Source organism: Polyodon spathula, chromosome 22 (genome assembly GCF_017654505.1).
Source record: "Polyodon spathula isolate WHYD16114869_AA chromosome 22, ASM1765450v1, whole genome shotgun sequence".
NCBI lineage: Eukaryota > Metazoa > Chordata > Actinopteri > Acipenseriformes > Polyodontidae > Polyodon > Polyodon spathula.
In genome coordinates this window covers 27,559,949-27,632,037 of record NC_054555.1, presented here as the reverse complement: position 1 = coordinate 27,632,037, position 72,089 = coordinate 27,559,949, and the positions used below count along the sequence as shown (strand labels likewise).

The 72,089-nt window shown below is 38.9% G+C and overlaps 4 protein-coding genes and 1 long non-coding RNA gene across 6 annotated transcripts; 2 read left to right on the top strand and 3 right to left on the bottom strand.

The window, feature by feature from the left end:
- Positions 1-38,985: 38,985 nt before the first annotated feature.
- On the top strand, positions 38,986-52,738 carry LOC121297458 (calcium-binding protein 7-like). Its single transcript, XM_041223791.1, has 5 exons — positions 38,986-40,056; positions 51,237-51,380; positions 51,698-51,810; positions 52,113-52,266; positions 52,471-52,738. The coding sequence occupies exons 1-5, from the start codon at positions 39,948-39,950 to the stop codon at positions 52,596-52,598; spliced, it is 648 nt and encodes a 215-aa protein (XP_041079725.1). The 5' UTR covers positions 38,986-39,947; the 3' UTR covers positions 52,599-52,738.
- On the bottom strand, positions 43,849-65,202 carry LOC121297459. 2 transcript variants are annotated; one of them, XR_005947172.1, is made up of 5 exons: positions 65,092-65,202; positions 64,275-64,355; positions 63,213-63,324; positions 61,542-62,343; positions 43,849-46,159 (listed from the first exon to the last, which is right to left on the bottom strand). It is a non-coding gene; the product is annotated as an uncharacterized LOC121297459 (long non-coding RNA). The 2 variants fall into 2 exon arrangements; XR_005947173.1 differs by lacking the exon at positions 43,849-46,159 and adding an exon at positions 58,030-59,863.
- Positions 65,203-65,349: 147 nt separating this feature from the next.
- Positions 65,350-66,536, top strand: LOC121296897 (cytochrome b-c1 complex subunit 9-like). Its single transcript, XM_041222803.1, has 2 exons — positions 65,350-65,523; positions 66,211-66,536. Exons 1-2 carry the CDS (start codon positions 65,362-65,364, stop codon positions 66,259-66,261), a joined length of 213 nt encoding a protein of 70 aa, XP_041078737.1. The 5' UTR covers positions 65,350-65,361; the 3' UTR covers positions 66,262-66,536.
- A 706-nt stretch (positions 66,537-67,242) lies between these two features.
- Positions 67,243-69,371, bottom strand: LOC121297059 (transmembrane protein 17A-like). The gene is made up of 5 exons (XM_041223069.1): positions 69,309-69,371; positions 68,508-68,622; positions 68,154-68,257; positions 67,824-67,937; positions 67,243-67,554 (listed from the first exon to the last, which is right to left on the bottom strand). Exons 1-5 carry the CDS (start codon positions 69,369-69,371, stop codon positions 67,243-67,245), a joined length of 708 nt encoding a protein of 235 aa, XP_041079003.1.
- On the bottom strand, positions 69,235-70,934 carry selenoe (selenoprotein e). Its single transcript, XM_041223068.1, has 5 exons — positions 70,916-70,934; positions 70,476-70,492; positions 70,317-70,393; positions 69,722-69,800; positions 69,235-69,558 (listed from the first exon to the last, which is right to left on the bottom strand). Exons 1-5 carry the CDS (start codon positions 70,932-70,934, stop codon positions 69,415-69,417), a joined length of 336 nt encoding a protein of 111 aa, XP_041079002.1. The 3' UTR covers positions 69,235-69,414.
- Positions 70,935-72,089: the final 1,155 nt, after the last annotated feature.

The following is a 72,089-nucleotide window of genomic DNA, read 5'->3' as shown; positions in this document are numbered from 1 at the left end:
CCTCCCAAACTCAATGGTTTTGATGCTCTTTAAATGGAGCCAGTCACAAGGAAAGAGTTCACCATATCTATAAAAAAAGTCTTTTTTTTTTTTTGCACTAATAGCAAACTGTGCAAGCTGCCTAATGCTGCAGGAGGGAAGCGGTAGAATACAGGAGCTGCTCTCTAAACTCCCGAAAGGTCTGCATGGCTGGACCTCTCTGAGTGAGATGTGTTTGGGTCCCATTTCATTTAATAAGTGCTCTTGTGTGTCTTGCAGATTCAACACATAGGCATTTATTTCCATTTGACCCTAGAGCCAGCAAAAAGCGGCTTTTCATTTCTTTTCCTCACTATGTTATTTAAATTAATACACTAGTAACACCAAGGAGTGTGTCGTTACAATGCAATGACAGGTTTAATTACAACATGGTGCTGATTGGAACTATTTTAAATGTCTTCAAAAGCTTTCCTTAACCATAAGCATGGAATACAATGCAATGAGAAGAATATATCGGACTCTTTTTAGACCTCATCTAGTATACTGTTCAGTTCTGGCCACTTCACCATAAATGTACTCATAGGACACAGCATTGTAGACCATGATGTGTGGATCGGTGGGTCAGGAGGAGAGGCTAGAACTGTTGCTAACATGTCGCACACAAAAAAAAAACCCATGATTAGTGGACCAGTATTGAAGGGAGGCTGTCTCTGTGTTAAACTGATGTAAAGGACCAGGCAGAATCACATTAACCAGGTTTCCAGCAGTGACCGTGCATTAGTCTAAATCACAATTTATATTATCTTGGCCTGCAGCCACCGGTTAAGAGAAGACTGCCTTACCTGCTGCGGGTGATGGATTAGCTACCAGCTAGTACCTGCTCCCTTAACTTGGTATTTTTTTCTTGGGTTTGAAGACGTGACTGCATTTAAAAAGCTCTTTGAAGAAATGTTCATCAGGTTTTATCCTAGATTTCTGCAGATTTTCTATTCCTGGGTAGCAAGGAAAAACACTACACTGTGAAGAATGAATAATGGCAACCCTAATACAGTTAACTGAACTGCATTGTATTTACATGGTACCTTAATTAGCCAATTGCATTTAGAATTGAATATTTGTGGAGGAAACCGCTGCAGCTACAAAAGAAGAAATAGTGGCTGAAGGGGTTTTAAAAAGAGGAACATTAGACCAGCAATGCTGTCTCTCTCGCTCTCTGTTTTCTTATTAACATCACTGTCTCATTGCAAGCTGTCTGCCTGCTTGCTGCCTCATTTTTTAATTTTTTAATTTATTCTCATTTATAAGGTCTGGTTTTATTCTACTATCATTGACTCAGAGAGCAATCCCAGGCAGGGAGCAATGGGAAGGTCTTTGTGAAAACTAGCTTTGATTGTTGAAGGGAGCCAAGCCTTGCATACCAATTCATAGAGCTGCACTGGTGTGTGATTTTAAAAGTCTACCAAGAAATAAAGCAAACGGAGAAACAGATTGATGTTGGGTCTTGTAAACGATATGATGGAATGGGTAATTCTGTGGCAGTGTTGACAGTTATTCTATATTTAAGTCTTTTCCTGATAACTTTTTTGTTTTGTTCTTTCTCTCTAGTATTGTGACAGGACAGCTGATGGTCTCGGCAAGCAGCAGGAACAGCAGAGGCTAGAGACAGGAGATTGCACTTTTATTAACAAACCAATAAAAAATGCCCCCAAGCAAGGCTCTCAGCCCTTCTCCTAACCTAACTCTGTCAAACAGAGCAGCTAGCTCTTCTTATATATCAATCAATCAATCAGTCAGCACCTGGCCACAATATGCACATATATTTGGCAGGGCTGAGATTTTTTAACCCTTTCCCTGCCAAATTTAAGTTAAAAATAAACAAAGTTTAAAGTTTAAATAAAAAAAACACCGACTATACTTGTAAATAAATAAACGTTGTATGAATCAACCGATATACTCATGGCCACAAGCATATCGGATGATTCATACACAATGCTCACGAGTCGTTTATTTCAGATCGATAGTCCTTCAAAGCGTCTCTCTTTAAGCGATATTCCAGGAGCAAGGTGATACATCTGCTCTGTTTCAACTGTGTCTAATGACACAGCCACAGGCACAGGCAAGCTGGAGGGTTCTTATTCCAACACAGTAATTGAAATTGTGAATCTCCGCAACGCAGGGCTATAGGAATTCGTCTGGTCTGAATGTGAGAGATTGTGTGACCCAAATTTTCTACCTGTCTGATCCAGAGTGGAGGAATCACATCTGATTTGTGGCCCTGCGTCTCCACTTAAGATGGCCAGCAAACTGTGATTAAAACAAGCGCCACAGGCAAACAGGTACTTAAAATGTAAAGGTGCATGCAGGGAATGCTAAACTTTCATTTTGCTGTGTTTCTGGGGCTGTGGTGGGTTAGGGGTGCAAACAGATGGTACCACCCCCTTTTAAGTGTTATTGGTGGCCTTTGATTTTAATTGGCACCTTGTTATTCATATCTTTACAATGAGATCACTATCTGGAAGTAAAACTAAGAGAGCTAATAGAACAAAAAAACAAATACTAATATGGACTTGGCTTGAGAGAGAATCCTACCTTTAGATTTGTTCTACCCTGTGCGTTTCCACACAATTGCAGTCATTATTTAAGAAACATTACCTCCAGGTTCATTCGAGCAATATCGATTCAGGAGCATGGTACAGGGCGGTCATATTGTTTGCATGCACCACATTTTCCCCTCTGAGAAAGCTCATTGTGTTCCAGTCTCTTTACTGTTCTGGCTGTGTTGCTGCTTACCTGTTAGCTATTATTCTCTCTGCTTCACTTGCCCAGATGAGCAATGCTATTACTCCAAAACATCAGTCCTGTCAGTACATTTCTCAAATTGCTGGGATTATTATTACTGCCAAGATGACATGTTGCCATTTTGCACAGTTCATATGAAGGCACCCCTTCGCAATATTGTCTTGTTTATTAATTTAGGTAATTTTTAGATCTTGGCCCAAAAATATTTTTTCCTACAGACCTATTTCAAAGCCACATTGCCTAGTGTAATGCTTGAAGACTCAGAATCACATGGTACATTTTTTGCATGTAGTCAGTTATCAATTGGTGAAAATATTTAAAATGTCAAAGAATGTTTAGTTTATTTAGTTTCAGAAAGGCATAGAGAATAAGTAAACTGTATACATTCTGGAGTTAACAGATAAACATATACATATATGTTATGTCAAGATTACCTCCTCATAAATACTACCTGAATACCCTAAAAGGGAAACATATACTGTGCTTTAAGTCCGAGTAAACAGGAAATAAAAAGCAGTCCATTTGTAGATGTCACCTCAATTTCTACATTTTTTAAGTTTCAATTATGATTTCATTTTTAATGTCTGGAGTGCCTTGGTCTAACGTGCTGTTAATTAACACAGATTCATGCTTTATCAAGCTCTGTATATGTTTTGTTAGCAAGTATCCTGGTAGCTTTGTCATTTATAGATTCCTTCTACAGAGGCTGGCTGGGCTTCCCTTGTAAACAAGATGCTTTGTCTCAGTAAATCATAGCCAGTATAAATATTTTAAATAAATTAAATACAGAGCTTGTTAATGAGCGCGTAGTTTAGAACAGTCTGGTATTTAAGAGTTGAGGGATTTTCTTTCCTTAGTGAAAAAGTGTATTGAGACACATGAGCTTGTATTTGAAAAGGCTAACAATGAGTACAAATTCGAAACTTGTACTGAGAACAATACAGAGTGAAAAGTGTTTAATAGTTTTGCTTTACGACAGCGCTATATCTTTAATAGTTTTGCTTTATGACAGCGCAATATCTTTATGGCTGTCAGTGTGCATCTCACATGAGTTATTTCGAGTTTAGCTTTACATTGTGTCTGATTAACTGTATGTTTTTGTGATAATTCCGTTGTTGCAACACAGCCACGTGTGTAAACGTGGTATAAATACAGAACACGCTAGCAGCTGTCTAAATTTAACAGGAGCATCTACATCACAATTTAGCAGGAACCAGAAAGAGAACATTGATCAAAGTTATTTGGGATTTGACCAAAATATAAAAGTAACTGTCAAAAGAAGACTCTTTATTATCTGATCTCTGTTTCTTTTAAATCTTCAAGAGATTTTCGTTGTATCTCCAATAAACTTTTGGATACTGCAGGTACAATGGAAATCCTGAAGGGTAAACGCTGCACCAGCATGACGTTTCAAATAGATGAGAGCTTCTATTTAGTCTGGCAGTGATTCCTGAACAACAGTGACAAGTGAAAGGCTAATGAAGTTTCAGCCCATATTACGAGCGCACTGTGCCAGCACAGCTGCAAGACCAACAAGGAACTGCATGGGGTATGGTGACCTGGCTGGCCTTAGTTTGAACACAAAGAGGAACTAAGCTAGCAACAACAAGGTTTAACGTCACACACATACATTTAGGTAAGATATATAAGACAGGCATTTGAGAAGCATTCCAAGATCCTCCACGACCAGTCACCAGCGCCCTCCCAGAGATTAGGTAATTAATTGCTGCCTACGTTCTGTTAATAACTAGTTATTGTGTCTGAAGGATAATGATTAAGCTGTAAAAGTGTGACTTTTGATTATTGGAATCAATAAAGGAAACCCTAAAACACTTTCGTTGTGTGCGCTCCTTCCTTCACACAGAAATACATACATCATTTCGTTTCCTTGATTCTCTGGTTGCTTAGCCTTTTGTTCTTCATGGTTGCCTTCTACTGAACTCCCCCTCTGCTGCATATTATGAGCGGTGGAAGCCGGGCTGGGAATGCCAAGGGTAACCGCAAGTTTTGCAAAAACATTGAGCTGCAGTTTGCATTGATAAATTCTGCTGAGTGCGCTGCTGAAAGTCATTCCTACGATCATTCATGTCTGAGTAGCACATTACCCTAATGGCATTCTAGAATAACATTTCTTTGTAAGTCTCAGAAGTTCTGTATAAAATGTGGCCTAAGTTTTATGATACCTTTGCATTGTTTCCTTGCTGCATCAGATAACAGGGGAGACAGAGTATGGAATAACTTCTCCCCAGCGGACACTAAAGGATCATCTTCTATTACTTCCACGACCAAACACTCAAGCATCTGACATCAAACTACAGTTTATAAAAGCCAAAGAGATTTTGGCTAACGTCTGAAGAAAATGTTTGCGTTGTTAACTACAGAAGAAGTGTGATCCTCCAGGGTGTGAGATGTTGCCAGAGATTTACTGGGAGTGGAAACTTTTTATCGTCTCTAAGACAGCAACTGTTCAGATATTTAAAAAAATATATATTTTGTTCAGCTCAAGCTGTAAGAAGCAGATGTGAAACTGACCTGAAAGCAAACTAATCACTAGCCTCTAATTAGTAGGCCTTTGTCTCCCAGAGAGTCTCCACAAGTCTTTCTGGGATCTCAGGGTTTCCACATGCTGCCGGTATGTCCTTCACCTTCTGAACTCAGTTCCTAATGGAGCCACTGTGATAGGCTGGGGCCTCTCTGCCAAGCAGCACTTTAATTAGTAAATGTTTGTTGGTTTTTAAAAGCCAGCAGCTAATGAAATGGTATTCTGTAATTGTGAAGTCCTCCTTGGACTGGCTGAATAGAGTGTGTTGGTTTTTCACACACACTAGTTAAGCCTGACTGGCATGACTAATAACCAGACCTCATTACAGACCAATGCGATATTGAACCACATCCCCAGGAAGGAGACCCCCTGTTATAGCACAGCACGCCCTCTGAGTACCTGGCAGTAGAACACACAATCACACTTACTCAGGTGCAAAATGTGACACCCGACTTGTTTATAGTACAATAAAAACACTCCACAGTAACAAGAATAATAATTTTCGAAAGTGTAAAATTTAACTTCTAGTGTAAAAAAAAGTCAAATACTTCAATACACCTCCTCAAGGCTGCCTGTAGACCGAATTACTCTTTTAAAGCTTATTTACAAAAACTTGTAAAAAATACCAAAAAAAATAGGGAACTAGGTTTTTTGAAATGCCAAGTCACTTAAATGACATCAGAGTTTCAAGTCACAGAGAACTGTCTGCACACTAATAGACACATTTGTCTGAGAGCTCCCTGCCAGGGAGGGGTGTACGGGGGCGGGAGTGTCTCTTGTCTGGCTGCATTAATGCCATCCCCAGGGAAGCCCTTGTTTTAAGGACCAGGACTCTCACTCCCCCTCAGCCCCGAAGTGCCTGACAAAGCAGGGAGATGGAAAACTACAAGGCCGTGGAAAAAATAAAAAAAAACTATTTCTGTCAACAACTGCAGTCCAATTCCCTTCACAGTCCTCTGGGAGAAGGGACACGTTAGAGTATTTCCCTTGTAGGACTATGCTGTTTATTCGATAAAGAATATCATTAAAAAAGACTCTGTTAAGCCTCTTTAAACAAAATACCGGATTACCAAGTACATTAAAAACACATCATTCAATTCACTCACTCAAAGACCAATGCTCATTCTAGACAGGAGAGGTCCCAAAAGAAAAGAAAAACCAGCTCATAAAACCATGAAGCACAACCAGAACCCAGGCCACGGAGTCAAAAACTCCAGAGAGAGAGGAAACCACTGGGAGTCCAAGGTCTCTCCACAAAGCCCTTATAAAACGCTACACAGCATTTGCCCACATTGTGCTTTCACTATGATTTGATTGAATATTTGGTACTGGCCATTGCTGTTTTTAAGGGAATCTTCCAAAAGAAAATCTCTGTATTAAATTTGTGATAACCCGCATGATATCAGAAATGAGATTCCGTTTTTGCAGTCCTTTCAGAATAAACATATCCGCTATACTTCAAATCTTTTAGATGCTACTGTGAATAATGCAATAAAGTAAAGGCAGCATGCTGGAATTAATAAATACAAATTGTCAGCTTCTCACATTTAACAGCGTGACCATCATATCAAACTGTCACAGCAGGTTGATAAGGAGGTGCTTTGCTTAAAACATCCATTTGTCAAAGGGGCTTTGGGCGGCAAGAGTCTTCGAAAGCCTAAATAAATAGAAATACAAAGGATTGGGTAAATCAGATTGGAGGATTTGTACCAGTGCTTCTGAAAATTGATACTGAATTCACAAACCATAAACGCAGCACTTTCAATCAGCAGAATAATTACTTGTGCTCATTGGGGATCCATTCATCTGACTTTATTTACTAGAGATATTAAAAAACAATAACAGCCAAAAACACATACCAGTTCTGCTTTCTTTGATCCCATCTGTAAATGCATTTTGTGTTAATGAAGTTTCATGTCTTTAATGTGAGTCCATGATGAGAACACCATGATACATGATCATATTTATCAATGAACTGGCCACCTTTCTAGACACTGTCTAACAGCAAACACTGATAATAAATGCTCCAAGGTAAAAGGCTCCATGAAGTGGCATAGGGTTTCCTTTTCAGTTCACCTGAGTACAGACCTTCACCAGATCAGAGAGGACCAGGTTTTTACAACTGGTGTTGAGAGATCTAGCGCCTTTTGGGTTTCAGTACTGAATACAAGACCGTTGCAGGGCTTGATCCAAGGAAAGTAACTGTTTGAATCCAGCTGCTTATTTAAGGTTTAATGAACGTGCTTTCTTCTTTCATCCACTGTACTTGTTACATAAAAAGAATACTCCATGATTGTTCATTGAATGTTTTTTTTTTTTCATGAGGATAGCCATGTGTTACTTCAGGGGACCGGTTGTTATTCGGCTGTCCTGATTCTTGGAATATCTACAGCACTCCATGACCTCTATCTAACATATGGACTTATTAATCCCCACTCCTTCAAAGTGAGATCATAATCAGATGCTTCGTTGTTTGCCTTCTGCTTTGAAGGGGAACGTGGAGGAATAACAGCGCTTAGCTGCTGCTCAAGTAAAACCAACACTCAGATTACTTTTCAAAGCAGTGGAGGATAATGACTCACTTGTATTGTTTATTCATGAATTTGTAGGGAATTGAAATCCTGAAAAAAATCTCCCTGTGACATTTGTCACACAGTTATCAATCCGAAGTGAAAAAAAGGAATAAATGCAAAAAAAAAATGTAATCACCCAGAGATCAACCTGCAAATAAATGGAAATGTCTCAGAATTTTTTAATGACATGCCTTTAATGTGTAAGAAAAATAAATAAATAATCTGAATTCAAAATGATTCTCATTTCCTATTGCCGTTTCTTAAGGTGAAAATATCTATTACAGTAACTGAAAAACGAATAAACAATTTGTGAGTATAGCTGCATACTTTTCATGGATTGACCTTGTTTGATGAATGAAAAAGAGGTATAACTGCAGTGGACAAAAACGACGAAAAAACCTTGCTGTACACAAAAAGGTTTACATGAATTTTGCACTGTGCTTACTGTTCTTTCTGCAAAGCACATTCAGATTTCTCATGAATCTTAATATGGTGTTTTTCTGTTTAGCAATGACCGTGATTAGTATGCATCCTGTGGGATCAAGCTGTCTGTTTTAGTTTCTAACCACCCCTTCTGCAAATCTCTTTCTTCTTTATTAATACAGCTTAAGTTGGGTAAAATGAAACCAGGCTTATCATTTAGCAATCTTTAATTGGCATTGATCAGAATGTTCAAAAGCTTGTGATCACAACAACTCAAAGTAAACTATAGATGAGTAGCTAACATGAAGTGTTATAGTAGCCAATCCATCCCATTTACCCAGTGGTTCTCAACAGGGGGGGGGTGGAGGTGGAGGGGGCATTTAAAGGGATTGCAGATGGCGTGGGTTGATTTTATGGTAGTATTAAATTCGGTTGATTATATGGTAGTATAACCCACCCCCCCAAAAAAATAAAAATGTATATATGCACAGCAGTGTATATATCTCAAATAGAAATTATTAGTGCATAATTGTATATAACAATATCAAAAATGCCATAAAAAGGTATTAGAAAGCTTGGTTTATAATAACTGATAATGAACTGTGCTGATCTATTCCTGAACCTGCATCAATGCTTTTATCTTGCCTAATTACCAAACGCTAAATCCCACTCCATCGTTTTCTTCTCACTTGTACTCTGCCGGGTCTTCTTGTCACAAAACTATGCATTTTTCAAAGTAAGACTTGCTTGCTTGTCAATGGTATCTTCTATCAAGTCAGGTATAAATCATAGAGCAGAAATCACAGCAAAGTAGTTACAGAACAATATTGACTGAAAAGCAAGCACCCAAAGAATTTACATATGGAAAACATGAACAAATAGCCTTGGATAATTGCTCCAGTTTATCACGAACACCAAGAGTGAAGCATACTGTTAAAAAAAAAAATGCGTTATGATTCCTTGTTTAACTGTTAGAAGCATAAGATCCAATGAAATGAAGGAGTGCTCTGCAAAGAAAGGTTTAGACTAGCCAGTAAACTGAGGTAGCTGTATGTTCTTATACTGATTAGAAAAATATATATATATTGCAAAGGAGACTGGAGTCAGTTGCTTAGAGTTACAGAAACAGGTGAAAACGTGTTCCCTTTCTCCAAAGTGAAGGAATAGTTGGTTTTGATTGTAACACCCACTCGCTTTATTATTTATTAATTGAAAGCCAATTCAAAATGAATCCTCCGCAGACAGAGGGAAAGCAAGACTGGGCTAGATCCCAACCCTTTCAAGCACTATCGTTTCTGTTCTTTCCCCAAAGAAGATCTGTTTCAGAATGGAACCACTTCATTACTCAAGGTCTCACTGCCAAGTAAATTAGAAAACTTGTCTTTGGAGAAATTATTGATCGAAGCAGCCAGGATCATTGGTGTGAGAGGATCCTTAATTCCAGTCAGTCACTCAACCCGCAGTCAGTGGACGAGGTCTCAAGGAGTTCAACTTATACTAAAGGAGCTGAAGCCTGGGTGGTAAGGCTGGAGGCTAATTAATCTGAACCACCAGCTGTATCTCTTTTATTTTTTGCTCTGTGAATGAATCGGTGATGTGTTAAAAGTATTCACATAACCAACAGTATTGTTCCACATTCTCACTCTTTACCGGACAGCAGTGAAGGACCTGCAGATAGTGTATTTAAACATTTTAAATAATGTGTGTTGGGGGGGGGGTGTTTGTATATCATTTGCATATGATTTCATGCTGGCATATGCTACTGAAATCCTGAAAAATTAAGATCTGTCTGCAAACACTGCAGCTGATCAAATGGAGAGTTATGCAAATAGACTGCGGATGCCAAGTTTAAATTTGTTCAAGTTTTCAAGCTTGCCAATTGAGACTCAGCTTAAAGGATGCCTTTCCTAAAACTGTTTATTTTGTATTGGCTTTTTAAGTTCTGTGAAGTAACAATAGGAAATGTCTTTTGAATGCTGAACCTTACTTGACGAATGCAGCAAAATATGTTATAAGATCAAAAAAGAATTGGAAATACAATTTCAACAGACCTGATCTTGTATAAATACTAGCCAATAATAACTGGGTTGAAATAGCACCTCAAACTAGCATTTTAAAGTGTCTGTTACTATTACTTGCTTTGGTCTGAGAAGGGTACTGGGATCTCACAGCAAAAATTAAAAAACACTCTAAACATTACCCCCTTATTAGTCATCCACTGGGTGCCATGAGCAAAATACACCTGGAGTGTGCCTCACTGCACTGTGATCCATCATTGCCCCCCATTCCAAAACACATCTGGAGTGTGCCTCACTGCACTGTGATCCATCATTGCCCCCCATTCCAAAACACACCTGGAGTGTGCCTTACTGCACTGTGATCCATCATTGCCCCCCATTCCAGAACACATCTGGAGTGTGCCTCACTGCACTGTGATCCATCACTGCCCCCCATTCCAAAACACATCTGGATTGGAGCTGCCATCTGTTGAATCGAGTCACAAAGTGCCTCAAGCTTTAATTAATGCACCATATTAACGTGGCACTTGCCTAATGTATGGTTTAGGGTGCCCCGCATCTTTTCCCTAGGAGAACAGTACGCCTCAAGATTACAACGTAATCGTTAACTGTCAAGAGGAACTAAAGTCCTCAGTTTTGTTTAAAGGCTTTCTTACAGAAAGTGCAGCTGTTCTGCATTCTTAAACATCACAGCATAACAACACGGAGGACCCTGATGAATATTCGAAAATACATAGTAATACAATGTTTTCCAAAGGAGCTGAACAGTGTGCTACATTACCAGATCAACAGCAGCGCTATATATGACTGCCAAGTGAATTTTTGTATTCATTAAAAAGCAATGACAGAATGACACTGTTCCAAATTATGCCGAATTGCTTAGCAGGTGCAGAGCTTGATGTGTTCTGCTGTTTAGTTTAGGTTGAAGCGTTCTTATGTGACCCCCTTTTAAAAAGTTTGTGCTGACAGAGTCCCTACGTGGTCCAATAATGACAAATAGGGGTGACTTCAATAATAATAAAAATAAATAACTGCATTATATCTTTTACGATATACCAATCTTCAGAGCCATTCAAGCAAACACACATAGCATTAGTTTTTCCTGATAAATGTTTTTTTTTTTAAATAAAATGTATGTAGGAAATGTAATAGGGCTTCCTTGGAGAAGTGTCTTTTCTGCTCTGCTAGGTGTCTGTAAACACTGAACGTTGTGTTTATTCCACAGTTTATAGCTTACTCGTCCCAAGTCAGACAGAAATAGAATTACGTCTATAATTGCCAATCTATCACTATTAGCTCTATAAACTCAGCCCTATTTTAGCATGCTTTTCACTGTTGTTATTTACATATGTGTAACTACTGGATGCTGGATTTGTGCTGCATGCATGTAAATTATATCAAAAATGCTTTTCCAAAAAAATCATGTTTGGTCACTGGTATATATTTTGTAATCATAGATGGCTAAAAAAAAAACCTTTTCACCAATGTAATTCAATATGAAATGAACATAGGAAAAAATAGAGCAAATTGTGTGTTTTATTAGCATTTTTACCAAAAGCATAATCGCAACACTCTCTCTCTCTCTCTCACTCTGGTCTGTAGCTTCACTAGGCAACCAACGCAAATGACATTGGAATTGCCTAAGCCTGCCCTTTCTGAAGATATCTAATCTGATTGGCTGACGGAGTAATCGACTCATAATGAAACCTATGCTGATGACCCCTGTCAATGATGAGTGGCTGACCCTCAGGCTATTTAACCCCTGAGTCTCATTCTACAGCAGCGTCGCTGTCGTGTAACTGGGTTATTTAACCCCTGAGTCTCATTCTACAGCAGCGTCGCTGTCGTGTAACTGGGTTATTTAACCCCTGAGCCTCATTCTACAGCAGCGTCGCTGTCGTGTAACTGGGTTATTTAACCCCTGAGCCTCATTCTACAGCAGCGTCGCTGTCGTGTAACTGGGTTATTTAACCCCTGAGCCTCATTCTACAGTAGTGTCGCTGTCGTGTAACTGGGTTATTTAACCCCTGAGCCTCATTCTACAGCAGCGTCGCTGTCGTGTAACTGGGTTATTTAACCCCTGAGCCTCATTCTACAGCAGCGTCGCTGTCGTGTAACTGGGTTATTTAACCCCTGAGCCTCATTCTACAGCAGCGTCGCTGTCGTGTAACTGGGTTATTTAACCCCTGAGCCTCATTCTACAGCAGCGTCGCTGTCGTGTAACTGGGTTATTTAACCCCTGAGTCTCATTCTACAGCAGCGTCGCTGTCGTGTAACTGGGTTATTTAACCCCTGAGTCTCATTCTACAGCAGCGTCGCTGTCGTGTAACTGGGTTATTTAACCCCTGAGCCTCATTCTACAGCAGCGTCGCTGTCGTGTAACTGGGTTATTTAACCCCTGAGCCTCATTCTACAGCAGCGTCGCTGTCGTGTAACTGGGTTATTTAACCCCTGAGCCTCATTCTACAGCAGCGTCGCTGTCGTGTAACTGGGTTATTTAACCCCTGAGCCTCATTCTACAGTAGTGTCGCTGTCGTGTAACTGGGTTATTTAACCCCTGAGTCTCATTCTACAGCAGCGTCGCTGTCGTGTAACTGGGTTATTTAACCCCTGAGTCTCATTCTACAGCAGCGTCGCTGTCGTGTAACTGGGTTATTTAACCCCTGAGCCTCATTCTACAGCAGCGTCGCTGTCGTGTAACTGGGTTATTTAACCCCTGAGCCTCATTCTACAGCAGCGTCGCTGTCGTGTAACTGGGTTATTTAACCCCTGAGTCTCATTCTACAGCAGCGTCGCTGTCGTGTAACTGGGTTATTTAACCCCTGAGCCTCATTCTACAGCAGCGTCGCTGTCGTGTAACTGGGTTATTTAACCCCTGAGCCTCATTCTACAGCAGCGTCGCTGTCGTGTAACTGGGTTATTTAACCCCTGAGCCTCATTCTACAGCAGCGTCGCTGTCGTGTAACTGGGTTATTTAACCCCTGAGTCTCATTCTACAGCAGCGTCGCTGTCGTGTAACTGGGTTATTTAACCCCTGAGTCTCATTCTACAGCAGCGTCGCTGTCGTGTAACTGGGTTATTTAACCCCTGAGTCTCATTCTACAGCAGCGTCGCTGTCGTGTAACTGGGTTATTTAACCCCTGAGTCTCATTCTACAGCAGCGTCGCTGTCGTGTAACTGGGTTATTTAACCCCTGAGTCTCATTCTACAGCAGCGTCGCTGTCGTGTAACTGGGTTATTTAACCCCTGAGTCTCATTCTACAGCAGCGCCGCTGTCGTGTAACTGGGTTATTTAACCCCTGAGTCTCATTCTACAGCAGCGCCGCTGTCGTGTAACTGGGTGATTTTCAAGGTCACCTCTGCTGGAGCTCTCTGTGTGCCGAGGTGCGCTCGATAACTAGGACCTCAGCATCAGTCCTGCCTTTTTGGTTCCTTAAGAAAACACCCGAGTGGAGCATCACTAAATTAAAACAGATGAGGGTGCAGTCCCTAATGAGAACAAATCTGTTATGAAAACGTAGCTCATTTATATAGTGCGCATCTGAGTGTGTATAGACATTGACATTTCATTATAAACGATTCGCTATTTCTATTATAGCACTGATGAATGCATTAGAAAATATATTGTACCAGATGAAAAGTGCCTTTACCTTTTAATTAAAGCATGTTGAAATGCTAAACAGTGTCTCTTGGCAGCACAGGACAATAGCATGTGATGGCTGAAGGGCATGTGTTATATATATAACTTCCTCTATAAAGCATGCATACCATAAATCTAAGCCCGTGTTACAGTTTAAATTGGGATGGGCCTATCTCAGTTGTGTAAGCTTGACTAAACATAAATAAATCCCGAATGAATCCTTAAAAGTACTGTTGATATGATGAAAAGACTATAGTCATTGCACATCCCTTATTCTGAAAGAGTATATTAGAATTGGGAAATAGCATGGACAGTAACATGCTTGAATAATTGCTTGGGGACGATCCACCAATGTAAGTATGATGTGACTATAGCTGGACTCATTTGTGATGCTCAAGGCCAGTCTTTTGGGAGGCTATTATGACAAATGGTCAACATTTATAATACATGCAATACTGGTTCAATGTCTGCTTAAAACATGTATAGATACCTCAGTAAGCTAAACTAATTCTTTATCCGTTGATGTACGCAGTTGATGTGCCTCTAGATTATAAATGAAAACCATGCAATATCTCTCGGCTGCTCTTAATGAGTGAAAGTGAACAGGTTTTTAAGAGGTTTGTTTTACTGAGATGCTCAATGGTGCATCGCTCTGGATCCCAAGACTCTTCTTGTAGCTAGAGAGAAGTGGAATGAAGATTAACTCAGCAGTCTTAAGGCAATGTGGTGGTCAGTAATGAGGGTACTGAAGACCACTGGAACCTCACGTCTCACGTTCAGTTCCGTGAGCTTTATTCTGCATGCAAACAACAGGCAGCTTCTCTCCTCAATAAAGTGCACCAGCAAGTCATGCCTTCATAATGAAAAGGTTGGGCTCAGTCTAGCAGGTAATCAGTGCATTGACAGTGTAAGGAACCAGGGAAATGCACTGCTCCTGCATCACATCCCTGGATTATAAACAGCACATACAGTAGGTATACACTACATTAGCTTAGTCACATTCTCTGGAAGAATTCTAATCATCACAAATGCTGTATTTTCAAAATGGGAAACAAAATCTCTTTCCACCTTTGTGAATTTGTCGTTGTCGAAAAGTCAGTTTCTGGACATGAAAAGGATGGCTAGACAACACGGCTCCACCCAAAAACCTGTCAGAAGACATCTTGTCATGACCCCCACTCCCCAGAAACAAGGAAAAACACTTAGAATTACGGGCAGCTATCGTGGATGTGAAGGGTTGGGCTCTTACAATCAAAGAGCCCAGCAGAGGAACGATTCACCCTCAGATATTGGAAATAGAACTGAAAGCAAAGTGCCTGAACTTTTTATGAAGTCAGTAACTAGTCAGAAAACTCTGAGCTCTGGAACATATGTCCATGATGAAAACATAATTGAAACACCTAAAAAAGTGAAAGGGTATCACACAGGACACACATAATGAGATATTGAGCAGGTAAGAACAAGGCATTGCAATTTGCACAGCTAAAGCATCTCATTAAATGGAACAGACTGTAAAAAACCTAGCAAGGAATGTTCCTCGCTGGCCAATAAATCACAGCAAGCAGATGGCTGAACGAGGCACGAAATAACCCCACTAGTGTAATATTAAAGTTGAGATTGCAATTACAGAGAGAAAAGAGAATTTCATGTCTCAATTCCATAGTTGGTAATGATTCTTTTTTCTTTAATTTCACCCTGTGGTTTAAATGCAACTTCTTCACAGCTCACTGCCAGCAGATAGCTTCTCTGCCCATCGAGCTCCTGTCTGTGCTGTGTGCCAGCCACCCTGACTGGTTGTTGAGCCTGAAGGATGGCTGAAGAAACTCAGCTACATTTGTTCCCCATTCTTTACCAGTAATTCAAAGATAAGTGCCTAGCATTCACAACGAGGGCTTGACATTCCTTTTTCCCCAGGCTGGAAAATTGAAATCCTTTAATACACGCCCTGGGAGTTACAGATCAGGCCAGCAATAGCCGCAATCTGTATTATACCAAGAGTGCTCCGCGAAATAACTAAGTGTGCTGAGCCACGGGAAATTTAGATGGGATATTCTGAATTATGGTCCAAGACTTGTGAAAAGTTGCACGCTTAAGGAACATATAATATGACCTTTAAAAAAAGTGTTTTAATATCTTCTTCAGCTCTTACAAGGTTTGAAACACACGATTGAGGTACAATATCATTACCAGTTTATTAGCCGCAAAGAACACTAGAGAAGAAGAGCCTTCCCAGCTATGGCAATGCAATACAAAATGTGGTCCAAATAATGTAGAAGCCTGTAACTGTAATTGATTTGCGGTGTGTATTGGTTAATTTCATTTTACCACTGTGGATTAACAGATCTACTGCATTGCCATTGTACTGTCACCGTATTGCCAATGAAGAACTTTTGAAAAGGGTGGTAGTCTCAGAGGAAGAGCTGAAGTTATACCTGATATAACTGGTTGCACACCGCAGTCATTTTTCTACTCAAAATTAAACCCCCCCCATAGGACTGTGCAAGACAGAATCTCCCTCCAGCTTTCAGAGTGATCTCTGCAAAGGTCATACATTTTAATGGGATCAGCTCTCACTTGTGGGGATTTTCCACCAACTTCACAGAGTAAAAGCAAAATCAAAACACCCTCAACATGCTCCTTATCTTCCCTAAACCGTTTGTATCATTTTAAAAACACCCTGCTCGACTTGCCAATGACACTCAACCATCTTGTTAAAGTACAATGATCTTGCAATACTAATATTGAATAAAATCGCTCAATGTTAAGAAGCAGACACCTCAAACAGTAAGCAATGAACCAAAGGAGCGTTTTCAACAACCTTGTAATTGTATGAGTGGTGACATCCTAATTACATTGGAAATAGACTGCTACAAGTGTAACTCCAGTGTAAGAGAAGTGTTGTTCCAAGTTGTTGCTTTGCTAGATTTGTCATTTAAATGATTGAAGTCCTGTCTTCTAAATAGACCTCACTAAGCTGTAATTGTCTAGAATGCGCTGCAAAAACTATGCAAATATCAATTGGTCTTCTAACTGCAAACATAAATAGGCAGTATTGTAACTATCACAGGTCTTTAAGCACCAGTGGAACAGCTTGCAGCTGCTGTAATAAAATAATTCTGAGTAACTTAATGGAAACTCTGAGTGCTACTACTGCATCTGTGCGTTCAATTAACAGAAGGAACGTGGCTCAATCAATATTTAATTACAATCAATGAATACTATATCATTGATCGTTTGCTGTCAGTCCTGTCAGTAAACTGTTTCCCGTATTCCTGCTAATATAATGTGTGTTTCAGGAAGTGAAACTTTCTTTGGGGGATTTTTTCACAGCACTTTCCATCACTTGGAGCTTTCCACCAAAGTTTTCATTGAGTCGATCATAAGTTATCTGCTTAAGAAAGCTGCCTGCATTTAATGAAATCACCGGTGTGCACTCTCTGCACGCCTGCATTCATTTGGTGACGTTGTTATTACAAGTAAGCTCCATATGCTTTTAATTTGTTCAAGTGCTTAAATATTATGTGCTTGAAAAAAAAAAAAACAATTGAAAAACTAAATTGAGTAGAACTTCAAAGGAACATCAATATAGAAGAGAAGCGTTATTCTGAAAGACCAGGGAGCTGTGCCAATTCTTAAACTGGAAAAACTTCAAAATAAACACAAAAAAACCCCAAACAACAAAGAAACAAACAAAATTGACACAACTAAATCAAAGTGCAGTGATTAAATCAAGGCTTGGCTCTGATGTAAATTGTCTGAGGAGAGAAGCATGATAATGATTTGGAAAACCATGTTCCTGAAGGTGGATGCAACCGTGTTCCGGAACGTAACACAAGAAGGTTCTTATTCAGGGCAGATTCTTAAAATCTGCTTTGAGGGAAGGCATCTTTCAGGGCTGTGCTATGAAACATGACTGCTCCCTTAGAGCTGCTTTCCACCTGTCAAACTGTGTGTGTTCAGGGTAACTGAAAAACTTCTTTTGCAATGAGTGACCATAAAATGACAGTAACATGACAGCTTAGTTTGGGAGTCATCTTGGTCTAATATCACTATGGCAGTCCATGATGGGCAGATCCCAAAAACCGAGTGACAGCGGACCGAATCACACTCTCTATCAGTGTAAAATGAAATGCATATTTCAGACAGGTATGCAACATATAGCCACTCTGTCGTATTACTTTAACCAGAAATTTGAAAAGGACAGGACATATTGCTATATTAATTGAAAGAGCAAAATCCATCTTTCTCCCTCATGTTGATGCTTTGGACGCTATCTGACTGGGAACATTAAATCAGTGGATCAATATGTTAAGAAAAAAGCAATAGTTGTAGGATCATAAAATAACAGAATTCAAACATTTTACATTAGCATAGTTTTATTCCTAGTAGGGATCTTTGATTCAATCACACAGGGACCATTGCAACACTCACAAAGCAAGCTACTTACAAACAAACTAGATGATCCGTATTTTCTATCAATAATGTGTCACACACAATCAATCAATCAATCAGTCAATCAATCTTTATTTTATATAGAGCCTTTCATAGTGGACCACCATCACAAAGCGATTTACAAGATAGTGAGGAACAATACATAATACATTAAATGCAGTGAAATGCAGTCTCCCGATTCATCGTATCTTTATAACAGCTCCTGCAACACAGGAGAATTTATTTTATTTTGGAGGCTGCATTAGCAATAATTAGCAGACTTAAAATCAGATCAAAGTAATTAAAAAAAGAAGCAGAACCCCTGATAAGAATAATGTTTCGAGGAAGCACAGGGGTCCCTGCTGACAGCTTCTATCCCTTCCTGCTCTTCCTCTCTGAGAGCCAGCTCTCTCTTTCATCACTACACAGCCTTAATTAGCTGCTATTAAATTAGAATGAAAGCCTCACACCAATGTATCAGAAGGTCTCTGATTTTGTATTTCATTGTCCTCGCTGGTTAGATCCAAGGTGATGTGGGTGTTCTAGTTGTCACAGGTTCCTGTTCTGAAGCAGTTTTTGATATAACAGCTGTTATTGTTAACAATTGGAAAGTACTTACTTGCAGGAAGCAGGACAGAACAGTTACTGCTCCGAGATGTTTCATGCTGCATTCTGCACTGCATCGCTATCCCTATTGCTTCAAACTGCTGACATGCTTGCACCGGTTTTCAGCGGGGGTCTGAAAAAAAGGTCAACAGCAACAGCTGCTATCATTTTCTTTTAAAACATACAAAATCCAAGTTAAGCTCAACAGAACCTGACACTTGTTCGTGGAAGGGTCACCTTTCACAGGAAGTCAAGCGTCCCTCTTCTTTCACACTGTGGAGAAGGCCACAACAGCGGGGATCAGCCAGGAGGCAGATCATTAGCCTGAGCTTGTCTGTTTATTGTGCCGACTTTGCATCCCTGCGGAGAGCCATCTACCTTAATGCCTGTCGCTGTCAATCGCTGATGGTGGAGGTGAGATCTGATTCACTGGCCGCCTACTGGCTCTGTCTGAAGACCACTTGGAGACACACAGCCTGCTCTACACCTCTTGAATTCAGAAGCACACTGGTGCTGAGGGCCACAGACACAACAACAGCATCTCCAGGTTGTGCATTCACAATGCTCTTTGCCTTAAAGCTTTAGATAAAGAGATAAAGTGCCACTTGACTACAAGGCACCAAGGCTGGGGGAGCATAATGACATAGTGCATAAGAGGGGGCAGCAGGCACATTTACTACCCTTAGAAAGATTTACAGTACCACATTATTATTGCATGGTTTTACCATTCTTTTCCCATGGTTATACTGTACATTTACCATAGTTCATGCTGGTTTGCTATGTTTATTAATATGCTTTACCATACCTCGCTGTCCTTCACTAGGCTTTATTACACATGCTTTGGCTATGGTAACCTTTTCTAAGGGTATCTAGTGTGAAGATTGTAAATCGCTGAACTATATGATTTGCAGTCAACCACTGACTTTCTGACATTATAAATAAATGACAAGACATTCAGGGTCTCTATTGCAGATGTAAATTTGGTAACATTTTACATGAACTGTTTCTAAATTCACAGTGTTGTGTAGTTACAGTGCAATGCAACAACATGCTTGATTGCTTGCATCTTTTTTTTTTAATTACACCTTATTTAGACAATTTCTGACTTGCAAGAACATTTGTTGTATTCAACGTCTGCTAAAATAAGATATTCCACATACTGTGAATGCTGTTAAGAAACCAGTGGGGATGGCTGACAGCCTTCACGTGCAGAATACTAATAGGAGCTAGACATGTTCTCTATTAATGCCTATGCAGTTCCACTGCAGTGGATATTAAGGCATGTCTGTTGGCGTTGCATACAGGCAGGAACTAATCCTTTAAACATCTACAATTGAAATGCAACCCTGGGCCTGCAAATAAAAGGGAAATACCAAGGTCCTTTGCATGTGGACCATTAAAATGCACAGCCACGCATGCTAAGGACTGATTACCCTCAGTGGAGTTTGTCCTTGTTGTGTAGGTTGGGTTGATTAGGTGGGGAGTGTAGCTCAGCTGGTTTGGCGGAGCGCAGTTTTTCCATCACAGTAGACGTGATCTGGCAAAGGTCAGTCACTACCGGCTCCCATTGAAGATTGTGTTAAAGGAGTTTCCCTTTGCAGTTAGATGATAGTCTTTGGGAGTACAAATAATATCTATTGTATGTCAAACAGGATTTGTATTGAGGCTGTTTTGTTACTGAGAAGTCAAATGGACTGTAGCTCCAATAATCCAATAACAAAAATCTAATAGTTTTGAGTTATTTGTATGTGTGGTTAACATAGTACTAACATAGTAATTACATTGTAAATACATAACCTTGTGTGTAGTGTAATTACACAAGTCATCAGCAACTGCCATCGTTTTCCATTTTGAAATGAAACATGTAGTGTAACAGCCACGTGTGTAATTACAATGTTATGATATCATTGTTATAGTGTTATTACATTGTAGTTAGAGAAACATAAATGTAACCAATGTAACTTTTTGGTATTTTGTGTTTTACATCATTCCAGTTTGATATGTAAAACTTATATTAACAATAATAATAAGGAGATCACACTTTCCAATTAAAACAATAGTCAGTTGACTGTCAAAACCTGTCATTGTAAAAAGCTCTGTCATTAAAATAATAATCTGTGGCTTATCATTGAAGATGACAACAATGCTGACCCTGGAATGCTTTTTTATTTCACTTTTCTGTTAAGAATTAGTCATATTATTCTGTTTAAATATAAGCATTGCAATTAGAGATAAAATGAAGAAGATTCAAGTTATTTTTCCAGACCGGTGGCATCTGTAAGTAACAAAAATTCAGCGTGAACGGAAATCTGTTCATGTGTGGCGTGAATGTAATCAGCTGCTAGTTCTTTAATCTTGATCATAATTACACCAGTCTTTGTTTATCTTGTGCAAATGAATGTGTCTCAACACAAAGACCCAGCTGAATGAGTGAATGAATATTCATACAGAGATGAATGAAATCTAATTGCGATAAGACTTAGACATTCTTGAGATAGAGCCTCCGTTCTGCTGTTCTAAGAGGTGAGATTTCACTAGGACTGGAATCATGGGATCAAAACTGCAAGCGCCTTCAACAACCATTAAAGGAGCCAGCAAGAAAAAAGCTAAACAATACTGCAAAATTTATGTTTCATCTGTGGATATGCTCAACTGATCAATTAATATCACATCTTATACTGTAATTCCCGTACGATAATTGTAGTACTATTCTACCCCAAAACATTCTGTAGATTAAACACATTTCCATTATAATTAAGCTCTAAAATGAGGCATCTATTTGAAAACGGATTGCTTATGAAAACATATGAATTCTGAATTTATTCCAAAAGCACAGTGCAGATTATCTTTCTTACATGTTGTTGATAGATTTTATTCATTTTAGTGTGTAAGGGTATGAAGCTGGGACAGATAGGAGCTGTAATTCATTTTAGTGTGTGAGGGTATGAAGCTGAGACAGATAGGAGCTGTAATTCATTTTAGTGTGTGAGGGTATGAAGCTGGGAAAGATAGGAGCTGTCAGTCTGGCAGTCACTCATACTCCAGGGCAGTGCTTGATCCTGCGGGATTCTCTCTGCTGTTAAACCCATTTTCATAAAGCAGTGCCTTCCACTAAGTAGCCAAGGTGCTTCCCTTCCTCTGCAGCGTGCACACATCTCCTCATCTGAGACAGCGTCACATCTCAGATTACTGGTGAGCAAAAAAGACTGCACACCATTACTGACCACGGTCAGGAACTGTGAACTGCGAATAACAATACATCAGCAACATCAACAACAACAACCTTGATAAAGTGAGCCTGCCAAAGAATTAACATGTTTAGGACCCCTACCCGTACCCATCATTATCACAGGAAAAAATATATACTGAACCTACATTCACAAGACTTGGAATAATAAATACCAAAGTTTCATTGAATTTGGAAATGTAGATCTCAAGAATTAGCCTTTGTTAGGTGTCAATAGTGTACCGTGAACTGCAAATACATATCAGGAAAGACAGAAGAGAGAAAATCATTTTAAAAAAGAGTTAGAAGCTTTGTTTACTGACTTTCAGCGGTGGCAATAAATACATTATTCCAGCATCAAAACTATTGGTCACTAATGAGTTTTCACACAGAAAGAGTTGCATCCAATATGCAAATGCAATCAGGGGCTGTCACAAAGCTAACAGAAGCTCTTTTTGTGTCTTTGCTTGCTTTTACCCTGTGTGGTGCATCGCCAGTGTCTGTTTGCTTCAGTAACTCACTTCAGAGCGTTTGGCAAGGGCTAAAAGCGGAGGGGAAATGCAGGTCAAAAGTAACGGTTGTGCTTTATTTCACTGTCTTGTAAAGTGCCATGTCACGATGGTCCACTATGAAAGGTGCTATATAAAATATTAATTGATGTTGATTAATTTATTTTAAGCAGCACATTTTTTTTTATTGTATTAACAGTTAACAGCAAGCTCAATAACATGCTAAAAAATGTTGTGCTTCATATTTCATTTCTTGTTTTTGTTCTACCTGTAAAAAATTTTGCCAGTCACTCTGAGCACTTGTTATTGCAATTACTGAAATGGTGTTTTTTATATAATTTTGTGTTACCAAGCATTCACTTGAGTTCAGGTTAAAGGACCTTATCTAGAAATAAAATAATAATATTAATTAAAAGATATTTGGAGTGATGCAATAAAAACCGATGAGAATGATAGCAAACAGTATAAGAAGGAAGGATATATAATTCAAAGCTCCATACTCTTTAATTATATAGTAACCCTATTGAGAAACGAATACAAAGAACAATAAGATTCTTAATTTGGGATTGTTGATTTTTGGGTTAAATGTGTTGAAACGCATGTTATGTAGTAATGCTCAGCAAACGGGATCATGTTTTGTTTAATTTTGTATTAGATTATAGGTTAAATATAGCAACAAACTATTAGACAAAACATGAATGAATTCTGTTATTAAAAAAGTCTTGAATGTAATGATGGCAGGACAATCGGTTTCACAGCTTTGTGAAGAAGCTTGGCAAGGGGTTGAACCCTTCTTGTTATGAGCAGCCTGCGAATCAAACTTGAATCAACGCAAGTTTGTAGCCCAGGTGTGTTTTGACGCTGCAATGGATCGTATCAGAATACTATTGCTTTTGCCTCCACCATTTGAGTCTTTCTGTTGAGTTTTTCAGTCAGTGTTTTAATCATTTAAAGCAGATGCTAATTGTATTTTGCTTCATTATTTTTTCCATCGTGTTGATATGATGTTATCGTACAGGTGCTGATTATAATTTAATGCATGTTGTCAACTGGGACCCCACTCCTAAACTGTAAAGCTCATTGCAGAGCATGATTTCAATAATGAAAAGATCACGCAGCTGTCTTCAACAAGAAGAGAGCCTGAAGCTAGTCCAGTATGCAAGAAGGTTTTTGGGTCATTTTGACATTCTCTGAGCATTAGTATGTGTTCCATAAATGAAGGCATACAGAATACAGAACGCAAATTTGATTCTAGAACATTCTGGTGGAATTCTTTCTACCTCCACACATGCGGATTGCAGAGTATTCCAGACAGTGGCGTTCTAGACACCTATTGTACTTAACAGCAACTGTCTGATCTGAGTCAGGGGTTAGGAAGGAGGGCCAGTGGGTTGCTGCCAAAATAGTTTGACTGTATATTGTTGTTATTTATTAAAAATCACGTTTTATTTTGTTTTTCTTAAATAAAAGTCTTCAATACCACTGCTGTCTCAGCCGCTGACTGATTTCCTGACTTTTTGCCTGATTGTGTTTGTCAAGCATTCACAGGGTCGAAGAGGAGAAAGCAAAATCTACCCAGCATGGTCTAACCCAGGTAACATAAAAGGGCACAGTGTTTCATTGAAAATATTCTGATAACTTAGTGTGGCGCCATTCAGCTGTCCTGTCAAAACTGCAGCGTGCTTCTAATGCCATCGTGTCTGCCCGTGTGCTATCTTTCCCCCGTTCTACAGAACCACTTGAAGATCATTTCTACCAGTACAATTCACCCAGGCAGGCTAATGAGCAATGAAAAGGACACAGTTGGAGATGGTCAGGATTGCTGGCAGTAACTGTACAGAATATTTCAATATAAACACAGATAAAGAGGGGGTGTAATTTTAAAACAAAAGCTACCAGTATGCAAAGTCTTGATTCAAAGAATTACTGTAAATGATAGAAAATGGGAAGGTTAAACCTCTCAACTGTATTTCATGGTTGACACTTTTTTTGTCAGTTTATGTGTTGTAGACCTATATTGTGATGCTAAGCTAGACAAGAGCCTGGGCCCTAGCTGCTTCAATGCAATGCCCTGGCTTTCTCCAGCTTCTTCTCTTGCACCAGTTCTTTTTATCGCTGTTGCTTTTTTGTCATATTATTCAACCTCCATATAGAGTACAACACCATCTTGGTTTTAGTCTGTCAAAAAAACAAACAAATCCTGAATGGCATTTTTAAAAGCCAGCATGAGATGCCTGTCCCTTGGTTTTTAACCAGACTCAAGAAAGGAACATCTTGAAAATGAGATTAAAAACCCTTTTTAAAATGTATTAGATTTCTGAATGCATTTGGAACACAATTTGATTTCTCATGTGAACACCCTGGATGTGGACTTTGTGTTGCAATCTAAGATGGTCTTAAGGGAATAGACGTTTAAGGAAGCAAACTGCCAGGTGAAGAGTGAACATATAAGTTATTCAAGACCCATCGAGGAGTTTGTATTATTGCAGTTGCTAATGGATTTTATTGGGTTACCTTTTTTGTCTACACAGGGATTTAAAGTACTGTATATAGAGGCACATGTGGGTCCCTTTGAAATGAAATTGCAACTTTCACAGATTCTAACTTCTGAAAAGGTTAGGTCTTAAACAGTAATAGCAGTTTCTTGAGGCTCATTATAACATTTCCTGATGGTCCTTTTGTCTAATTCAAGTGACAGGCCATTTTAAATGAGTTTCCGCTCCACTTGGAAAGTGATACCACAGCACATTTTCTGAGGAGTGAGTCAATGAGAATGCCTTGTCTAATCTAGATATCTGTTATATAATAAAGTATTGCTCCACTCTCATTCTCATATTAGGAACTCACAGCATTAAGAAATCAAAACCCTTAAACCATCATACAAAAAGCATGGTATTCTACAGAGGAACTGTTTGAAACCTACAGAGAAAGAACAGCCAAGCTGGTTCAGAGTTATACAAAAAATACAAATAAAAACAGTTACCAGTAATTACAGAGTTACTGAGTTAATCTATCTATCTATCTATCTATCTATCTATCTATCTATCTATCTATCTATCTATCTATCTATCTACCTCTCTATCTATCTATCTATCTATCTATCTATCTATCTATCTATCTATACTGTATATTTGTATTATACTTTGCCTCTTGTTGTTCAATAAATCTCTAGACAACATTAAAGCACAGAAAATGTCAAATGAATTATTATATTATTATTATTATTATTATTATTATTATTATTATTATTATTATTATTATTATTATTATTTTAAATCTCAGTTGGGTTATACAGTTTTAAAACTCAATGAATGTTTTTAGCCACCCCCTTCCTCGAGTCACTGAAATTTCAATAACATAACCCTTCTACAAACCATATGTTTACTTATATCAGTCTTTCAGAAGTCTTCTTCAGAATGACCGTGGTTTTGTCTAATTGTATAGCGCCGGTTGCCGGATCTCTCTACACTTTAGCAGTACTGTAGCAGGTAGGATAAGAGTTTATGAGGGAGGAGGGAGGAGGGAAGAGGGAGGAGAGAGGGGGGACTATGACTGTGTGTCTGAAATACATCTTTCCCTGTCATTTTATTTCCTTTAAAAAAATACAGTATGAACAAAATATAGATTTATTTTGTCCGCTACTCAATTAAATGCACTCCCCCTAAAGAACTAGTGTGTTATTATGTTAATTGCCAGTCCCTCGCATGGCTGATTTTCAGGAGCTGTTGATTTCCATGCTTGCTTACAAAAAAAAAAAAAAAAAAAAAAAAAAAAACTTCCCAGAATGAAATAGAGGCTGTAATAACTGAGGAATAGGCACGTGTCCCTCGCAGACACACCATGTCCTATCAGTGCCACCCTTGCTGTCTACCCCCCTGGACCCTGAAGCAGTGTGGTGACAGGTGTTTAATCGTTTTCCAGCCTCTGTAAGTGTGGATATAATTAAGAGGAAAAAGGCGATGAACAAACCCAGATTTTAAAAGCTATTTCAGTGAAACTTCTTTGAGTGGAATTACAATTCTGAGTAGAAATGACAGACTATAGAATAGAAGGGCCCGTAATAATCAAACTTACATCACACAGGGGTAGCAGACTGACAACTGAAAGTTAGTTTGCAAAACAAATGAGCAGAAAACGATCTTCTGCATAACTTAAAACTTATTCAATTTCACTTATTGCTAGGCTTAGCACAATTCTAATTTGTTTTGCCGTTCCAATTTTCTCAAAATGGTTTGGAAATTATTCAAATAAACATAGAGAAAATGGGTAACAAACTATTTTTTTCATGCTGAAAAAACTTGTTAAAAACATTTGTCCACATTAGTGTTGTATTATTACTAAGATTATTAAACTATAGGCTGCTCCTATTTTGAGAGAGTCTTTCATAAATGTCTTCCTAAGTTTTAACAGCAAGATTGGGGACAGATCATAAGGCAGACAGAAAAGTCTGAACTATCTGGACCCTATTGGAAAATCAACACACTACAGAAATACAACAACAACCAGAACTACAGTAGAACACACAATAGAGGAAGAGGGAAAAGACAGATGAAACTCTCATAGCTAAGGACGTCTCCTGACAGCTGGCACTGAAAAAAAAATCTCTGGACAAATATTAATATGCAATTCCCTGAGTAGCTGCTGATTTCAAAGCAATGAAATGACAGCACCTGAAGAAGTGAAATTATCAGCCAGTGCCAAAAGGAAAATGTATCATCTGTCAGCCTGGCGCCCTTGTTGGCATTCTACAGCACCAGGACTGTCTTGGTCTCTCTCTCTCTCTCTCTCTCTCTCTCTCTCTCTCTCTCTCTCTATCTCTCCTTTACCAGAAGGCAGGGCTGGTTACACAGGAGCAATGTGATTCAATATGGTTGCTTTCATTTAGGAATAGTTTTTTTCCCTTTATATTTCCTTCTCTGAGCCTTAAAAATCAAATGTCTTGTAAAGTACCGTTCACATCAGTTTAAAACGTAGCAGCTGTTTTAAGCTAGCTTGTAAGGAGAGAGAAGGATAGAAAGAGGGAGATTGCAGTTTAGTTGCAGTACTGGAGTATTTAAATAGTTTTACTGTGCAAATTGAAAGGTGCATTTTCACAGCAGGATTGCTTTCAAGGTAGAAGATAAGAACACACTCTGCCAGCACAATCTGGCTCCAATATCTCATAGGAAAGTTATAGGAGAGATACAGTACTCTTGGTATTGGTATTGGTGTTGAGCAACAAGGTCTTTGGAAATGAACAAGTAATTTAATTAATTAGCCAATTCCCCTTGTCTGTAATGAAGTACAGTGAGGAACAACAAGCATCTATGCTCGGTATTTGCCTCCAAGATGAACATAGCTAGGTTTGAATAGGTACATGCCTGAGATATCTTGCCAGGGCTGGAAACAGACACAATAGCTCAAAGCTGTGTGCACCCTTATAGAAGAAGTGCTGTCTTGTCTGTCTGTGGTACAGTACACAGGGATTGGAAGAAGCCAGTATCATGCATCACACGAACACCATGATAATGATCCGCAGTAGCAGCTGCAAGATCTGTTTTTCAGCTCTGCAGAAATCCATGTAGTGCAAACATCATATACAAATTTCATAATATGCTTCAATGCAACTCAGCGGTAATACAGATCTTACAATGGTGGGTTTTACAGTTACATGTACAGTACTTTAAACCTCCAGTAAATGCACTTACCTGTTTCCAGCTACAGCAGAGAGGCTGTTAAAGGGAATTTTCCCCTTCAGTTAAAGGCATACAGTTTTGATCTACACAGACTATTGATTTGTTTTCTTGAAATGTTCTTGAGCTGCAACTCACACAGCCCCTAGTTGATAAGAAACATGTGACTCTATCTGTTAATGTAGTTTCATTGCAAGATGACACATTCAAGGCTATAATAATCATCATCACACAATCCAGGCAGCCCCACTACCATTGATTCATGGCTAATGATGAAAGATTAGTAACTGGAAGAATAATAGAAAGTATTTTTCAAGCATCGCTGCCCAAGGGCAGAGAGACGCATTGTCTTACAACATTTATTATATTGATTGAGTCAAGTGCTGATCTCTACAGAAGGTGCCAACACTGTGATACAGAGATGGACAGGAGTGGTCACACCACAGCAGCCCATGTCATGGTGTATATTGGCTATTGAAAAGTGTGACGATTGGGTCATATTCTAATGATGGCAGTAGATATATATAATTCAGGCATTTCCCTGGAATTGTACTTTACAGACAAAATGTACACAGTCTTGTTTTGGTGGCCTCTGGTAGGTCCAGTAAAAGAGGGTCCACTTTGTGAAAATGGCAGAATCTACGTTCAGCACCACGGACAGGGCACTTTGCACTGTAAAGATCATTAAAGTAGATCGATGTATCTTTTACCTTAATCAAATAAAAACACTTGGAAGCAACATTAGTTTGAAAAGTGTAAATGTCTGGGATTTTATTTCCAGTCCTGGTGTACAACTTTAGTTTTTTTTTTTTCTAGCTCTACATTCAAAACCCTCCAATCATTTCTTACCACAAAACGTGTCCATTGTTACATATCCACAAACTGTAAGTGCCATTAACATTCATTCTGTCCAAGAAGATTTAATTCTCCCTAAAAGCCTCCTGCAAGAATAGCTTGCATTTGTCAGGCTCTGAATTAGGACAGAGTATTGCTTTTTTGCAAACCTAACACGATGAATGATTGAAATTTGAATGCTCCACATTGAACATGACATTTTAAACTACCAAGGGCTCTGTTTAAATCTGAATTAAATCAGCAGACTGAATGAAATGGAATTGAGTTGGCCTTGCTGAGATCAAAACAGAGTGCAACTTTTTCTCTGTTTGATCAACGAGTTCATCTATAGGGAAACACCTACAGCACAGGAAGTTACAAAGAACCAGGAAGCAGCATTTTTTAAATAACTATATATCCCTAATTGCAGTAAAAAATAAAGCAAAGGATCCAAAAATCTTCAACAGAAGAAAAGGTGCACTAGTAATATTATTGCTATTGCTAATAAGAGGTAAGGATTTAAAAATTTGGTTTACACTTGAAACCACTTAGCATTGGTTGAATGCTGTCCCAGACTGGAACACCAACACCACTTCTTAATGGATAGCTGATATTCCTTTGAGCCCTACCCAATTTAGCTATTAAGATTTGATTAGATTCAAGGTGATAAGGCAGCAAGTGATATATCTTTGTTTACCTGTCAAGGTGGAGACATTCTATTTATCCTCTGAAGCCTTATTAGAAATGCAGTAACTGACAGAGAGTAACAATTGCCTTTGCTGGGGACATGCAGATCACCTCTCAGTTGGAATGCAACACAACTGCAGAATTTACTTTTAATGGCTAGGGACAGTGGTGTCATTTCCAATTTCAGATAATGGACTGAAATGTGGAATGCATTCTTTTATTAATTTTAACAACAACTCTAATCAAATTCTGTTGGCACTCAGACGCTCAGTAATTGTATCAGGGCAGTCTGGGGAGCTGTGCCAGTGCTTAGAACTTTGTCTGTCCCAGATGCTTGCTTTTGCACTAGCATAATGAAGGTGAAGATCCACCAGACTGAAGCTGGGAAACACAGGGAGCAGGGTGAGTGCAAGCATAGAGGGGGCTGGCTTCTACCCGGATTATTGTGGAGCTAGAAAGCATTAAGGTATGGGTCACACCTAATTTCACTCCTAACACATCAATAACACCTTTTTAATACTGGCTCACTCATTTTGAGTTTTCATTTTCACTACTGTGATTTAACTGAGGTTTTAGGATTGACCAACAAAAGCAAATGCTAGATGTAGTGTAGTGTGAGTTCTGTTGCATTGGAAGGAAACCAGGGAAATTACTTTAGGGTTAGAATCTGATTTGAATCCTAACTCAAGTTTCTGATATAGGGCACGTCCAATAAGGGAGGGCTGAAGTTTTCATATGTGTGCTGATCACAGCATTGCAAATGCCTGCTTTAAGTAGATAAATCATATATGAATGCAGAGGTCATAAACTCAGACGTGACGGCTTCATATAACATCATGGAATGTCTCAAACTGCTACACAGATGGCTATAGCCTTATTCCATCACTGGGTAAGGAAAATAGTATGTAAAACAATAGAAAAGGCAATGGCTGTCTGGTAACCACATTGTTTCTCAAGGCTCCAAACTTGTTATAAATGTTAGTATGCGGCACCTTCACTTTTTATTCACTGAAGAAAAACAGCTATGAAAACAGACTTCAGCTACTAGGACTATGTTTTAATCCATGGCTAAATGGCCCTTTGGCATTCTGCACAACGTAGATAAGTGCTCTGATTAGTCATGAGCTTCTCAAACTACACAACCCGACCACCTGCTTCCAATCCTGGAAGCCTTTAAACATACACAAATGTTCACAGGAACAGAATGCTTGCACTTTGGTCCTCATTTTTCCAAGGCATGGTCACTTCTACAGAGTTTCAGCCTGCTAGTTCATTTCTACTCTCCTTGTCTCTTCTGATCCGCAGGTGTCAGCAGTAGCTATGACAGCCTTGCATCACTGAAACTGGCACTGAGCTCAACACTGCATCAGGGATTATGTTACAGTATTCTGCAGCACAACATGCACTTGAGTATAAGGTTATTCTGGGCAATGCATACTGTAGTGTTCTGTAATGCATTCACTTTCAACACAGCTTCTTCAGAATGTGCATAAAAGTTCTGCATGTCTTTATATTAATCTAAAAATGCAAGCACATCTGTGGGATTTAATAAACTTGTGTTGGTTTTACAGGGATTAAACATGTTTCAGCGTGTGATAGAAAAAAAATGTGTATGTGAATACTGACAAATTTCATCAGTCTGCAGTAAATCAAGCATCTCCTAAAGCCAGGTTGTTGAGGTTATTGGAGGTAATAATTTCAGATATTATGGTTTGCTGGTTCTGCTAGTTATTGCATTCCTATGAATCTCTTATTTGTCTTGTGTCTGAAATCCAGCAGATCATTTAAATACAGTTGCTGATACAGGTACCAGTCTTGACAGTCACAATTCTGTAAAATTCTATATTTTATAGGTTAAAATGAAAAAAATAATACTTAAATATAGTGGGTCCACGAGTCATAAAAGACCATCGAATTATATATATATATATATATATATATATATATATATATATATATATATATATATATATATATATATATATATATATATAGGCACACACACACACACACACACACACACACACACACACACACATATATATATACACACATATACACACATATATATATATATATATATATATATATATATATATATATATATATATATGCTCCACGCAAGATGTGTATGTATTAATAAATATACATTAATACACAACTGCAAAGGGTGGGACAGGACGAGTGCTTTCAGCAAATTGAGTTGTTGTGTGAAAGCCTTTGGATAAGTCTCTTTTTTATCTTTACATAATATTATTTATAGTGGTGTGCGCTGGCGAGGCGGCATGCAGTTCCACGTGAAAGACTTTGAGAGCATTCAATTAAATCTCTTGAAAAGACCTGCCAGCCCTGAAAATAACACTTTGAAATCAGAGCCTAAGTACGGAAAGAGAAACTAAACGTACATTTCACACTTCTAGCTATCAGTTACAATGTGCAGGAAACACGCACACAAACTGAGAAGATTCTGCATCTATGCACTTGTTTAAGACACCTATTTGAAGGTGTGTGTGTGTGTGTGTGTGTGTGTGTGTGTGTGTGTGTGTGTGTGTGTGTGTGTGTGTGTGTGTGTGTGTGTGTGTGTGTGTGTGTGTGTGTGTGTGTGTGTGTGGTAGAATTCAAGAAAGATTGGTGGCTATTGTCAACTTTATAAGAGTCGCACGGGACACCTAACCAGTGCACTTTTTATTAACAGTAACGCACAGAAATCGATTCCACTTGAGTGAGCTGAGAATAATTTACTTTGTGCAGTCTGAAGCAAAGCAATTGCAATCGGATACCCTTGCAGTAACTAAATGAAAATGTAATTGTGAAGCATCGCTGTCACCTTCGCACGGATGTGAGGGCAATTTATGTGTGCAAGCCGGCGGATGAAATGTACAAACAGATGTACCGCTTTTTAAAAAAAAATTCCAACAAAATGAGATGAATCTGCACAAAACCTTGCAGTAGAAGCTCAGGTTTGATGGCGCATTATAGTTCTCTGTTGGTTCAATACAGTCAGTTAAAAATGGCTTGAGAGCAGGGGATTCATTTCTGCAGGGTTTTAGGTATGGTAATGCTTAAGGAATACCAGGAAAGAGCACTGTTATGTAGTCTATTAATGGTAGTGCTTTAGGGGAGTCTTTTATATTAAATAGACGATGTAAACAGACGATGTAAAATAATCTTGTTGTGTAAAAACATGTTTCTGGAATTCCGCTTGGTCTGTGGATCTCATTCTGAAATGCAACATTGTACCAAGCCCTTCACATTATCTTGGCCAAGGGACTAAATTAATCAGGTAACCTCTCAAGCAAGGAAATTCTTCTACAATTTTCTTGATAATGGCTTTATGAATCAAACCCGATTACTCCTATAAAAAGCAAATTAAAAAAAGGAAATGCAGACTTTCAATTAAATGCTAGTTGCCTGTACATAAATCACCCAATGTTACTTATAAAGTAAAAAAAATAAAAAGGTTCCCTCCCTCTCCCTACTTACTTCTTCAGCAAAGCTCTGGTTCTAGAGATTTATTGTAATTATTCATTGGTGCTAATGTTTACATCTAGAAAAATGCCAATGAGGGGAGGGGGGAGTGTGCCCTCATTGTAAGGCATCCCTTTATACAACCGAGCTAGTGATAATGTTCATGGATCCCATTAGCCCATTATTCAATTCCTCTATCAGTTTCTCTTATGCGCTCCCACAGTTTTCCACAGTTAATTCCCAATCAGGTCATGTTAACAGCAAGTTGTGCATGTACCGTGCTTTGCTGTGTAAGGAATGTGACTAATTGCAGCTATATAAGATAGAAAAATATTGGTACAATTTGCTTGTGTGTGCCGCTGGGAGCTTGAAACAGTTAGCTGCTCTGGTTCTTCACTTTGCAGGACACTGCTTACTCATGTGCAATAAAACATTAGTAATACGATTTTCAATTGATGCGCTCCCACAGTTTTCCACAGTTAATTCCCAATCAGGTCATGTTAACAGCAAGTTGTGCATGTACCGTGCTTTGCTGTGTAAGGAATGTGACTAATTGCAGCTATATAAGATAGGACACTGCTTACTCATGTGCAATAAAACATTAGTAATACGATTTTCAATTGAGTCATTTTATTGATGTACAGCTGGCATACCTTACTGTAAAATCCAGATTCAAGTTCATTATTGATGACTATTCTTTTGTGGTATGATAACTCAGCCCAGGAGAAAACATACCAATTTATATATAATTTTCAGAGCTAAAAAGCTTTAAAAAATGTATGCCAAAAAAAGAAAGAGAAAAGAATTGAGTCTAGATGAATGTAAACATGCATAAAGTCAATTATGTGGATTAATAGTGTCACAGAATTGCCTAGTATTCCCCCGTGTTCCTTCTGCAGCACACATACAGCATCATAATAAAGATTATAAATGATCCTGCTGGACATATCTTCCTATGGCAAGCAAGAAGATTTACAATATAGTGACGAATGTGGCAACAGGGATAAAAATAATTTGAAAGCATGATGTGATATGTTGCATCAAAGCATTTCTTTGAATCTTTCCTCTTTCTCCTGGTGTCTCACAAAAAGCCAGTTGGCTCAGAAACACAGCCTGGAGACGGTCTGCTTTTGATGTGTCAGGCCCACTTCATTTAACTTGTTTGTAAACAGAAATGAACTTGGACAGAAAAGAAGAAAGAGCAGCATCGCCCTAATTTAGAAAACGTTGAATTTTTTTTTCTCTCTCCCTGCTTGACTTTTATCTTAACGGAACTGCAAATATCCAATATTAGCCACACTTAAACATCGACCTATAGGTTGTTGTAAAATGAGCAGTGTATCGGGTTATACCCAGATGTCATTGGAATAGTCTACAGGAGGGATGGAGTTTAAAGTTAAAGATTGAAGTGTTTTGGGTTTGGGCTACAGAGATAATGCAGGCATTGACAGTGGAGATTCTAATTTGTTTTTCACCTATAAAATGAGAAGAACATGTGTTCACAAAGTGACAGAGTTGTCTTGAAATTTACAGAGTGTGAGGAAAGGCAGCAAGCAGACAAAAACTTCCATTCCAAGAGTATTGCATGCAATTGTTTAGAATTGCTGATTGAGACTGCATTCCACCAAGCTGCAGGAACAGACAGATAGAGCCCCATCTTGGTGTTTGGTCTGTTTTCATAACACCCTAGCCTTATTTGCATGTGTAATTTGCAAAAACCAATGCTATGTAATCCTTAACGACAAAACAAATTCAATCTTCTAAACTCCAGAGTTTGTTTTTTCAATTTTCTGAGCAATGCTTCTTTCCAAATAGAACTAATTTGCATGTTTAATTGGCAAGAATCAACAGTGCATAATCCTTGTGTATAAAATGTACACTCCAGAGGTCTTTGGGAATACATCTTTTTTTTCATTTATTAAGACATTTCCCCTAGTTTAAGTTATCAAACTATCAACTGCCTGAAATTTGGTATCAACTCTATACATTTGAAGATATTAAAAAAAAAATGCCCAGCAGGTGGCAGTGATGTATATACTATGTATATACTACAGCTAGTCCTGAGTACAGTTTATTAGCTTGCGTTTGGTTCAGTCATTTTCAATTTTTTAGCTTGTGAATATTTAATAACAGCTGCTAACCTGATTGCACAAGTTCATTTATTAAACAGCACCTGTCGTGAAGAAGAACCTGTCTGTGAACCAGAGAAAATTGAGTCTCGTTTGCAATCAGCTCAAATTATCCAACCCTTAATTAACACCCCTATGGCTACTGTCAAGCATTTGTTGATGATCCTTGTCCGTGAAGCACACACTTTACAAGTATACTCTTCGCCATGTAACTTATCCTGATCGGTAACGCTTTATTTAGTGTGTCATAAATCCATATTTAATTCAAATGCAATTAACCATTTTAGTTACATGTTAATCATACACACCCTAACTACTTTCCATTTTTGTTTAAATATGTATAATGATTCGAGTAACTACTGCATTAAAATACTTGGGAATTCATTAAAAACATATATTTTCAGATTCATTCACAGAGCGACTTTAACATGTTCATAATACCGTAATACTGGCCACAGTCCAAAAACCACAGACTATAAGTTGACAAGCTGTCATCAGCAACCACACTTATGGCTCCCCATGGCTTGACATGCCTATTAAAAACTCATTGCTGTTTTTGCAAAAATCCTGGGGAGAGGGGTGGTGATCAGGAATGAGGTGCAGTGTGGCCGTTTTGGGTGGAAGCGATGTCCACCCCATTACTTTGAATAGCATTAAACAAACTGTATATTTGTTATTGTTATTGCTATGACTTCCATTTACTCCGGTCTCATTTATAATGCAATGGGTTTTTTTCCAGCAATGTACCCGGGCATTGAGACGTGTGCTTTGTATTGTTTCAGATGTATTTTCCTTCTAGTTCGTGCTTCCATTTGTTTTAAATTGTTCCAGTTATGTGCCAATTCTGAACTGAAATAACTTGATGTCATATTCATTGTGGAGAATGCTATGCTTGCTACAGAGGTGATACACATATTTAAATGATATGTATTACATGTTGACTAGATAAGGGAAATGGTATCCTATTCACTGTACTATTTGAGGTTATTTTGATGAAAATGTTTAATAAAAAACTTACCTCAGGAAGAGAGTCAGATAATGATCTGACAGGCCTGTATATATCTCCTGAGGGCATCTGTCAAAAGTGAAGCTTTTTTAACCAGGCGAGTCTGGCTCTCATCAAATCACTGATGGACAACAATGAGGACTTGACACCTGATGAATCAGATTATCAGCAAGACTGCAGTGAAAGTGAACCCTGGAGCAGCGTTGGGAACTTGCAAACAGTAAATCTATGTGACTGGGTGTTTTCAGTTTAGCAGTTAGAGCCAGGAGATTAACAATAGTCTGTATCCTAACTTGCTTCAAAATCATTGCTTATATATATATATATATATATATATATATATATATATATATATATATATATATTATATATACCCGCTATATAATATGGAATGGTTTGAGCAGCATGACAGTGACCTTGTGGAGTCTATGATATTGTATCAAGGCTCTGATAAGGGCATATAGGGCCAGGCAATCTCTCTCTCTCTCTCTCTCTCTCTCTCTCTCTCTCTCTCTCTCTCTCTCTCTCTCTCCTCTCTCTCTCTCTCTCTCTGCTCTAAATGGAAAGCTAATCAACTCTAACGGGGGCAGTTGCCAAATTTAATGGAACATTGGAAAATGTTAATATCGCCCCCCCCATACACACACTCTCCCCCATGTATTAGCATGAAAGAAGTGGAGAGCCCTATACACAAGGGGTGAAGCTGCTGCAGAGGCACGGTGAACGCTGGTTGAAAATCACAGCTATATATAGTGCCATGACCTTCTTGGGCCACCTGCCGATGTCTCCCCTCTACAGTGTCTGAATGGAGGAGAGCCTCTCTTTAGTCTCAGCCTCCCATCAGGGGTGAAATTGACTGAAAGCCTCTTTTTATTTCTACCCTGCAGGATAAGGGCAACATGGAGATCTAACAATTCAGAGGGGAATAAAAGATATGCTTCTTAAAATCAGAAATAATCTATAGAAGAGTTGGTGTTCTCTGTGTGGCCACATGCACATAGGCACATGTGGTTTTAAAAACACAGTTCCCTCTGACTGTACATCTACACCCTGTAAGTGTGGTGTTGGAATGGATCTTAAAAATGCATATTGTAAAGTTTTGTCCTGGTATCTGATTGCAGGCTGTGGAGTGCCAGCATGCCCTGTCTGCCAATGGTTTCTATCTGCAGTTTGCAGCAGCTTCTCGTCGATTCCGCAGACTCTCACGTCTCATACCTGTCTGCTTTGGCTCCAGACCCAGGTGCAGCATTGACATGCAATGCTGTGCAAGCCCAGGGGAGAGACTTCGCAAAGGCGAAGCAAGCTGTCAGCAAATCCAACAATGGGCAACAGCGAATATCTGCAGGAGTGTTAAGAAACCGGAAATAAGAACCCCAAACCCCAAACTTAACATTTTAAAAGGCAATACATGTTTGTATTTTAATGTATTCACAGTAACTGGATGTGATCAACTTCACTTTCAATACATATAGGCGAGTAAAAATGGAAATAGATTTTAGTAATATAATAAGTGTATCGGTACGTGCATCAAACAACAAAAACAAGCATAGCTTCAAGACATACGGCACAAAGAAAGTGGCGCTTCCTTGAGTGGACTACCAATAGGGCAAACTGCAACCCTTGTGTGAAGTACTGTATGTCAAACACTTTTCTACCATCAGCCTTTGTAATTCCTCTTACCTCTTGAAATTCCCTAGACTGCTGCTAATGCCGCTCGCTTACTGATAGTCATTACTCGGTTAGTCGCTATTATTATACAGCAGTTCTTTATCGCTGTGTTGTGCAATATCAACGCCCATGTGTTGGTGGTCTGTATTGGGGGCTTTGCTTCTTAAGGTGCATGGATAGCGGATCGTGTAAACATCTGTTTATTTATTTATTCGTTTATCTATTTAGTATAACATTTTACTATTCTATTCTGGATTTGTTTCTTTGTTCTTGCTCTAAACATACTAAGATTAGATCAAGTTGATTCTCCTTTTTTAGGTTGTTACGAGAAACGAACAATTCACTCTGCTAATCCAAATGTTCAAGAAATAAACCGACATTACAGCAGATTCGAAACACACTTTAGTGCTAAATTTGAATGTTTAAAACTGTACACACACACACACACACACACACACACACACACACACACACACACACACACACACACATATATATATAAGGGACATGACGTAACATAATTAATTGAGGCAAAAGACACATCAAATGTCTAAATAGGGTTAGTATGAGTATGGATTTTGTATGCAATGCATGAGGCTCTCCCACCTACCTTTAAAATATGTATGTTACAATGCAGCGTACGGACAAATAATAACAACAGAAGCAGAATTGCGGTACTGCTAGTTTCAGAACAGATCAAGTGCAACTGTTTCGCATTCAACACAGCTAGAATTCTGTATAGATATACTGTACTGATGTTGATTGAATAGATATTTTTCTTCATTTCCATTCTTCCAGTTTCCCTGAACATATATAGTAGGGAGGAGACCACGCGTGTCACAGCAGAAAGCGAGCGAGCAGGCGAGCAGCGGAACAGAAACGAGATCTGAACCAGAGAGCCTGAAAGAAGCGACAGAGAAGCAAGGGCTTCACTTCACCTGGAGTGAAATGAACGGCATCGCAATACAAAGAACGAATAATGGCAAGCAGGGCTTTGTGCTGGACTGAGTCACTCTGATCAATTGGTAACCGGCTAAGGAAAAGAACAAAAAATGCTTTTTGGTCAGGGAGAAAGTTAGACGATTATTTCAGCCTAAATCGCTCACAGCTATCATGGGCTCTGTTTCGGAGTCCAACAATCTGATTTGATTTAAAGTTCGTGTTTGAATTAAACAAACAAACAAAAAAAAAGATGCTTCAATACGACACCAGTTTCAGGTACTAGAGTAGTTTAGTTTGGGCCCTTCGTTATTGTCCAGTGTGTTAGAGAACGTGCATTAAACTCAAGATACTGCACTAGGTTCAAATGCAAATCAGGAATTTAAATTTGCGGGTCATTTGTATGCATAATACATTTGTATAAGCTTAGGTTTAAGTTTTTACAGTATTCACGAGCAGATATTACAGATCACTGTTAAAAATCACGGTGAGGCAAATTTGGTATAAAGTTTTAGATTCGGCTATTGGCAATTATTAAGTGGATTTCATAGACGTTGGTGGAGGATATGGTGGATATGTTATAGGAGTGAATAATAATTTCCCAATACTAAGCACAAAGATCAATTTTGTCTCGACCAAAGCAGCAACAGGACATTACTTTTAACTCATGGCTTTCTGAGACCTCAGCGTTCCGTCACCTTTTCAACAAGTGAAGCGATGCTCAAGGGACATACCTCCAGATTACTATAGATTGCTATGTGAAGATCTCGACACACGTGTTGGTTTTGGATCTCCAAAATGCCTTTCCACCCAGTGACCTCCACTTTAATGTACAGGGGGATCTGTACCATCCCGGACATTCTCACGTACAAGACCCCTATAAATATCCCCGAGGATGAATTAGAAGGTAAGTGCTCGGGAGATGGATTTTCATCTACATTTTACTGTAAAACCAGCACATGCAACAGGGGGATAAAACAAGGAGCATTTAAATATACAAGTAACATGCAAACCCAGACGTTCGAGAATGCAGGTGCCACGGTCATTTTCTCTAAAGCATTAATAGTGTTATATTTTTATATGGTGCAGTTATATCAGGAGCGCTGTGGTATAATTGACTAACCCCACGGAAACTCAAAAGACATTCACGATTCTAGGAATTAAGGCATCTCCAATATAAGTAAATTAATAACATTAATAATTTGAGCCGTAATGTCGACTTCAGATGCATGATATAACACGAGCTTCTCTTAAGCCCTGCAATCTGTGGAATACAATCGCTGGACCGTGAAGAACTGGCCAGCTGCTTTGAATATTTGTCCTGGAATAAAAACTATACCTGAGAGTAAAACCATCTTATTAAATTGACTTTTTGAATTTTTTTTATTTTATTTTTTTGTGGCGCGCCACAAGAATGACATTTCCAGAAACAGCGGTTCCATCCACATTTCAGGACCCTGGACAGCACCTTATACACGAGAGATCCCTGGCATTGTAAAAAAGCATAACGAACATTCACTGCCTCCTAACACAGTCACGTACGGTTATAATATTGGTGTACTATGTAATTCTACAGTTTTATTTCAATTCATTATGAACAACCCCTACACCCCATCGAGATACAGCTGATCAACAGGTCTGATTGTTAGCGCTGAAGGAAAATGGCGCGTCTTTTGTTACGCTAGTATTTCTGTTCTCTGTCAGAGGGGCAACAATCGTTCTATAATTTAAGATTTTTAAGCACCAACACCTCATTTAAAAATAAATTATTTTATTCACCATAACAACAACAACAACAACAACAACAACAACAACAACAACAACAACAACAACAACAAAAAACCACCTACTCGCTAACCGTGGGCTATTTAAAAATAATAATAAAAAAAAAAAAAAAAAAAAAAAACATTACCCAAACTACATTCCAGCCTAGTTCATGGTGCAGTGTTGAGCATTGCTCGATTTCGGTAAATAGCTAATACTCTGGTTTTGAGACACTGGCTCTCTCGTCCCAGACTCAGGTCCCAGGAGCACAGTAATCTTGTTTTCTCTGTAGATAGCGGTGGAATCATGGAGGAGTATCTGTTTAGCATTCAGTATAAACTTGTGCCATTAAAAGCTATAACATGCCATTCAGGGTTCCCTAGCCTAGAAGGTGACACACATTCTGTTCATACATCATTTTAAGCAAGATTTCTTGACGGGGCTGTCGCCCTCCCTCCCCACCTCAGTCGCTGCTAGCCATATAATGGGTATTGATTACATACACAACTAAAGCATACGTACGGTCTCTTGTCTGTTTTCCCCTTCATTATAAAAAGACAAACAAGCGCAGGAGCTGTGGCACACAGTATGTGGGTTTTGTCCACACTATGTTGTGTTTTAGATTTTGGTCTTACTGTATAGAACACAGGCGCAAACGCTGTCTCTGAATAATCAGCTGTACACTATATCATAGTAGTTTCATAGTTGACAGGAACAGCTGCTAATTTAATGTTCTGTAGCACATAAATGATGTAAATGTATTGCAGATCATCGGTCACTCTGAAATGATATGTTGCCTCCAGTCAGTGGTTCTGTTTATGGAAATGTGCTCGTGAATTGATGAAATTGATCAAGCAGCGCGTTTCTACAGCGACCGGGATATACAGTGCAGCATATTATGGGATCTGAGTTATTAGGAACATAGGCACAAGGCTGGTTTCTTTTTTCCCCCAGTAAAAAGATGGTAATAGAACTAAGAGCATGATTTTACCAACACACGCTTGCATTTGTTTTATGTAGAGTATGCAACCCACCCTCCCCCCCAAAAAACAACACATTTTCTGTAGCACACTATTTGAAATTGACACTATGCACATTAAAATACTATCAAACTGTTATAACACCATTGCAAAATCGATAGCCCTCTCTTTGGACATTATCCCCTTTTTCCAATTAGTCCCTTTTTGGAATTGACAGCCCGTTTTTAAAATTACTTTTGAAAATAAGCTGTCTTCTCCATAAATAACACATGCCAGCATGTTATGAATACTTAAAGCAATGTAAAGGAACATGCACAGACATAATAACAGTTTTCAGATGGTACTATGTATGCTTCATAGCGCCCCACTCAAGTGTCACCCCTTTTTCAGCGAGATGAGAATCCCTGCTGTCTGTGCCACCAGCTTGCTAATACTGCAACACACAGTATTTGATTCCCTAGTTCTGGCTGTAGGACCTGATAGTGCCCAGAGGTGAGAAGTGCATTGATAAATGACATGCCTGTGACAGCATGCAGGACACTTGAAGCTCGCCAATGTGTTTGGGTAGAAAGTGGCTGTTCTGCTTGAATTCCTGCAATGGGGCTTTTGCTTAACATACCTTTTTACTTCCATCCTGCCCCTGCAGTGCATCTGCGTAGCTCCGAAGGATTATCATTATCTAACAGTTTTCAGACATGGATAATTCTGAGCAGCTAGTTTCATTGGGGTATCAAAAAAGTCAGTGCATTAGACTGGCTTAAAGATTGAGCAAAGCAGCATTAAAAGCCATTTCGAAACCATAATGGCCATGTTGGTTCCAGCTTGTGGGGTGCAGAATGGTGATAAGATCATAGATAAGCACAGCTTTTTTATGTTCTGTCTCTGCAGCAGCTTTGTGTGTGACTTAGGTATTCCAGACCATGTCAAAGACTACTGCGTCTCAGTGTGTACCTTTTTTATGAAGCAAGTCAGATTTCTTGCACCAAATTTAAGTTGATATGCCGATGATGAAATAATGAGGGAGACAGTGTGGAGGTTTACCAGTTAATGATCTTGAAATCAGTATGCACTCAGGGGCTCTTGGATTAAACATTGGTTCAGTGTCAGACCTAAATGGGAATGTTCTGTTTACTGATGAGACTTTTAGTCTCGCTAAATAAAACCCCCATGAAATAGAGAAGACACATCACAGCTTATCCAGTACATAAAATTTGGGTTGTTGAGTTCACCTTCTGTATTATTTGTAATACATGTAGGACAGAGAACATATCAGGAAAAAAAAAACACGACAAGAGAGAATAAACATTGAGCCATTTAAAACTGTAATGCACCTCTTAGTATTCTCAGCATTTCTCTTAGCACAAAGCAAACCCTCTATGTTATAGCAGTAGGAGTGAGGGATCACTGTCTGTCTATCTATCTATGTATATATATATATATATATATATATATATATATATATATATATATATATATATATATATATATATATAGTTGTAAAATGACTCATACTGTGCGCATAAAAATATCAAAACAAGGTTGCAAAATATATTTCTGCGATATGGATGACAGGGAATACAACGGAAAGTAATGTGTTTCTTGTAAACTCTGCAGGGTTTCTGTAGCCTCCTATCACTCAGGGGAGTGACACCTTCACTTCACCCAGGATGAACCACAGCTGTGTGCTTGTTGTTATCACACAATATTTAAGTCAAAATGGATTTTTCTTAAGGTCAACCTGGTTCGTGGCTCAGATAGATTCAGGTGAAAAAAAAAATACAATATATACACGTATATACATAGTGATGGAGTCTCCAAGGTAATAAAAAAGTTAAAAAATCCTTGAGCCAAACATTCAGTTTTAATGGCTTACCAAAAGAGTTTCAGTAGGGACATTCATAGTCACACTCTCATCATTGTTCTTCTTCAGAAGGATTCTGCTCCTGCTGAGTTAAGACTCTTGAAGTCTGTTTTAATGTGTGTCAAAGAAGAAAAACACATTGGGAAAAGTTTTCTATGTCGCTACAAATTGGTATAATCCCATGGTCATTTCTATAGCACATTAGAGGCAATGCGAGCAGCCACTCTGGATGGTATTTATAGATGGCACTAGTGTATTCCCCTCACCCTTTGCTATAGCATAGCAGAGAGTAATTTAGCCACTCTGTCTTCCAACAGTATATGGATGAAAATGGAAGCTATTGGGCAAATGCTACCTGTGTAATAACTCAGTGACTATGGAAATGAACAGGAGGCAGTATGGTAATGGTTTGAGCATGTCACTGTGTGACTAGGAGGGATGCACAACTTATTAAAGCCCAACACAAGAGTGTGTGTCTGTGTGCATTGTTTGAGCATATTTATTTTCATGTGTGTATGTGTGTGTGGGAAATTTGTAACAAATGATAGAAAACAGTAATTAACAGATAATACAGCACTATGTTTGATTAAGGACTACAGTCAGCCTTAAAAGTAAGACAAGTTTCAAGAAAGACAGTTCTTAATCTATTGTGAGCATCGATGCATCTGTACAGGGATATTCATTCTCATTGTGGGAATGATCCTCTCAAACAGCAGTCTTACAGAGCTTGGCGGACCGTAGGACAGTAATATTTTATCATCCAAAAGAAGTGCAACTTTAATGAGATATTCAGACCAAGATTTTCAATTAGCACCTTCAAAGACAAGGGTGTGCAACTCAGCAACTGGAGGAACTTTCAACTCAAAACTAATTGCAGATGGAAAGTAGCAGCACCACTGACTCACTGTTCCTGTTAGATGCTTTGATCTAGAATCCAGTGATAATGCCCAACACAGAGGTCATTACCAGAGATCACAGACCAGGCTTTGGCAGTGAGGAGCACGAATCAGACAGGTTATTGGAGCGTGGATACTCCTGGAGCCCAAGCTGTAACACACACCCTGTTTATCTCTTTGCTAAACTGCTCCTTTAGTCCTTTATAGAATTCACTTCAGGATATGCCCAAAACAAAGACCTAGTCTCCCTTTCTTCTTTTGGATAGCTTTGGGTGTTTTCTATCTATCAATTGAATGCTTTTAGGATACTTTGGTATGATTAGATGCTATAATGTTGCAGCTGAAAAATATGCTATAAAACAGTGCTGCCAAAACTCGGAATCCTTTCTATGCAATACATTACATCAAGCTGCTAGAGTTTGAATCCTTTCTATGCAATACATTACATCACACTGCTAGCGTTTGAATCCTTTCTGAGCAGTACATTACATGAAGCTGCTAATGTTTGAATGCTTTCTATACAGTACATAACATGAAGCTGCTAGTGTTTGAATCCTTTCTATGCAGTACATTACATGAAGCTGCTAGTGTTTGAATCCTTTCTATGCAGTACATTACATGAAGCTGCTAGTGTTTGAATCCTTTCTATGCAGTACATTACATGAAGCTGCTAGTGTTTGAATCCTTTCTATGCAGTACATTACATGAAGCTGCTAGTGTTTGAATCCTTTCTATGCAGTACATTACATGAAGCTACTAGTGTTTCAGCTAAGGCAGCATGTAAACCCCATCACTGTGAATATAGAGCAAGGCATGCTTGCTTTGATAGACAGGCATTGAGGCAAGGCTGTCTTGGATACTCTTGGCTGCATCATGCTGAAGACATGGTCACTTAAATCCCTAGCCAACATTCATGCAGTCTAGACAGCAATCCTAAATCACGACTGCCAGGCAGGCTGGACACCTGAGGATACATATATATTATATTTGAGACTGTACTTTTAAACTAATAAATATCACCTGAGGCTGAAACATCAGGTTTAGTCATTCTTTGGACACATAATAAATATATAAATTTTTTAAATCAGTTTTTTTTTTCATTGCTTTACATTGGGCACACATTGCATGCTATGAGGTCATATGCATCTTCCCTGTCCTCATATAAAGACTAGAAGTTTTTTTTTTTTTTTTTTTTTAATCTGTCCCCATATGAGGTCACAATGCATGAAAGGGTTAAAGTCTTGAAAGGGTTCATTTCTAACAGTCTGAAAAAAAAATCTTTGTAAATAGATTTGATTGAATTAGGAAATGGTACGTGATTCCCAGCATAATTGGCAATCTAGGTAGGGCCTGTGACTACAGTAATGAAACAGAAGTGCTTCAGGGGAGATGCAGGGCGATTCAGATTCACTGAGACGCTGTGGAAATTGGGAGACTTGCTTTCACGTCTGACAGGTACACAGCTGCAATCCTTTTCTATCCCAGTCCGAGATCCCACTCAGTATATTCCTAAGAGAAGAAGAGGAAAGAGCTGTGTTAAAATTAACAGAGTAATGTGCTATTGAAGGAAAATCCATTTGGTTTGTTAAAGGATAGTTTGTGTTTTGACAGGGGGAAAGACAGGTACATGAACTATGTGTAGCTACACTGTAATACCGTTTACTAATATTCACAACACACATTCAGCACACTGTTCTGTGACTCTGAGGAGGGAACATTGATTTTCCTGTTCACACCATTGTGTTATACACAAGAACAGTGTAGATGTGGCTTTCTTTTTTTTTTAACCAGTTTTTTTTAAAGATACAGAAACTGTTATTCCAAAAGACGTCAAGCAATGTCGTCAAGCCAGGCTTCAGACAACTAGTGCCACCTGTTGTTGTTTTTCAAACATACATTGTCCAATACTGTCTTACTACCTCGCCATCAAGCCTTTTGAAAAAGCAAAGCACATACACTATTGAGATGTATACGAATATATATAGAATTATTCCCTTTTTTAAATAGGGGTGGGTTACTGGTATAAACAACATGTTTGTGGTTAGGCCCCTGTTCATTCGATGCATTTGCTTTGTAGATGGGCCATGACCAAAACTGTAATCCCCACTGTGCTCTTAAATACTTTTCACCCTTCAGAGTTGCTTGTGGTCAGTTGTGTACTATTAGGCGAACCTTCAATTCAGTTTAAAGGGAACAGCAGTATGCTGAAGCACTGTATGCTCTCTGAGTCATTGACTGAAGGTGTGATGAATCCAGAGAGGTTTTGTATCCTTATGCTGCTCACGATGCCAGAGTGATGCACAGAATATTCAGATCGTACTTTTATCTCCTGATTTCAGACAGAATGATCACCTTTTCATTTTTTAAAAGATTAATTACTGAATACCAATTCCAATATTCAATCACTATCTGGTCCTGTAGTTTATGCACTCTTCCAGACTGCCTTGTATGTCATACCCATTATGGATAAGTACATGTGACTGCTTTAATCACACTGCCTGTCTTGATGGATATTACAGCATGTGGCTGTGTGAAGTTATTATAATATAATAATAATAATAATAATAATAATAATAATAATAATAATAATAATAATAATAATAATAATAAAGTTGGTTACTGTACAAAAAATATAACATCTTGAAAAACTAACAAATCTTCATGAATCTGTTCATAAAAAAGTCAGTTTTCTTATTATCTTTTTAGAAATTGGAACAAAATCTTAGAACACCTTTATACTTTCTTTTCTCTTATTATACAGCAAAAATATTTTTTAAATTATCAAAGGTTTGCATGGAAAGAAACTTTTAATATGAGATGCTGAATACGAGTTCAAGACAGCTGAGCAGAAAGAGTGTGCCGTGTGTGGCATCTATCCCAGGCTGAGCTGCACACACAAGGACACAGCTGCTGTGCAGCAAAACGTTTAATAGTTCATCTATCAGCGAGCTCGTCATAACTCAAACATTACCGCATTTCAGAGCCCTAAAACATTGCATTGTAAATGTTGTTACTTCTTACCCACAAAATGTTTAGGGTTTAACCCATTGTTGTCAGTTAGAGCCTGTTCCTGATTCAACAGTCTGCAGACTGTGCCAGCGCTCTCTCAGTTTGATTTGATGTCCCTTAAATCCCAGTTGCCTTGCACTTTGCAGGGAGACAACTTGTGAAAACTGTTGTCAATTGCAAAGCCAACATTTTAGCCCACTCCTTCATGAAAACCCTAAACCAAAATTGAGAATCCCAGGACTGTTCAGCTCCACTGAAAATACAAGGTGCATGTTTGGAAGAAAAGCTGTATTTCAATCTGCACCATGAAACCAGTCTGTAAAACTCAATCTCATCTCTTTCTAATATCAAACTGGGGCTGCAGCTGGTTCCATTTGCAGTCTACGATCTACAATCCAATCTGCAGCCCACCTTTGGCGTCCATTGTATTGGACACTTCTCCCAGCAGCGCAAGTTGAAGAGGTCAAGTGCTGCCAGCCTGCAATCCTAACTGGGGCTGGCAAACGAAATGGATTTGATCTTCATCTGCTGCTGATGGAAATGACAGAGTATGAGTTCAAATCGATTTCAAGTCAATCTCCATGGCAGCTGAAATCTTAGTTGTATTGATGCAGTATCATACTAGCACTGCATTTCCAATTGGTTCATAATATTGAGATACTCCAGCTTTTGTGCTCCAGTACTTTATAGATATATAGAATTTCTCAATGTAACAACAGCTTAATGAATTCAATTGTGTACAATTGGGTGTAACTTATTCCTTAAGTTATTGACACAATATTTGAATTGCTCTTGTACTAGTAACGTTATTCATGGATTGACCAATGATAAAGATCGTGGACTATCTAATGTTACCCTAGGTAAAGTGATCCAAGATTAATGATAATTAATGATGTGTTTTATAGTTATTAATGAAAGTAGAAGTAGAGATAAAAAGGTCCTCAGAAGCCCCTTGGATTAATCACTATTATTATTATTATTATTATTATTATTATTATTATTATTATTATTATTATTATTATAATAATAAAATCATGATCTTTGCCTGGAAGAGACACTCCTGGTAATGCAAACAAGAAGCATACAGAGCAGAATGAACCAACAACATTACCCTCAACACTGCCAGTCACATTATACATGCATTCCTAAAGTTCAGAACAGGCTTGCAATATTAAATTACCTTTCCGTCCTGCAATGCCACTCTTTCTTATTATCACAGCAAATGATGCTGATCAAATATAAGTGTAAGTAAGACAAAAGGACTGAGTGATGCAGGAGAAAATGAATAAAGCAATAAATCAACTAAATTCCATCTATCTGGACTTGCAATAAATTAACTAAATTCCATCTATCTGGACTTGAGTATAAACTGTGTTGTGATTATTCAGAATATTGCAAAGCTGATTGACTGAGTTCCATTTTCAGTCTGGATCTGTTTGTGTTTTGTAGCATCAATATGATTTATTGCCGGTTTTGTGGATTTTGGTGTGAATGAATGGGGGGGTTGGAGAGCCGTGCTTCAAGGCTTGCAGACCGTATAAGTTTCTATTGTTATGTGTCTGGCACATCTGTAATAGAGCTCTGTGGGGAGATTGAAAAAGAACTGCCTGCTGAATGAGGAAGGCCTGTGCTGGTCAGATAAAGCACACGAGTCAGTGATTATCACCGCTGTGTTTTAGAGAGAAGTCTGTAACTAGGGTTGCTTTATGCTTGGATGAATGTATAGATCATTATTTGCAATGCATTGGGAATATGTTTAATTTCTATTTAAAATGTAGACATATTGCATTTTAATATCACAGGTCTTACTGTTTTTTTTTCATGTTTCTTCTTTCAACCACTTACTTTCAAAGGTGAAATAAACTTTATGAAGTGCGACTAACGCCGTCTCTCCGGTCAATTCTGATTTAGTTGTTCATCAGGTGCTCTGGCAGATCAGAACCGTATTTCTGCATTTATATTCATTGTTTATCTGGTTTGGAAGCAAAATGTTTTTTTTCGTAATGACTGTGAGTAGGAGAGATCTATTGTGTCAGCTATTATGAAACTGTTGCACAGATGGGTCCATTGACTTGAGCAGAATTCTACTTGAGTCATCAGCTAAAGTCATGTCCTTATTTTTTTCCAGGGTCTATATTTATCAAATGTGTATATATTGTGCACATGCACAGATAATTTCAGAATTGTTGCTTGCACACCTTTTCTGACACCATGATAGAAGTAATTAAGCTTGCGCATTTAAAAAAACTAAAGATACTTTCAAATGGATTTCTGTTTTACTTTTAAAGTTGTGCAACGTTCAATGGAACAACAATGTGACAAATAACATCTTGGCAACAATGTTACTAATGAAATCATGTAAATGAGAATGCAAGTATTCTTTTAACATATCAAAGAAATACGTCTAGTGATTGATGGGAAATGATTGTGGGCACAGGCCGAGTGTGTGTGTGAATCGAAATATGTCATCACTCAATTATGTGGACACATGGTCTACTGTTCCTTCCAGTTTTAACAGGGTGCATGGAGGCATGTGTGTTTCATCACCCCAGTTCATAAATGATACTTTTCGATTTGAACTGCACCGAGCTACAGTATTCATAACTCTCCGGGAAACCACTTGAAAAATACATTAGTAGCTAAGTTGCCTTAATCAAAAACATCTTTACACAGTAACTCCAGACATGGTCTTAAGCAAGACCAATTGAATAAATTCAGTTTTTTTTCTCTCCCCAGGTTAGATGCATAGGGAATGCAATTTTATTGCAGGTTTCATTTATGTATGTAAAAGTAGTAGAACTCAATAAATAAAACATAAAAAGTCCTTACAATAAGTAAAACAGAAAAACAAAGATTGGCACCATGACCATACATATTTATACAAGAATGATGATAATCAAGCCAGTGCAATAACTACCACTCGATAGCTTGTAATAAGCTTTTCAAATCCATTATTTTTTTCCATTTGAAGTTTGAAGAGACTTTTCCATTTGAAGTTTTTCAGACTTAGCATTATGATTATTGTTATTGCAAGTGCATATCTCAGGCTCAAGGCTCAAGGAGTACTTTAAAAGGCTGGGGCTGTATTGCACTGTAGTCTCTAATTTGCTCTTTATACTGCAATTTTAAATGGCTGCCCAGCTTCAAATGCCATTTTAATTACATTTTTGTATTAACCGTTTCAAGTTTTGTACTTTATCCAATAAGGTTAATAAAAAGGTCCAAGATTCACATGTTACTTTAGGGGAAACACTGAAATGGCATTTTGAGTTGCAGAGTTAAATACCATCTTAATATTAAGATTATTATATTTCTATTGTAGTTTCTCCAGAGATGATTACCTATAAGGCTTTAAATGGAATATATACATATTCAGAAAATGCAGATCATATTAAGCATACATCAAAGGACACAGACCAAGACCACAGGAGAACAGGTCAAGCAAATAAGAGTTTGTGCCTCTCCATGGGCTGGTATTATCTTATCTGTATAAACCGGTCCAGATTTATCATTGCTGAAGTCTGAACAATGCATGTTTTACCATCGTTTGTATCTTTAATCTAGTTGTTTCCTACAGAGATCCGACAGGCGTTTATGGTGTTTGATCGCGATGGGAATGGGTTCATCTCCAAGCAGGAGCTGGGAATGGCCATGCGATCCCTGGGATACATGCCCAACGAGGTGGAGCTGGAGGTCATTATCCAGAGACTGGACATGGACGGTAAGGGCTGACCGCCCCTGCTGGGAGAGAACACCAGTAATCCTTTCCAGAATTTACACGTCTTTCTTTAAATAGTCAATGGGGTTTGTGCAATTCAAATATTAGCGGATCTAAATATCTTTTTAAAATCAAAAAATTAGAAACCACTTTAAAAAAAAAATACAAAAAAAAGACTGCTTGAAGTCGGTTTGTTATATTTATTATTTGAGTGATTTAGGCATGGTCAGTATTGAGTTATGCCACTGTTTTAGTGAATGGGCCCCTATGTGCACAATCTGGCTTCAATAAACACTCTGCTTTCTTGTGCTGTTCTGCAGGGGATGGGCAGGTTGATTTTGATGAGTTTGTGACCCTGCTGGGACCCAAGCTGTCTTCAGCGGGAATGCCTGACAAGTTCCACGGGACTGACTTTGACACTGTGTTCTGGAAGGTAACTAATAATCAAGATCTATGTATTGCAGCGAGTATCTATTCTATTATTCATGAAGAAGAAGGAAAGCAACCATTATGCATTTCTCATGATTACCAATATACTGGCCATACAGACAACCCACAGTGGTTATTGTATGAACTGTCCTGGCAGCACCTGGGGTGAGTCAGGTGCTGCTACTTAATAATTAATAATTCATAATTTAGACGATGGAGAGAGTTGACTGAGTGGATCTGAACCGCGCCACTTTCAGACTGAAACCCTGAAACAGTGCCTGCCTGTCCCACCTCTCTCTTTTGTAGTGCGACATGCAGAAACTAACAGTGGAGGAGCTGAAAAGACTACTTTATGACACCTTCTGTGATCACTTATCCATGAAAGACATCGAGAACATCATCATGACAGAAGAGGAGGGCCGCATAGAAAACCCTGACGATTGCCCCGTGGATATCGACAGTAAGATGCATTTTATGTTTTTTTTTTTAAACCCCTTTGTTTGTCGCCCTTAGATTTGTCCATTGATATGCATAGTACATCAATGTTTTGCTGTGGGGCAGAAGTGTGCCCACCACTGTCAGGACATTTGATTGATTATCGTAACATCTGGCAGCCACCGGCACTACTTTGTGACTAATACATCCCTTGCTCTTACACTGACAGCCAGCCCCACGCAACAGATCAAGCAGACGTGTGTGAGGAAGAGCCTGATTGGCGCCTTTGCCATCGCGTTCATCATCAGCGTCATGCTGATCGCAGCCAACCAGGTGCTGCGGAGCGGGATGAAATAGGAGCTTTGAGAAGAAAGCAAGAGCAACACCAACAACCAGACTTTACAAACAACCATACTGAACAACAACCCCAAGAACAAACACCCACTCCAATGGGCAGCCGTGGTCTGTGTGTTAGCTGCTTGCCAGCACTGCCTTGCTTTGGCTCCCCCCCCCCCCCCCCTTGTTGCCCGACACCCTGTTTGTCTGGAAAGAAGCAGGTGCCTTTGGACACATAGAATCATGATCCGTGAACTTCAGCTGATGTACAATGCATGCAGATGCATGGATTTACATCAAAACACACCCGAAGCGTTGCATTTCTGTACAGAACTAGAACTCATTTATGAGGAACGGAAGTCATCCCACACCACTAGTGGATCTTCTTGGAATCATGAATATTCAGTAAGGGCTGCTTAAAATAATAATAATAATAATAATAATAATAATAATAATAATAATAATATTATTATATAATAATACTATATTGAACCTGTGCACAACAATAATGGCAATTCAAACAGATGGACACAATGAAAACTTCTAGCGTTTAAGATTATGTGCCACATAAGAGGAATCAGTGATCACAAATGAATAGGTCTTTAATACCCATTAATAATGCATTAGGAAAGATGATTTATTAAAGTTTTCAATCTGCACATAACCTTCCACAGGTCTTGTTAATTGCAGCTTAATATCTTGTGGTCAGCAGTTATAAGCAATAACACAAGAAAGAAATTATACAGAATTTCCAGTGGTGTTTCTACTGTGTGGAAAGTAAGGGTGCACACTGCAAACACAAACAAATGACACAGCTGACAAGAGTATTTTGCTAACCCATTACTAATGAGCAATACACCATTTGTATATACCTAATTAAGCACTAACCATAATTAAAAGTGTTACCAGACAAATCCGTCTTTTAATTGGATGTGGGGAGACTGGATCATACAGCCCCTGCATTAATGATCAGCAAGTTCCTGTTTTTAAGACACTCATATTTTTATAGATACAGCCATGGTCATCTCTGTCTGATCTTGTGTCCACGTGAACTTTGTCCATGACCAGTAACTTGTAGCATGGACATTATATGAAGACAAACTACAGATTATCAATGTTCATACTTGTTCTGCCAATGGCAGCTATACTTAGAAATATAGCCACCCCCTTGAATAGTCAGTGGAACAATCACCTGTGTCTATCTGTTGTCACAAAGGAGTAAAACTCTCCAGAGATGTTGGAGATACGATGTTCTCAATTATGCTCGGCCATTCAACAGTCAGATCTGAATTTGGGAAGGTAGAGAGGCTTTTAAAAAAGTTGCATTTGAAAAACGCCTAAAAGGTCTGCACTGAAAAACAGGCCATGTTTGAATGCGGTGAATGTAAACCGGTGAGGTCTGCTTTCTGATAAAGAACACTGCATAGAAGGACGAGCAATGAAAGAATGTAATAAACAGGCACCAAAGAAGGATATACTGTGCAAAACTGATTGTGTTTGTTGAGCGTTGCAGATTTAAAAGGACAGAAACTGCTTTAAATTGTATTGGCTAAAATGTGCAGCCGCTGTATTTTGGTCGGAGGCACCACCACATTTGGGCCTTCATTCTGTTTATATTAGACTACAAAAAATAGCACCGCTTTTTCAGGGTATAGAAATGATTAATGCCCATTGATCGGATTTCCAATCAAATCTTTTCAACTGCTTTATTTTGTATTTTACTTTTGTTAGATTGATTTTTAAAATGTTTTATGAAATATAAAAAATATAAAATATCTGTCAAAATATTGACAGACCCTTTTTTGAATGACGTGTAACATCAGAACTTCTGTGTTACTAAATGCACACTGTTGAAAACATTACTGTAATGTACAAAATGTTGGGGTGCTTATGGCCACGCATAATTGACACCACCTAGAAGGCAGTATAAGACAATGTTTCATTAGTTTATCACCATGTCCCGCTGAATCAGAGCTTAACTATTTACGTAAATTGATATGATGTGGCAGTCAGTACACGTTGTTGCCATGCATGACACTAACATCCCCCAATGGACAGTGTGTATCTCATTAGTCAGATAGTGTTACTGCTTGGCTCGTGTTTGTTCGTCATGTGTGATGGGTTATTTCAACGAGCGCTGTGCTAAGGTCCAAGTCGGGTTTAATCATTTGTATAAATACAATTAGAATAGCTGTACTTGAAAAATAGTAGCCTGCAATATTCTGTTAATTAGGGCACAGGACCAACTCCAGAATGGAGAGATGTACCCCCAAACTTCTCTGAAAAATTGTGTTTGCTGAACTAGAAATTCACCGGTGTTAAAAAAAATACAATTTTAATTTAAGAGAAACTATTAAAATGTGTCTATTTTTTTTTCTATCTTGAAAAATCAGAGACGACTCAATTAAAAAATTGGTCCCCCCCCCCCCCCCACATTTCTCAATTGGTCTAACCCACTCACAATGATTAATTATAAGGCGGACATTCTCACCGAACTGTTAAAAGGGTTTCATATTATCAGGATTTCAGCTGACGAGGTTGATCTTATTTTAACCAATAAGATCTGGCTGAAGTTCTTTGGAATTTGTGTTTTAAAGGTCAAGTTTCATTACAAGAATGCATTTTAAGGGGAGAAACGGTTTCAACTTTTAACGCACCCATTTTAAATCTTTACTAACTGGTTAGCATATCTTGTAATGTAAGTTCTGTATATCTATAGTTGGCATTTTTTTGCTACAATAATAATTTAGCTTCTTGTGAGGTGCTGAAGATCAAATGCTCTTCCTGCAGCGTCTGTCTCAGCTCTTTCTGACCAGGCATATACTCACAAAGTTACACAAATGAGGATCAGAGAAAAATGTGTTTGACATACTGACAAACAAACTGTAGCATTTGATAGTGGGCACCTTATAGGAAGCCAGTTAACAGCGTGCGTGACAGAATAAGTAAATACGTGTACATCAAATTATAAAATGTACTGCTCTTCTCTATAAGCTATGGATACTTCTGGGATGATACTTGGCCTTTAAATAAATATTGCATTGAAAGATTCATTTTCATTTTCCAGGAAAGACAAACCACTGTGTTGTAAAAGAAAAAAAAAATGTAATACTAAAATGATCCAGACATTTTTTCTTATATATACATATATATACAGAGAGAGAGAGAGAGAGAGAGAGAGAGAGACAGACAGACATCATTAGTGATTGCTGCATATTCAACAAATTGGCTCTGTGTGTGTTGTGTGTGTGTGTGTGTGTGTGTGTGTGTGTGTGTGTGTGTGTGTGTGTGTGTGTGTGTGTGTGTGTGTGTGCGTGTGCGCACAATTAAAACATATTCAGATTTAAAACAAAATACGTGCCAGGCATAAAAACAGTATATATGTATACAGCGCACCATCTTTTTGGAGCTAGCTGACTAACACAAGAAAATTATATTGAGAGCAGCGAGTGAGTGAACGGGCCCTGTGAAGTTACAGCAGTAACAAAGCTGTCCGAAGGGGTGTCCAATCACAGTCCTGGAGGGCCCTTCCACTCCAGGTTTAACAGGTACAGTAAACTACTTCAGGTTCTGGACGGATGTTTAACCGGGTCAATTGAACAATGTACAACAGGGTTGGAACAAAGACCAGGAATGGAAAGACCACACTGGCCATGCCTGCTCGAACTCAAACCTGTGCATCTTTGGAAAATGACATACTTGCTTTTTAGGGCCCAAGATGTGTCCAAAAACGTGAAAAGTTTTAGCTTGAGAGACAGCGCTGATAACCTGCTTCTCCCGAGAATATCAGACTGTCAGTCTAATCCCCAGGAAAACACAGACAGCTCCACTCCAGCTTCCGGCTAGACAGTGGAGCATAACTGACAGCGCAGTTCCAGGTCACTGAATAAGGAATACTGTGATGTTTTTCCCAGAGCTGGAGGCTAAACCCTTGTGGAGATCCTTCATCTCTGTTCACAAGTTCTCTGGCCCTGAACTGCCGAAAACCCCAGCGGCCAGATTCAATGAGGAGTAACTACAGTGTTTAATCGCACCTCCACCCTATGGATGTATTAACACCTAAATAGAGCAGCCTTTATGAATCACCACCTGTTTCGAATCCCAAGAAATTAGAAGTGAAGTCGCCCGGAGCAACAGACCAGTTGCTGATCTCTGCCCAGAACCTCAGTTACAACCTGGCCTCCCTCTTTCTACATAAAGGCTAGCTGGGTTCATAATCATGAGTAGGACAAACTCGAGCGACTTTTATTCAGGAGGTAAACAAATGCAGACTCATTCATCAATGTTGTGCCGACTGCTTAGAAAGGTAATCAAAGACTGACAATGAACGAGAAGAAGGCTGGCACACCTGTGCACTCCGGTCAGCCACTGGGGCACTCAATGGAATAATACTGGTCTCTTCAGACAGTCGAGAAGTGGGTCTCAGTTGTCAAAGCTATTTTATAAATAAATAAATACTACAGACAAATATAAGAGGCATGATATTAAAAAGAAAAATGTACCCAAATGCAAGACTATTTGTTAGTATTTTATGCAGATAGTGGTAGAGTTCTATGCTGGATAAAATGATAGAGTTACATCCTGTTTTTGTACTAACTGGAGTTTAGTGTGAAGTCCAGTGAAAAAGGAGCACCAACAATCAATATAACTGAAGTGTGGGCGAGCCTTCCCTTGTCAAAGAATGAAGGGGAGTGGTATTTGGTCACACAACAGCACACTGATTGATTCGAAGGAATTCAAAAACAATATTAAATTACCACGATAGTTTGACAGTACACGATGAAACAGCTCGTACTTGTATGCCTTCAATATGTTTCCATTTAATTCTCTCCCTTTTCTCTCATGTCAGAAGCACCTTTTAAATTATGCGCAAAACGTACAAGCAGAGGAACGCATGAACGATTTCAGAGCTCGATAAAATTCATTTAGAAGCAATGTATCAGACCTGTGACCCAGGGCAAATTCATTTTGCTGTCAACAAGGGAAAGAGAAGCTCAGTATGTCGAGGCAGAGAGCAGACACATGAGGCGCACACAGAAACACGGATGGAATTCAGTGACATTTGAACCATATTATCTTGTTAAATGCCATATTTAAATATGACTGTTGAAAATACTTTTGGGTATGTATTTTCTCCTCCTCATGATCTGTTTGACAGTATAATGCATTACATTCCAGACTCTTGATCCATGAAAGAAAAATACACAAAATGTATCTGTGGTCAAACACTTGGCCAGAGTTAATAAGTAAACAGGCTAACTTTGTTTTGGTCACTAGAGATATGAAACATGAACTGGACTGTAACTCGCATCATTAGCTAAAGCAATGGTTCTCAATTCTGGCTCTTGAGATTTATTCCAGTCCTGGTCTTTATTCCAAGCAGGTTCAGTGAACTATATTAAAACCTGCTTGGAGTAAAAACCTGGACTGGACTGGATCTTGAGGTCCAGAATTGAGTACCACTGAGCTAAATCCCAATCTTTCAGTTTGCAGAGGAGACACTGCATTTGCTTTTGGTTACCTGTGGATACAGTCAATCCAACAGCTCAGTGCAATGCTTCTGTCACAAGTCAATCTGTTGCTTGAGACGTCCCTTTACAGTGACAGGTGCATTACTCAGCTGGGCAAAGTAATAAACAGAATTGTGTTCTCCAGCACCAACCTGGAGCAACATCAAATAGGACAGGGTGTATGTGGAGCTTGTGGAATCGCTGATGACACACATGAGGCTTCAGAAATGAGAAATTTAGCACTAGATGGAACTGGACTCTATACCCTTCAAAAAGAACTTCCGAATTAGACTAGATAGCAGTCTGAAAGTTATTTCCTGCAGAAGAGCATGCAACTTTTTGGGAGGGTTTGCTTTCTCTAATCCATGGGCCAAACCTATGGCTTCCCAGGGAGAATAATTTAAACTAATTGGATTATACTCTAGATTAAACGATCCATATGCACGCTTAATAAACTCTCATACAAATGATTTAGAAAGCAGTCATTAATAATGCAATGCAAAAGGATTTCCATTTATCTTAAAACCAAACCATGAAGAGCTGTTTAATCATCTATGGATTAGGAGTGGTCAGGAAGGATTGTGACTCCTAATTGTAAAGAGAAGACACTCCCAGCGCTGGCTATCAAAGAGTTCAGTGCCTTATGATTATCAGCTGTCCCAACAATGCATTATTAATGGCTAATGAACAATGTGTACCTCGATGATTATTTGTGTGACATCTTGCACCTTAAAACGACAAGGACTTATAAGACTGAACTACCGTAAGATGCATTTGCAGAAGTGAACTTGTCTATTGACACATTCTTATTTCTTCCTCGGATTCTATTTTTTCTTCTAATTACAAGGGAGTTCTCTGCTCCAGCAAGAAGATTTGTTTGGAATATCATTCTCTCACTCCAGGAACGGCAGGGCTGGCCAGATTTACCTGCTCTCCTTCTCAATGGGAATTTGGGCTGAGTAAATGTATGCATTAACAAAGTAAATAAAAATTACACATAACACCAGTAGCCAAGCTACTAGTGAAATGTTTGCCTGGACTTGTTATATGCCTGGCCAGTAGGGCGCACCAAAGTACAATGAAGTGAACTATCCCTAGACCAGGGGTGACCAAAGTAGGCTCTTCCACTTAAACCCTCATTCCAGACCCTGAAGCAGGTAATTATATCATTGCACCTGTTAAATCTGGAGTGGAATGGCCCTCCAGGACCACTATTGGACACCCCTGCCCTTGACAGTTTCCCTCCCTGGGATCCCTTAGACCGTTACAGATGCCTGTATAAATAATCTTCTATAAAAGACCCCTGCCAGGTCTATACATTACAATCAGCCCAGCTCACGTCATTAAAAACATCAACAGCTAGGCTTGAGGGATAAATGAATTACTGACAGCTGCTTCATCTTATTAAAGTCAGAAGCTCTTTGAAGGATCGTGAATTTTTCAACAGATGCTTGTACCAAGTGCCTACTGAAGATGTTTTATCAATTCTTCCCATTGTCTGGTAATGGGGCTTCCTTGAAGTACGTTCAAATGACAGGGTGCTTTCAAAGCTTTAGGTTTCATGGATACCTCTGCAGCTTGTACATTACAAAGGGAGTCAAAGGAGTGTGCAGCTCTGCAAATCAGCTTGCCACTGGGGGTTCAAAGCCAAAGTCGTTGCAATTATATTAACGTTAGAACCTAAGGTTCTTGCAAAAACAATAAGGCGGCAGTGACCTCGTTCTTTGGAAAGGAAAAATCATACCCCGTTTTTCTTCACATCCATTTGGGACACACCTGTTCAGATTAAACAAAACTTTGTTAGTTATAATATTTAGAAATACTTACTTTAGTCGCATCAAGGTAGATTCTGATGACATTAGGGTTGTGGTAGAGTCCTGCCCAGTCACAAGTTATCTTTTGGCTTCGTAACATTATACTTTGATTGAAGGGGGAAATATGCAAGAACTGCCATGTATTTACCTGTGACCTTATTTCACAAACCTGTGCACCTTCTGTTTAGAATGTAATGGTTCTGTCAAATTGCAAGTTCACAGTTTCAGCAAAGTGGCATGGTCTGATTCAGATGGATAAGAAGAAATCAGTTTAATTCCTTCAGACAAGCCAGTCTGTATTTAAGAGCTGAGCTTTGACTGGCAGATTGATATTGGTCTAGTAAGCAGCAGTAGAGCTGTCAGCACCTTTAAATAAACAGACCACCAAGTTTCCAGAAATGGACTGACATAGAAAACGGCATCAAGACAAAACTGTGATTTGTCCCTTTGCAATCTGTTGTCAGTTTCAGTTGTCAATTCATGATACTGGCACTTGTAGTGTGTTATCTATATTCACGTTAGTTATTCACCTTGTTTTCCAATGTAAATGACAATTAGCATTTAAATTGCTAAATTGTGACCACAGAAGCAAACACAATATTTAAATGGCATTTGAACTGTATGTAGTTGTATCTGAAAAGGCTAGAGTGAAGCTTATTTAGAAATACTGGATTTACAATTTTAAAGTCTTTTTAGGTCTAGGCTGCACTTGCAACATTGGCCCACCTGGTGGCACTGTGCTCAGGGTAGAAATCACAGTCAAATAAATCCATGCCACATTACTCAGCCACCTCTATGGGCTGTCAGCAGGAAGTTAATGAAAGCCTCATGCCCAGTTGCACAGAGACACTAAAGCCTTTACACAATCCATTTACTTTGGTTTTGCTCTAATACACACAGTCTACACTCTTGTCACTAAGCCATGGAATTTACTACAGTCAGCTCTGTAGCAACATTCCTCAATGTAAGGAGAGCAATTAGAAAAAAAGCAGAAAAGTGAATTATTTTGGTGTTGTCCTTCTAAAGGCAACGAGAACACAATTTCAATACAAAGCTCTCTTCTTGAAGAAGGCACCTTCGTGGTCTTGAAATCTGGGGGACTTTGTAAACACATTTCAGCGGATCCTTTTTTTTTTAACACACCTTTTGAAGTTTTTTTGAGAATAAGTATTCTGGAGAATAACGCCGGTTTTAAATATTCACACATGAGAAACAAGGTATGAGCTATCACTGTGAAATCAACCTCCAACGGACTTGACACTCCAGATCACAAAATAGCAAGATCTGTGCCCTAGTCACCCAGCAATTTAGAGTAATTTAAACTGCTTACCACTTCTACCCCTGTGTTGCAATACATCATATTCACCACTACCTGAAAAGACTCGTATCACACCTAGAAAAGTGGAACTGAGATTGCCACCTCTCCCTAAAGGATAAAATAACTGGTTTAAAAGCAAGTCATTTTCTTGCCTCGGCCCCTTGTTGTGGAATACACTTTCTATGGATTTTAGTGTAATTTCAAAAGTAAAACTGCTAAAAGAAACTAAATCGAGTAGACCGCTGTTTCAGCTAATGCCCTCGTTTTATACACTGATACTAATATTTCTGCAGTCCAGTAAAAACAACATTAATTTGCTTACCACCGCTGGTGGGATCTGTTTCAGTGAAACTCAGTCAACTCAAACAGAACGGTCCCTGCAGACGGGAAGGCTGTGCGGACCGTTTCATCAACACTGCGGCGCATCAGGGAGCGCTTTCTTCTTTTCTACTGTCAACTGCGTCACAACACAAGAGTGAAAGGGGGAAAAAAACAAAACAAAGAATGGGTTTTGTGCTTTGATGTTATTTTTGATTTAAAACATTAGCTGCTTCTTCATCCCTACACACTAGCAGTTTAGGAGCAAGCACACATGACCTTAGCGATGCCATCAAAGAAAGAAAAAAAGATACAAAATATAAAAAATGAATACGCTGTAAATCGACACTTGATGAACCTGTGCGCTCTACACAACTCCCCTGAATCAGCACCTCAGAAAACGGACTGCATGGACATTTGGAAAAGGCCAGATTCATTTCCATTAATTGTTTTGCTGCTGCCTTCTGGAGGAGTTTGTATGTAATTTGAAGTGTTTTGTAGTAATCAATGTGCCAGCACAGTGCAAGAAAGGCAGTGGGCACTAACTCTTCCATGCATTTGTTTAGTTCCTGCCCTGTGGACACCAACGGTACGAGAGTTGAAAGAATGGAAACCCAGGCTGAGCATTCATCACAGCTCAGCATCTCAGGGCTGTGCAGTTTGTTCATCCCCACTCTGTGACGGGTATGTTCTTCCACCCCCCAGGAGGGGGAGGGAGCAAGGAGGCCAGGAGATCTGGGAATGCCATGAGATGTGCTGGAAGCTCGGCTCCAAATGTACTCTCCGCTCCTTCCACTTGAAGAATGCTGTCAAGAGAGGGAAGTATCGTTTGTAACTCACAACAGTTCCTGATCAGGATAAAACATATACCACACCAGGGAAGGCAATTAAGAGTACAAATCAGCAGATCGAGGCTTTATATTGCAGTGTGCCACAATCTAGCCCTATATAAAAACAAGTTGATATATCTACCCTGTGGCGCTGAGAATGGATATAGCAGTACTGCCCTAATATATTTTTGCACAATCAGGTAATTGACATGCGTGTATCAGTGAAGGTCCATGAGGAGGTCTACTGTTGTAAACTCACATATGCAAACTTCTAAAAGCAATGCAGGTGGGAATGGATTAATAAAACAGCAGCTCTCACACAGTTTGAGAGCAGAAAAGAAAAACAGACACGCTGAGATCTATGGAAATGCATCCAGTTTAAGTACAGTGAGTTTAGACTAGCACCAGTGATTTATGAAATGCTTTCAATGCAATTTCATCACGCTCTTTGCTTTTACTCCATTTTTTATTAAAACAATCTAGATGCCTCCTCTCCCTCCGTTATTTAATAAAACTACAGAATTTTGTTCTAAATTCAAACTGCTTGTTGGGCTCCCCATTTTAGCTACATTTACTGCAGAAGGATTGGCAATGTTTACACAACATGTGAGCCTACAAAATAAAAAGCATGACCTCAATAGGTCACTTATTGCTTTGTGTTACTAACCCTGACCTGGATCAATTAGTTTTGTAATGTGAGCTAACTGCTGGAACCATCAAAGATATGACAGAATTCAAAGCCAGGGACTGAAATGAAAGGCTAGCCCATTACCTGATCACGCTTTATCAGTTTTTCATAAGGTGGCCTTTCATCAGATGCTCTCTCTCTGCTCAGTATTCTTTACCTGCTGCTGTCTGTGGCCTTGCTCCTCTTCTCTCTCCTGGCCAGCCAGTCCTCAATGCTCCTTTCAGTGGATTCCCTGGCCTCACTGGGTTCCTCTTTGGCTCTTCATTCCTCTTTTTAACATAAAGAGACACTTTGTCTTCATTCCAAGGGAATCACAAAGAGCATCATTCAAATGCCAACTTGAATCATATTTACTGACATCTCTGTAATGTGAACATCAGTAGCAGGCATGCTCCCTGCCTTGTAATACACTGTGCTTTGATACTAAGCGACCTGTTAGTAATTGGGCTTGAGAATTGCAATTGTATTTATATGTTTTACCTCCTGTATTAGTTAACTCTCTGCTGAGTATTAGCCTTCAATAAAAACAGATATATATATGGTTTTAGGTGTTTTTTCCCCCCACTTATTCATGTCTGTGACATTTTGTTCATATGTGGGGCATCCAACCTTGTCAAACCATTTCATTGATACTTCACTTCAGACTCACTAACACTCTCAGTAACCTTACTGGCATACATTATAAACATGTGGTTTAGGGGCTGTACACAATGAACATCAATTTCAATACCTGATATTGCTTTTTAGTAACAAACTGGGTAAGGCAGCAGGGTCTAATTGTTTGAAATACATTTAGAATTGTTTGTATTAAAACAATCACCATAACTGAAGCAACTTGCACTCCAATCAATAATAGTGACACAAAATGAATTTCTGATTGCACTTTCATCTATTCAATCCAGGATCTCTCTCGAACAGAAACTGACAGCAGTTCTGAACTGTGGGGGGGTGTGCTCATGATGTCATACATGTTGTTTCCTTAGAGATAGGAATGTAGGTCACCGCTCTCCCCAGGTCTGATGAGATAACTTACTGATGAACACTTCCTTGGTACTTTCAACCCCCTTCCTTTTCCAAACTGGGATTCAGCGATTCAGCAAACGGAGACAGCTACAATTCTGAAAACGGTCTGCTCGATGTCACTCCTCCTCCCCAAAGTCCCGTTCAAACTTGTGAAGGGCGCGCTAGCCACCCCTAGTGTAAGAAAAAGCTCACTTACCTTCAATTAGTTCTTTTAATCTTTCCATGTCTTCCTCTGTCAGGTGAGAGAATCTGCAGTTCATACCGAACACACACTGACCTTAAAATTGACAGAAACAAGACAACAGACCCAATTATACTTCTGTGGCAACACCTTATTATTTCATTAAGTTATCAACCTCCTTGTGTTGGAATTACATGTACTGTTTCCTGGCAACGGGGGACAATGACGCATTCTTATCTGTCTGCAGAAACTTCCTGCATGGTTTTTTAGCTTGTTCATCGGCTAAGATCAGACCTGCCTCTATAATAAAAGAAATACATACATGTAACATACCACCCAGAGCTCCAATGGTAAAATGTAACAATTTCATTTTAAAGCTAATTTTGTTATCACCAATGTTGCAGTTAAACCACAATGCATGACATTTAATACCAAGAAGAAAATCATATAATGGAGCTAAATGACACCTAAGTTTTTATTTCAACCTGTTCTTAATTTATTTATTTATTTTAATGTGCATTTAGTACAGTCATCAAACACTGTATATATATATATATATATATATATATATATATATATATATATATATATATATATATATATATATATATATATATATATATATCGATCCGATCGCAGTAGTCGCACAAGTATCTCTTTCCCATGGCTAGAGGGGGTCTGCCGCCGGGGTCGCTGCTTTCCTGGCTGTGTGATGCGCGTTTGCGGAAAACAGCACTCGTCAAGACACGCACAACACAAAACACGTTTACTTTCAATTACAACATCTAATTTATCATATGTCTTGTAGTATCATCACATATTATATTCGCACCTGCATTTTTGTTTTTTCATCTCTAGACCATGTTTTCTAATTTATATTACATTATCACAACGTAAACTATACACTTAGCCAGACCCTCCAGTTATCATGCAAACATTCCTTATTTCCTGTGATGGTCTTAATGTTATTATGGGAGTTGTAGTTTATTATTTCGGCTCACGCAAGTAAATATCACATCTCCCTAGCGCATTGAAACTACAAACCCAGGGTGCACTGGCAAATACGTCATTTCCCCCCGCCTTTGTTTCCGGTTCCTGTCCTATGAGCACTACAGCAACCAACATGGCGTTTGGCAGGCAGCTCTATAATTCGGTCTTCAGGAAAAGCTCGACATTTGCGCTTTCCATCTTGGTGGGAGCCGTTGTGTTTGAGCGCATGTTTGACCAGGCCGGAGACGCGATTTTTGAACACCTGAACAAAGGGGTGAGTCAGAAGTAGATGTGAAAAGGCTCTGACTTTATCTTTCACCTCGGCCAGTGTACAGTGCAGAGCAGGCCTGACCTTTCCCTGCAGGAAGGACAGTGTGTTCTTAACGAGTGGTTGTGTTTTTAAAATAGTGCAACCATTTTCAAATCGTTTGTTGTTCAGTTTTTAAAACTGACTCGAGACATGAATGCTTCTTCATTCATTCGCTGAATTGCTAACCGGTTAATTTAAGACGCACTGCTTCAAAGTGAGAGCGAATATCATTGTCGGCTCGTATCATTAGTCAGGCTTGACTTTGCCACCGTCGTTTTGGTAGATTATCAGTCTTCAAAAGCAACTCACAATAGTGTGATATTTGGACTGTTCGCAGAATTACTCCCCATTCAACTAAATCTAATAAATTCGACTGATATGCTAACCTTGGCATGTACAGGTCACTGCATTTTGCCTGTATTAGCTATGTTGGTACGTGCTTTACAATCATCAGTTTACCATCACTAGAGTGTGTTTTGTTCTGTATCTGTTTCCTGAAGTCAACCGGCTGCTTGGCAGAGTTGAGTATGATCGTGATACGATTGATACAAAAATGAATGAATTCAGTTTGTTTAAATAGCCCTTTAGCCAGTTCTGTGTGCCCTTATTGTTTTTTTTTTATTGTGCCTATTTATTTATTTATTTATTTAGAAACTTTGGAAGCACATTAAACACAACTATGAGAGTCACGATAAAGAATAACGTGGCAGTTTACTGGTGAGATGATTCCATTCCCTGCTGCTTTTGTTGGGGCAACAGCAGTCGAAGACATCAATGTTTCACTGGATCATCAAGACCCCAGAAATGTTTTGAGACTGGTGCTGAGTTTGATTTTCTGGATCTCCTGAATCTTCTCCAGCCATTCTGAACACCGCTGATCAAAGTCCTGGCCTGCAGTCTGTTTCGTCTGTTATATTTAATCTGTCAATTTTATTGTAAATCTTTAATAGATGCTGTTAATAAATTCATTTAAACCATGTTCTATTAACTGTAGCATAGTTTGCACTTTTGCCATTCAATTAAAGGGCTGATTTAGATATCATGTACACTGCTGCAAACAACTAAGGGATGCTCAAAGATAAGAATATTAAGCATTTGCAGCTACAAGTTATTAACATTAAAATTAACAAGTATATGTAATTATTTTCTGTGGTTATCACGTGCCATATTAACAAAACTTTAGACTGATGTTGGATATTAAAATATGACTATCTTCTGATATCCTTTGCATTCAAATTACGCTAGTGGTCTTGGCATTATCTCAGTGTAGGATTTGTAGCATTTCGTATACAGCAAGGGAATGTAAGATAGTCTTGAAAATATTTTGATCTGTCCAACATTGATGACAAAAAACACATTGTACTCATTAATGCAAAGTAACTGTTCATTTAGCTAGTGTAGTAAGACTGGAGAGAACCAGTCATGTTCACTCTGCTGCAGATTCTGCTCTTTGGATGTAAGTATTGATGGCTTGATTTGTTGCTTAGGACTTGAACACTGATTAAGGCATTAGCTGAAACAGTTGTCTGCTTGGCTTAGGTCCTTAAAAGTGTTACCTGTGCTAAAGAGCTAGCTCTGTGATAGAGTGAATTGAGTTAACCGGTCATCATACACACTATTGTTCATCTCCTGGGGGATAGACAGTTTTTACCAACACATGCAACAAAAGGCTAAATAAACCTCTCAGTAAACATGAATATTTCTGGTCCAGGGGAATGTGCTTCTGCCTGGTGGGATGGGGACCACCTGGTTGATGTCTAGGGTTTTGTCTGTGTCTTCGAATTGACTGAGGTGGAACTGCAGGGTAAGTTTCTGGGTCATCACCTTGAGTGCAAGGAAAGCTGCAAGCACCTCCGAAAGGAGGAAGAGCAGGTAGATGACGTGGACCGCCCTCTCCAATGGAAGGATGATGATAGCCTCGTCCGTCAGGAAAAACAGGAGAATGGGGAGCTGGAACAGGAAAGTGAGGAGCCAGATTCCAGCTAGCTCTGGAACCTGAGGAGATGAGATGGGTTGAGGACGGGAATATTATTCCGATCTCAGATCGTATTGGAAGCTAAATACCTTCAACAACCAATAGTGCAATATTCTCTGGAACATGCTGGTGGCCATTGTAGGCCATATTTTTAAAAAGTACTGTATGCATCTATAACTAAATGGATTTTAATATCTGATGCAATCACAGTTAAGCAGGTTATAGCAAATATTTTATAAATCTTTGTATATCAAGGGATCCTAAGTAAAGCCACGTATTTAAATGTTACCTTTTCTTTCAAGTTCCCTACATAACCAAGGTAGAGTCTCAGGCCCTCGGTAAGAGTGATGATTACCATCCCAATGGCCAGGAGAGATTGGTAGTAGTCTGGTAATAAGCAGTACTGCAAAACAGAAAGATGTGAGAGTGGACATTTCTGCCTTGGTTCTGTGTATGACACTACGACTATATGAGTTATTAAAGCCTTCAACATGCAGTACACATACAAAAGGTATTTAGAGCTGTGGCTCAGTCAGCACATGGGCTGAATAATGATCCAGACACATGGATGTCTGTAACCTAAACTAATGCTTATGGGAATGAAGGCATCTTTGCATACCTTTAACTCCAGCATGAGAACTTCAGAAATCCACCAGAAAGGAAAATAGAAGGTATTGAAATAGAGCAGCATCTGCAAGGGGAGGCGGGACATCATTTCATGTGCTGAAAACAAGAGGAGTAAACCGAATAATAACACAAAGAAAACTTTCCTTATTTGAGTTATTCAGAAAGATTTCTCAGAGTTAGTTACTACTGTAAGCTTTGGAAATTCACCCCAAGTTCAACGGTTTTGCAACTTTCACAAAAGATAAAGCTGGGATACCAAGGAAAGTCATCCAGGCCTCCTGTCTGGTGTGTGTTCTGGGAAATAGTGCTGCTGTTTAAAAAGCTGATGATTTAACTGCTTTGTTGCCCTGCCCGTCTCCACTGTCCCGGGTCCTGTTGTTAGTGAAGATGGAGCTGCTGTAGTGAGCCAGGCCCAGACTGAGGTTCTGAGGGATTGGTGTGTACAGCACAAGCACTGCGGGCTCTCATTGAAGACACCGAATCTGAGAGACCATGCAACCTGCAGCCTGTCTGCTCCTGAGCAACAGGATTAGCCTCGTGAGCCCTGCTGCTAATCTGATTAGTTAAAAGAAGGCAGTCTGATTAGAGATGAGCCATCCTCCAGACTAACAGGGCGTGATGTAGATATATAGATAGCTATGTTGATTGTCTGTATATAACACCGATTCTTCAATGGAACACATTACTAAAGAAACAGGGTTTAAAATGGGGAAGTGCAACATGATGCTGGTGTGTGCGTCTTTAACAATTAAAAGAATATGTTGATGGCAGTATGGCAGCGAATACTGACCATGCAGTTGGAATTACGATATCTGCCATTAGTTTAGTCAGCAACTGGCACAATGTACGATACTGGTATAATATACCCAACTGTCCCAAAATCCCTGGAAGTACCCAAACTCTAATCAGTATTGTGGTAATGATTCATATGCAGGTTACTATGTAATTGTTCCTCTGAAAAGCTGTGCATTTCCATTCCTTTAAAATACACATATAGTTTCAACCTTTGATAAATACACAGAAGCCACGTTAAAAGTTGTTGTTTTTTTTATTTATTAATAAAACACTTGCTCCAATTTGGTTTACATCATCATCATTATTATTTGTTTTGCTTCTAACAATGAATGTATTCATTTTTTTTTCTCACTACGAGAAGCTTCTGCTCAGCCTGAGACCAGGCACGGTGCTGCCTTTCGATCCCCAGCCTCATTCTTGCTTCCTGCAGCAATACTCAAGATGAACACTAGGTGCTCTCAGAGTTCATCTCTAGGAGCTTTCAGAGGGAGATGCTGGAACTCCTTGGGGACCTCTTCACCTTTCTGTGACTTTTTGTAGAACCCCAGAGATTCCAGGAGAGCAGAGATCTCATCCGCTTTCATATCCTCAACTAGAACAGTCTGGAACAATAAGAGAACTCGTTACCAAGAACCAAGGGAAGCGCATTAAACTGTACTGCTGCAAGTAAACTTCTCAAAGGCACTTTTTATTGATTCAAAAACACAGCTACTGGAGCTGTTACTGTTTCACTGCACCTTAGTTTAGCTGAATCCATGTGCTTACCTTCACAACCTCTTCTTTCCCGTTGTAAAAGATGAGCTTGGGCTCCTTTTCCTCCCCAGAGACATATTCCAGGTTATGGCTAACGCAGCCTTGTTAAGGTAAAGTCTAGATATTCTTCAATAGCTTTACAGCTTATAAGTGTGACAGCCATGGCTTTAAAAACACTTTCCTAACCCCTTCTTGATTATTAACTCTTGCTAGGCTTGCTAGCATTCTTAGTTCTTAAACATAGTCTGTGACATTAATGCTTTTATAATAGAAAAACCATAATCATACATAGATTATTAAAAATACTTATACCCTAATATAACAATGCTTTTACAGTTGACTTCTTAAATTCTGCATTTCCCTTCTTTACTGTGATTAACATTGTTTTTTTCTATGTTAATTTTACCATGCTTTACAATACTTTTCTGTGGTTTACCATGTTTTCACTGTGTTTTTACTAGGCTTTACTACACTTTGGTAGGCTTTCACCATTGTGTGCCACTGTCATTTTTCATTCATTATATAGAAATATGCAGAAAAGCTAAAAGGAGACGACAAATCAGAATGCAAGGGTGTTCCTGTGAGCCCTCCAGTGGAATAAGGATACTACAATGCCACGCGCTCCATCAGGAATAGCTGAAGCTCAGGCATTTTCTTGATTGATCACCCAATCACACTGGGGGCCTGGTAAACAACAGAAGCAACATGTTACATTAGTGTCCAGCCACAGTGTGTACGGATGGAGAAGAGAGAGGGTTTTACTCACAAGCAGTTTTCCTCTGGCTATTTAAGAGGTCGTAGAATGGAGTCGTGTGACAATGCCGTAGCTCTTCTCTCAGCAGACGATTGTTCGACGCGACCGGAACTTGTCCATTTCTGTCGTTTGTGTTTGTCAACAGACCAGGTGTAGTAGAGAGGTGCGTGCGGGTGACCTGGGTTGATTTTAAGTTTTCGGAATTTGTAACTTCGTATAATATACTATTATCCCTGATTTGGTTATGAGGGGGGGGGGTTGGGGTGGGTGGGGAAGTCATATTTATACTTTTTTATGAAGAGGAGGTAATAATATATTTTATAGGATAGCGGAAAATAAACTAAGAGCATAAAAAACAAAATCATATGCAGACAGTAACAAAGGTGTAGCTGTTTTTTTACCATTTTTTTTTCTGAGGCCCCACCCCCATTATTATAATAATTTATTCCAACCACTTCTGATGTCCTTCATAACAGGTGCATCCTTATCTATTTTCCTTAGGCAACATGTCAAGCTGTCTAATGGAATGTGAAATTGCTGTTAACCTGTAACACACCAGCTTTAAGGCATCTGTTCTTAATACAGAGCCTTGTAGTAAGAGTCCTTCTGTACCCTGTGTTCTAGGGAGAGCGTTGTCTTTCTATTTTTTCTATTTGAAGAACTTTGAGGATTTAAAAACATATGTTTTAGTGCATTTAAAAACTTTTACTTAGTTTAAACAGTGCTTTGACAAATGAGAATAATTTAATAAACCCTATTGAAAACAGCTGTATTTAAATAATGTAAATAGTCCTTACAAGGTTTGTGAATAGGGCCCCAAAAGTGTACTGCAGCATACTGCGCTAAACCCATTGCAATGCACATTATTACAGAACCTAAAGAAAAAGCTGTGCATACCCAACACACTGGACTGCACTGGAACTCCAATTTACACTTTTCACATCTGCAATGTACGGTAGTTACCTGACACTACCACCAGGGGGCAGACATATCACTTGGGGGATGCAGTCATTATAAACTTTGACCTTACCAAACTTCAATTACTGAAAATAAGAATACCAGATGAACTAGCTTAACTATTTGACTTTCTTCTGCTTAGATAATAACATTTAGATGTGTGTTGATTTAACACAGCTTTCTCAAACCATCGACACCATTCGAATACATTAAATAGTTACTAAAATGAGTCAGCCAGTCTCCTGAACTTGTAATCTTCCCCTGTTAGAGTTGTATCTCAGCCTCTAGGTGGCAGTGTTATGTTTACAGAGTAACTCTTGTATAATTTTGTAAAAGCGTTTCTGGAGACCCTGTTATTGCAGTGTGGGCTGCCAGCACCAGCCCTTTACTTTGCTAACACTCGAGCAGTACAGTCTGGAGATTGACCATGTTGTTACAAGATTGTGTCTCTAAACAACATTCATTTCCTTTTAAAATCGTGAAAGCAGCTTTCAGCCCCTCGCCCCTCCCGATGGTTAGCTATGTATCCGTTTTCAAGCCTCCTGTGTAAACAGATCCAGTTTTTAAGTGTTTTTTTTTCTTTCTTTTTAAATCTGGGAAATAAAAATAAAATGCCATAATTACTGTATGTGCATCACTGCTCGTGCTTTGAGTGACTTTGCTGCAGAG

Bases quoted from the DNA above. Each gene is read 5' to 3' on its own strand.
- LOC121296897 (XM_041222803.1), top strand. From the start codon at position 65,362: ATGAGCACTACAGCAACCAACATGGCGTTTGGCAGGCAGCTCTATAAT. The intron at 65,524-66,210 runs GTGAGTCAGAAG...TTATTTATTTAG, and splicing joins TTGAACACCTGAACAAAGGG to AAACTTTGGAAGCACATTAA.
- LOC121297458 (XM_041223791.1), top strand. From the start codon at position 39,948: ATGCCTTTCCACCCAGTGACCTCCACTTTAATGTACAGGGGGATCTGT. The intron at 51,381-51,697 runs GTAAGGGCTGAC...GCTGTTCTGCAG, and splicing joins CCAGAGACTGGACATGGACG to GGGATGGGCAGGTTGATTTT. The intron at 51,811-52,112 runs GTAACTAATAAT...TCTCTTTTGTAG, and splicing joins TTGACACTGTGTTCTGGAAG to TGCGACATGCAGAAACTAAC.
- LOC121297059 (XM_041223069.1), bottom strand. From the start codon at position 69,371: ATGAGGCTGGGGATCGAAAGGCAGCACCGTGCCTGGTCTCAGGCTGAG. The intron at 68,258-68,507 runs GCAACAAAGCAG...TCTTGTTTTCAG, and splicing joins GGACAGTGGAGACGGGCAGG to CACATGAAATGATGTCCCGC. The intron at 67,555-67,823 runs GTAACATTTAAA...TCATCTCCTCAG, and splicing joins TAGGGAACTTGAAAGAAAAG to GTTCCAGAGCTAGCTGGAAT.